Source organism: Phyllostomus discolor, chromosome 13 (genome assembly GCF_004126475.2).
Source record: "Phyllostomus discolor isolate MPI-MPIP mPhyDis1 chromosome 13, mPhyDis1.pri.v3, whole genome shotgun sequence".
Taxonomy (NCBI): Eukaryota; Metazoa; Chordata; class Mammalia; order Chiroptera; family Phyllostomidae; genus Phyllostomus; species Phyllostomus discolor.
Window position 1 is genome coordinate 75,886,067 of NC_040915.2, and position 72,089 is coordinate 75,958,155.

At 39.1% G+C, this 72,089-nt stretch overlaps 1 protein-coding gene across 1 annotated transcript; it reads right to left on the minus strand.

Annotated features, from left to right (window-relative positions):
• Positions 1–8,171: 8,171 nt before the first annotated feature.
• SC5D (sterol-C5-desaturase) lies at positions 8,172–32,647 on the minus strand. The gene is made up of 5 exons (XM_028528127.2): positions 32,549–32,647; positions 15,922–16,139; positions 15,014–15,146; positions 13,419–13,519; positions 8,172–13,103 (listed from the first exon to the last, which is right to left on the minus strand). Exons 2-5 carry the CDS (start codon positions 16,129–16,131, stop codon positions 12,648–12,650), a joined length of 900 nt encoding a protein of 299 aa, XP_028383928.1. The 5' UTR covers positions 16,132–16,139; positions 32,549–32,647; the 3' UTR covers positions 8,172–12,647.
• Between the last annotated feature and the right edge of the window lie 39,442 nt (positions 32,648–72,089).

A 72,089-nucleotide genomic window follows, 5' to 3' on the forward strand; every position in this document is an offset into this window, starting at 1 on the left:
GAAGAACAACAGCAAGAAATTGAAAACTTATTTGAACAAATAATGAAGGAAAACTTCCCCTATCTGGCAAAGGAAATAGACTTCCAGGAAGTCCAGGAAGACCAGAGAGTCCCGAAGAAACTGGACCCAAATAGAAATACATCAAGGCACATCATCATTAAGTTACCCAAGATTAAAGACAAAGAGAGAATCTTCAAAGCAGCAAAAGAAAAGGAGACAGTTACCTACAAAGCAGTTCCCATAAGGCTATCAGCTGATTTCTCAAAAGAAACCTTCCAGGCAAGAAGAGGCTGGAGAGAAGAATTTGAAGTAATGAAAGGCAAGGACCTACATCCAAGATTACTCTATCCAGCAAAGCTATCATTTAGAATGGAAGGGCAGGTAAAGTACTTCCCAGATAAGGTCAAGTTAAAGGAGTTCATCATCACCAAGCCCTTATTGTATGAAATGTTAAAGGGACTTATCTGAGAAAAAGAATATCAAAAATATGAACACTAAAATGACAACAAACTCACAACTATCAACAAATGAACCTAAAACAAACAAACAAAGAAAGAAAAACAATGAAAACAAAAACTAAAGCAAACAATTAGAACAGGAACAGAATCAGAGAAATGGATATCACACAGAGGGATTTCAGTGAGGATGGGGAAGGGAGGAATAGCAGGAAAAAGGTACAGGGAAGAAGCAGCATGATTAGTAGGCATAAAATGGATGGGGAGAAATTAAAAAATGGTATAGGAAACAGAGGACTCAAAGAACTTACATGTACAGCCCATGGACATGAACTAACAGGTGGGGAATGCTAGAGAGTTGTGGGTGCAGGGCAGAGGGGGGATAAAGGGAGAAAAAATTGGGAAAACTTCTGATCTCATAGCGCTTGTGTACATTTCCTAACAAAGTATTATATTCCTATTTATTTATTCATGTTCTATCTATCCCACCTCCTAACCCAGTACTCAATATACACAATATGCTCAAAATTACTAGTTGTATTTATAAGTTTTCCTAAATGGTAATAACCTTACCTGAACATTCATATTTAAGAATATTCACATCCCTTTGGGAAGTTGGTCCTTGTGAGTTGTCCCATTTTCTAATCAGCCACTGCTTCCAAACCAATCAATGGTTCATTAAAAACAATTAGACTCATAAAATTGTGGAGGAAGAGTACTGGCTGTTAGCATAGATAAGCATGGTACTCGGAACCTCTCACAGCCACATAAAAATGCAACTAAATTACAGAACAACCATCATTCAGAACCACCTGAAATCTAGCTGAACAAAAGTCCTACAACACAGTTTAAAGAAGAAACTGCATCGTATTGGTAGGAGGGCAGAGTTGCAGACTGAGCTTGTCCCTTACCCACATGAAATAGTTAAAAATCAGGTGGGATATCTCATCTACAGAGGCTCCCCTAAGGAGTGAGGGGGTCCCAGTCCAGGGTTCCAGTGCAGGTAAAAGAAATCCCCATAACTTCTGGCTGTGAAAATTAGCACGGATTGTGACTAAGGTGAAGGGTCTGGATTCCCAGGTGTTCCTCTTAAAGGCTCCCCACATGTACTTACTCAAATTCACTCCCTCTGAGTTCTAACACTGGGGCAGCAGCTAGAAAGGTGCCAGAGACATAAGAGGAGGAGCTGAACTGTCTGTCTTTGGGGAGAGAGTTGGAGGGGCAATTTCCTCCCAGACAGAAGTGCTGTCAGAGGCCATTGTTCTTTTGCTGAGCCCTCCTCCTACAGAGACAGCAAGTCAGCACCGTATCTAAGTTGTCATCCATCTGACTCTCACTATGTACCATGTCCTGGGGATTCCATGAGACCACACCCCACCCAACTTGCAGGCCCACCCAAGCTGTTTCCAGTGGCTTTTCCATAGAAATGTCCTGTTTTGGCTCATGCTTCAGACTTTCCTAAAATCTCTCAAACAAGCAGCATCTGGCCTCGGCATGCCCAATACCTATTGCTAAGTGGTCCCAGGCCCAGTACTACTAGAACTGGCCTTGGTTTTCAGCTTAGCCTCACCTAGGCACCTACAAACCCAGCACAAATTGAACCAACTGCAGATCACTATGTAGCTCAAGCCAAGTGGTCTCAGGCAGGACACAGGTGCTGGTTGACCTTGGACTGTACTTTGGGGAGACCCCAGAGCCACCTTCTTAAGCAACACACACAAGGGATGAACTCAGTGGACACCAGAACCCCAATAAGAAAGTCCTGCTCCATGGAGATGGACTCTGCATAGCTGATTGCAGTCAGGTAGTTGCGGCCAGGACTTGCAGTCAATTGGCCTGGTGGCAAATCCCTCCCATTGACGTGCTGACAGCAGTCAAGACTCAAGTACAACAGAAGGGTGTACATAGCCCACATGAAGGGCAGAGGGATGCACCTGGAGTTCCCAGATTGGGTGACCAGGAAGGCTGTGTAGTGAACCCCACAGAACACTTACCATATAAGACCACTCTACTAAGTCTGGGAGACATAGCAGTTCTACCTAATATGGAGAAATCAACACAGGGAGGCTGCAAAATGAGGACAAAATAACCATGCTCCAAATGAAAGAAAAGAACAAAATTTCAGGAAAAGAACTACTTCAACAAAGAGATAGGGAACATAAAAATGATACTAGAAAACAAAAAAAGAATGTCAGGAATGATGAATACTCTAACTAAAATGAAGAATACATTACAGAGAATGTATCGACAATGGAGTAGATAACACAGAGGATCAAATCAGATTTGTAAGATAGAAGCAAAAAACACCCAATCAGAACAGCAAAAAGAAAAAAGAAATTTTTTTAAAGGATAGTATAGGGAGCCTCTAGGACAACTTCAAGTGTACCAACTTTCTCATTATAAGGGTGCCAGAAGGAGAAAAGAGAGAGCAAGGAATTAAAAACCTAAGTGAAAAAAATGACATAAAACCTTCCTAATCTGGTGAAGGAAACAGACACACAAGTCCAAGAGTGCAGAGAGTTCCAAACAAGATGAACCCAAACAGGCCCACACTGAGACATATCATAATGAAAATGTCAAAAATTTAAAGACAATGAGAGAATCTTTCAAGCAGCAAGAGAAAAGCAGTTACCTACATGGGGGCTCTCATAAGACTATCAGCTATTTTTTCAACAGAAACTTTACAGGCCAGAGTGTTTGGCAAGAAATATTCAAAGTGATATAAAGCAAAGACCTACAACCAAGATTACTCTACCGAGCAAAGCTATCATTTAGAATTGAAAGACAGATAAAGGTTTTCTCAGACAAGAAGAAGCTAAAAGAGTCAATCACCACCAAAACAGTGTTAGAAGAAATGTTAAAGGGTCTTATTTAAAATGGGAGGGAGTTTGGGGGAATGGGTGAAAAAGGTGAAAGGATTAAGAAGTACAAATTGATAGTTACATAATAATAATATTGTAACAACTATGTATGGTTTCAGATAGGTACTAGATTTATTGGGATGATGATTTATTGACTTATATAATATCTAATCACTTGGTTGTAGACCTGAAACTAGTAAAATATTGTATGTTAACTGTAATTTAAAAATGCAAAAGCCCTGACTGGTATGTCTCAATGGGTTGTGTTGTCCTGAAAACTGAAATGTTGCTGATTGGATTCCCTGTCAGGGCACATGCCAAGGTTGTGGGCCAGGTCTTCTGGCATGTGAGAGGCAGCAAATCAGTTTCTCTCAGGCATTGATGTCTCTTTCCCTTTCTGTCTTCCTCCTTTCCTCCCTCTCTAAAAATGTATAAATAATCTAAAGTAAAAAAAAGAACACAATTTCTTAAATGTAGAGACCTATAAAGGTGACTTCTGCTATGTTCTAAAAGCCATGCATGGCTTTTAGAATAATCCTCAAGATGGGCCCTGGTTGTCAGGAAGACCAATGAAGTGATTAGAGGGTTGGAACTCTCAGTCCCACCTGGATTTCCTGGAGTGGGAGAGGAACCAGAAGTTAAATCAATCACCAACAGCCGAAGTTTTAAATCAGTCATGCCTGTGCAATGAAGCTTCTATAAAAACCAACAGGACAGAGTTGAGAGAGCCTTCAGTCTCTGTCCTCCATGAGGACAGAAGCTCCTTCACTCAGTACATCACCCAATGTATCTCTTCACCTGGCTGTTGATTTGTACCCTTTAACATCCTTTGTAATCTGGTAATCTAGTGAGGAAACAGGTTTCCTGAGTCCTGTGAGATGCTTTAGCAAATTAATCAAAACAAAGGAGGTGGTTGTGAGAACTTCTGATGTATAACCTGTCAGTCAGAAGCACTGGCATCAACTTGTAACTGGCATCAGAAGGTGAAGAGCAGTCTTATGGGACTGAGCCGTTAGCATGTGGAATCTGGTATCTCTGAGAAAATAATGTCAGAATTGACTTAAACTCTTGGACACCTTACTGGTGTTGAATTTCTTGTTGGTGTGGGGAAGTACACCCTGAACCCTGACCAACCCCATTGGAATTGGCCCTACAACTATAGGAAATAGGGGTTTCTTTTAGGGCAATCATAGAAGCTTTTGGATTCCTTAGTTGGATTCTGAACTGATCATTTAAAGTGATGAACTCATCCTTTTCTTTGCTCAAGTCCCTCAGCACACTTTCAATCAATCAACCAACTGCATTCTTCATTACACTCCTTAATATCCACTAAAATGTTCTATGCAGCAAGTACTTGGTCCTACAAAGCCTTACCTTCCATAGGCACTTGACTACAGGTATCTATAAGGGATTATTTAAGTAACTTAAGCTATTGCATATCATGGATTTCCAATAACCCCTTTAATATTAGAAACAAGGTCATTAATGACTTTAAGTGTAATCAAATCAGTGTACCAATAGCAGATATCACAGGCTCAATTCAGGGAATTTTCTTAAGGTTCTGCTATCTGGAATCACATTTGGTACCAAAGTTGTTATTAGTGTTCAGTCAGAGATACAAGGATTTGACCACAAACCACTGTGAAAGGAGGTTACACAATCAATGTGAAATGTTTCTGTGTCTGGTGACAGAATCTGAAGCCTGCAGGACAGAAAGTCAGGAAGAAGAGATCAGTGTGACGTGGATATGAGGGGTTGGCATGGGAGGCTGACTGAGCTGGAACTCAGGATGGCAGATGGGCACACCTTGCATTCTCTCACAACTGTGAGATGAAGGGCAGCAGAGGCTGGAGCCCTTCACCATGGGGTGAATCCCGTATCAGCTCTAGAGTCTGGAGAAGCTGAAGTGTATCAGAAAGAGACTGTGGCTTGTGTGTGCCAGATGCTGCCCTAGGTCAGCCAGGTGAGCAGTTAGCTAAGTGACAACAGGAGTGAATGGCAACAGCTTCACAGGCTGCTCCATCCCCGCACCCTCCCCAACACCAGCACAGAAACTAAGATGACTGCTCTTCTACTTCCACCTGAATCTCACACAACATGGCTTGTGCAGCCATGCTAACCTAGAACTATACAAGGAAGTTATCCTGGGAAACAGTTCAGGCCGGTCAAAGAAAGAATCTCATTGAATACAGAAAAAAACATGACCTGAATAATAATGAAAATACAACATATAAAAATTTATGGAATACAGCAACAATAGGCCTTAGAGGGAATTTTGTGGCATTAAATGTTTATATTCAGAAAGGAAAATAATTGAATCAATAATCTGAGCTTCTACATTAAGGAGTTGGGGGGCTGAGGAAAGAAAGCAATTTAAACCCAAAATAGATAGAAGGAAATAAAAGAGGCAGAAATTAGTGAAATTGAAGAGAAATGATACAGAAAAATAAGAAAGCCAAAAAGTAGTTCCTAAAAAAAATCAATAAAATTGATATTCTCTCAGCTAGGCTGACCAAGAAAAACAGAAAACACAAATCATCCATATCAGGAATTAAAAAGGAAACCTGTACAGATCTATACAGATGATGTAAGGATAGTAGGGGACTGTCACAAAGGTTTTTATGGCAACAAATTTGACAACTTAAGTGAGATGAACAAACTTCTTGAAAATACTGTATCAAAACTCACAAAGGAAATAAAAATATGAAAAGCCTTGTTTATTAAAAATCTTAATTCATTATCAAAAATCTTACCCCCAAAATTCTGACTTACTTTGGGATAGGCAAAGATTTCTCAAATGGGACATTAAATGCAATAATTATGAAAGACAAAAAGTGATAAAGTGGTCTTAATCAAAATCAAATAATTTGTTTAATTAAATGTTTAAAAATAAAAAACAAAATTAAGGATTGAAAAGGCAAGCCACAGATTAAATATTTGTAATGCATATATTTTACAAAGTATTATTGCTAGTATGTAAAGAATTTTTATAAATAATACAAAGAAAAATAAGACAATTTAAGAAATGTTGAAGAGACTTAACAGATACTTCACAGAAGAAATAACATAAAACAGCCAAGAATCAGGAGCAAAGGTTTTTAACATTATTCATAGAAAAATACAATTTAAGCCATAATGAGACACTACTTCACACTCACTTGAATGACTAAAAATAAAGACTGAGGATACTAAATGTTAGTGAAAATGTGGTGGAAATGGAAATTCTCATCATATTAGTAGTGGGAGTTAAAAACAGTACAACTACTTTGGGAAAGTTTGACAGTTTCTTATACAATTAAACATGTATCTACCCAGCACCTAGCAATTCTAATAGGTATTTACCAAAGAGAAATGGAAACATATATCCAAAGACTTGTACACTTTTGTAGTAGCTTTATTCATAACCTCACACTAGAAATAACTTAAATACCCATCAACAAATACTCAGATAAGCAAATTGTGATATACAATGGACTACTATTCAGCAATCAAGAACTATAGATATACACAACATCAGAAATGCATCTCAAAATATGGTAAACTAAAAAATCAAACACAATAGGACATATCATCTGTTGCAAGTCATATGAAATGCTAGAATAGACAAAATTAATCTCCAGTGACAAAAAGTAGATCAGTGGTTACCTAGGGCTGGGGAGATTACAAAGGGAGATAAACTTTTTCTGGGGAAGGAAATCTTTGTAGCTTGATTGAGGTAGTGGTTACATATACACATTTGTCAAAATTCATTGATGTGGACAGTTAAAATGGGTAATTTTATTGTATGTAAATTATGTCCCCATTAAGCTGGTTAAAAGAAAAAACGTCCTTCTGAAGAGGAAGACAAAAGCCACTACAAGTGCAGGCAATGGAGTGCACCCTGACTTTCTGGGTTCCTATTTCTTGTTTGGTAGCACATGTCAGGGGGCCAAGTTTTCATCTGAGTAAAGGGTACAGTTAACAAAATTATAATCTTAAAATACAGGGAGGCATACAAAATGACATGAGAAGTAAATAAAAGCCTGTTGTATGAATACTTTGATGTTGAATGACTAACTTTTGATATCATTATTCTATTTTGTGTTTAAGTGTATTAAGTATGCATTGTCAAGGAGGCTAAGAAAAAGTATACAAGTATACTCTCAAGTATACAAGTCTGCCTTAGTGGGGGATGACTCAAAGACATTAAATCTCTTATCAAATGTTTAAGAAAATATGATTAATCAAGTATATAAGTGATGTTAAATGTTAGGAGTATTTGATCAACTATATCATTAATGAAAAATTTCTCATTTTTATACAAATTTTACTTATATCTTAATAAGATCTCTAAATTGAGCTCAGAGGTTACAAAAGCTGTTTTAAATGTATTTTAATAAAAGAAATATTAATTAAAACAATTATAAGTGTTTTTCTTTCCATGCCAAAATACTGCTTTGACAGGAAGGCTTGCTGACAATATAGTACACACAATACTTCCATCTTGTCTTTCTTAATAAATTTTTTACTTTTCAGGGAAGTTTCTTCCTCTTTACCTCAAAATCTTGTAGACTGATCTTATGGTTTATAGCAATATTTACAATAAAATTATTTAGAAGCAAATAACTTAGGTATCTTTATTACAAAATTTACAGTAAATTAATATAGCAATTTTATATAGTTCGCAAAATCATACAGTTTTACTTATATGATTTTCTTCTGTACTCCCTATCTCTAGTGAACCTCATGATTTTTACTTTTTTATTTTTGGCTGAATAATTTATTTCCTTAGAATTCTGGCAACTGAGGCTGAAGTCCAAGATCAAGGTGCCAGCTTGGTGAGTTTCTGGTGTTTGGTTTTTTTTTGGGGGGGGGGGGCTTCTCTAGAGGCACTTCTCACTATGACCTCTTAAGATCAGGAACAATAAAAGGACGTCCACTCTTGCTACTTCTATTTAAGATTGCATTGGAGGTTCTTTTCCTACTTCTAGAGGCTGCCCACATTCCTTGGCAACTGGTACTCTTCCTCCAAGTAACTTCGCATAAACTTCCATAGTTGTGTCTCCTATTTTTTACCCAATTTTAAGGTGAAAGAATCTAGGCTTTTTTTCCTCCCTGGAATTATACCCTAGGTATAACAACAATGATCATTAAACCTAGAAAGAGACATGAAACACAAGTTACATGAATAAGAGCCTCCATTCACATTTGTTTCTAGTTTAATTGTATTAGGTGGTATTTTCATCAGCTTATGGATGGAAAAGCCAAGGTCATGAAATCTGCCAAGGGCACAGTCAGGATTCAAAACTATGTAATTCCAAAGCTCTTCACTTTTCCAGTTCCCTAGATGAATTACAGTACAGCTGAAGTTGTAGCTTATCCTGCTAGGTTTGTAATTTCTTGTATAATTACAAGGATTTTTGTATCCAGAACACTGTTTTAAAAAATAACTTCACACAGATTCAACCACCTCTTTAATCAGTACCCATATTACGGATTCATATATGGTCTGAATCCATAGTGCTTGATGGGTTTTATTTCCAGAGGAAGGTATAACTTTGAGTAAAGGAAAGAGTCTATTCTTGACCTAGGGACTATCTTTGATTTCCCTTTTAGCTCTCTTTGTGACCACCCCACCAAGGCACACAGCAAACGTCAGCTAATGAATAAATGAGAAACAAATTGTTGGCTAAAAACACTGTTTAAGAGTCTGGGATTACATATTTGCACCCAGTTCAGTGTTTGACACCTAGTAGGTGCTCATTAAATATTTATTGAAGAGAATGGCATTTCTACCATTTCATTAATTCATTCAGCAAAGTGTTTATTGAACCTCAACAATGTTTTGGGCATTCTGTAAGGACACATGGCTTAATACAACCATGATTCACACATGATCTCTACTTTTAAGGAATTTGGGGGTCTAGAATAAATGGTATACATAACAATGCTAGATGGTGGACAGCAGTCAATACTGACATAGACTGCTTATCAAGTGTTTTGAATTTGAAATTAGGAAAATAAGGAAAGGGAGTTTTTTTCCCCTCTAGTTGGTTTGTTTCTTTGGACATCGTGTTTGTCATGCTCTCCTTGGCAATTGATTTTTCTTCCATGAGTTAATTCCAAACATAATTGCTCTCATTTGTGTCCTTACTTTTCATCTTCCTCCCAGACATCATCTCTACATAAATAATCAGCCTGCCCTATAAACCTCATGTGTCAAACACTGGTTATAATTCCCTCCCACATCTGTTGCTAACTTTCTGAAGCTGGAAGAAATGACACCAGGTGATGAGGAGTAGGCAATCACAACATCCTGACACAGGGAGACGGGGAGAGAGACAGACACAGGGGAAGCTAAGGATTCAGGAAAGGTTTCTGGGTTCTGTACCACCTCCATGTTCCAATTTCTAACTAAGAGTGGAAAATGTAATATTGGTTTTCCCTTCCTATCCTATAAGTATAAAAGGTTTCAAAGTCAAGGGAAAATGTCTTTCACTTGATATTCCTGTGGAAGGGACATTAGATACTCAGTTCAATGAATGTTCCCTGAATTCCTTTAATGGAGAACAGAAGACTGCAATGGTGGTACACAAGAACAAAACAGAACAATCCCACATTCTAACTGTTTAACTAGTACTGCTCAATAAGACCAGGTTTAAGAAAAATGGTGGAGGGGCCAAGACTACTTTCATTACCTTTGAGGAAGCTTCCTTCTCTCCATAAATTATGCCCTTTCTTTTCTACTAGCTATACAGTAGTAACAATCTAGAGGAAGCTTTAACATTCATAATTGGAGTTATGGAATTAACACAAGGGCAGCTAGGGCAAGGAAAACTTGAGATAATTTTGAGTGTATTTATCTCTTCAATACCGTTATTGGAACCCTCAAAAAAGGGAAATAAATTGTAAGATTATGACAGACTGGCTAACTGTTTAAGAAACTGGTTACCCAGTCTCCCAGCTATACAATTAGACATGTTTCCAAATTCTCTGAATCTCTTTCAGTTAGATGGGCCACATAACTGAGTTTTGTCCAAAGGAACATATGCATGATTACCATGCTTGACCCAAACATTTTCCACGTATGCTTTTCCTTCTTTTATGTGCTCCTTCAACTGACTGGGAAAAGGCAGTTTCCCAAGATGGAAGGAGCCTGGGACTCAGACTGACTGTGGAAGGCTGCCTGGAGACCAGCAACATCCACATTGAAATGTACAAGAGAGAAATAACCTTGGGAAAGTTACATAACTGGGACCCAGTTTCCTCACGTCAAGTACTTACCACAGAGCCTGATCAAGAATAAAAGCTCAATGAATATTAGTTTCCATTATTATGAAGAAACAAAATTTGCTTCTTAATTTCCCTTTTTCTTGGGCAAAGTGGAGTACTAGGGGTTGGGTATGGTGACTGAAAAGTACTCGGATGCATTTACCAGTTAAAAATACTAATTACTACCTTGTGTATTTAAGTAAGACAAATACTGTAACAACCAAAAGGGAAAAATAATTTCATCTGGATCCCAAATATTAAGTTTTATGACTAGTCTCATAAAACTCAGTGCTAAAACACTAGTAAAAATGTGAAACATAGAAAAAAATGTGATTCTCTCTCCCCTTGACACTGAGCATTTGTGGACATTCTAAAACAGTTTTGACAACCCACATCGTTTCTGTGGTCTATTTACTTAAAGATTTTATATATTTTTATTTAGAGAATGCGGGAGGGAGAAAGAGGGAGAGAAACATCCATGAAAGAGAAAGACATTAATTGGTTAAACACCCTGACCAGGGACTTAACCCACAACTCAGGCGTGTGCCATGACTGGGAATCTAACCATCAGCCTTTCGCTTTATAGGATGATGTCCAACCAACTGAGCCACACTGGTCAGGGTTGCGGTTTCATATTAAAGTGAGCAGAGAAGAGGGAGAATATTTCAAAACTAATCTTCAGAGACAGGCCTAAACATTCCTGATAATAGAAAATTATAGGGTTGTAACATTGAAACATGAAAAGTGCAGTGCAGTCAGCCAAAATGAATAGTTGCAATGGATATTTTATTTTGTAAAATTAATTCAGTGCAATGCATGCCATTCATATTTCAAAACTGAACTGATTTTATCTTGTGATCTTTGACATATATGGTTTCAGGGTTGTGTGAGAAATTAGAAAATTCTGACTGAACATCTTGTTACTTCCCTGTGAATCATATGAAAAATGTCATTTTTTATCAGTAATGGTTATCATCTTAAATATTGAATAGCTTCCATGGTAAGATTTTCATATAAAGTATACATTTTATTTTCCCCAAAATACACAGAACAAAGTGCAGTGCATCAACTTAATTTACAAAATCAATAGTATCAAATATATTATTTGAGCATCAAATTTCCTTTCTAACTACAGTAATATTTAGTCACTGTTGTTAATCTGTGCCCAATTTATAAATTAAACTTTATCATAGCTATGCATGTACAGAAAAAAATACTGTGTGTGTATGTTGTGTGTGTGTAAATGTTGTATATATATGGTTTGGAAGTATACATCTGCAGTTTTATGCACTTACTGCAGGTCTTGGAACAAATCTCCCACAAATAAGGGGGGGACTACTTCATATTCAGATTCACATATTTTTATACTTATTAAATAATTGTTTTCAACAATAACCATCAACATCTTTAAATAACCCCAGATCAGAATTAAATCATGGTAGTGTCAAGATTTTAGAATCTTTTAAAATCCTAAACTTATTCATCAATAAAATGTAATGTTTAACAGTGTCCCCAGAGAATGAGCTTCCTATGTGTAGGAAGTGATAATCTAATCACACTGCTATTAATTACGGCATTTACAAAGCCGCTAATATGTTATATTAGTATATTTCTTCACACTGATGTATCCACTTGAAGAAATCAGAGCAAAACCAAAGACATAACCATTCCTGAAACAAGGAACCATCTTTACACTAGTATTTCTTTGTTATGGTGCTTAGTCTTGGTATTATGAAGCACAATGAATTTTTCTTAATGAATATAGTAGATTAAGGCAAAAGGACATAACCTAGTCCCCTCAATAATTTATTTTCTATCTTAAAAAAATGGTTGTGGAGGCTATACAAATTAGAGATGCTGGATGGAAAGACACAGGTTGTCCCTTAGACCAACATCTAGTATTTTAAGAACAAGGTTAAAATCATCGTGCTCACAGCATCTACCCCTCACCTGCCATTATGATTATTCTTCAGCAGTTCCTGCAATGCTGATTTTCAAATGACACCATTTTCCTGCTATGTCTCTTGGCTGTGTATAAATTATTTTTCTTATTAAAAATACTTAATAATTCAGCAATAATCTACTCAGTCTTTGAAAACTCTTCAGTGGATAATTTTTCATATTTGCAACCATTTCCTGTATGGCTGCTGTACTTTTCTTCCGTCATCTTCTTCACATAACTAAGTGGTCCTTTCCCTTCAAAGGAGGAAGGGTTTTTGAATGAGCCTCCAATTCTATCCCACAGTGTGAAATACTGTCCATAGTTATAGTCAAAGAACATGTGGTGGTCTGTATGATGAGCTGAGCCATTAATAAAGGGCTTTAAGATTTGGGGGACACGAAAATCACCATCATGAATGGAAATTGTCCAAATGTTGACCAAGACATATAAACCTAAGTAAACCACCTTGTGTAATGGAAAGAGAAAAGGGTATATGTGGTAAGGTAGACTCTGCAGGAAGCCATCCACAGGGTGAAAAGCGTGACTTGCAAATGGAGTAGGAATCTTCCAGATATGGTGAGGTTTATGTATGCGCTACAGAAGGAAAGAACACCATTAGCACACACTGCACATCAACTTAGCTTTTCACACTCAAGTTTTGGAAATGACTTAACCAAAAAATCCCTTTGAAATGACTAAATCACTTTATAAAATGCCCTCCCTTACCCCCAAACAGTAAAATGTTAGCATAAACCCTTTGAACTCATAAAAAATATAAACAAAACATACCCACTATTTGTCATGACTTTGGTGGTATTCAATACAGAGAAAACTCTTGGAAATAGAGAATAGAATTTACAACCACAAGCTGCTGAAATGTGTCATCTTTCCCCCTAAAAATGGCTCTACCTTATAGACAAGTCTATGATGCAGGCCTCTGTGAATCCAGTAGATGAGCATGTCAGTGAAAAAGAGGAAGGACAGGACACTAACAAGGAGGTGAAACCAGCCTGGAGGAGAGAACAGTACATAGCAGAATCAAGACTCAGCCTCCAGGATTAGCATTTACTTTGTACATGTCTAAACACAAAATATGATCCTAGACTCAAAACCATACCCTATCTGTTTTGGCTAATTAAATACATTACAAATTAATCTCCCTTGACTCTGGAATCTGCTTCTTTACTCATTTCCCTCATACAAAAACTAGGAAGACTCCCACCTAAAATATTTCTTAACGTATTAAGATATTAAGGAAACAGAAAAAAAAATACTCCTGAGGCATCTTTATTACTCAAATCTCTGAGAATAACTCTAATAATTTTCCTTCATAAACATATCTTTATACATTAAGTCCTTGCTTAGAATTTCATTTTCCACTGAACACCTTAAACTGAGCATTAACTCAGTGACCCGATGCTTTCTGATCTTGTCAACCTCATCTGTTCCTGCACTACCCAGGCTGGTTCACTTGATGTCCTCCCAGCATCCTGAAAATCTTACCTCTGTACCTTTACTTACACTGTTCCATCTATCTAGAATGCCCTTCCTCCTTTTATTTTTACTCATTATCCCATTACATTTCAGAGTCTAGTCAATTCATCACCTTAGTGAGTGATTTTTGTTCCCTCCTTTAACTAATCTCTTACTTACAAAGCAGAGGTGCTGATGCAGATCTGCCACTTATTTGTTGAGAAACCTGGGCAAGTTACTAAAATTCTCTGTAAATTTAATTTACTAACCCATATAAAAAGGAGCATAATAGTACCTATCTCACAGAACTGATGTACAATAAAATGAATTGATATATGTGAAAAACTTAAAACTATAGCTGGTACTTATTAATACTCAACAAATGTTAACTATTATTCTTACTTTCTAATACTAGATACCAGAAATGTATCTTGATGGAATCATTTCAGAATTTCACAAAAAGTTTAGTTGCTTCAGGGCTGTTTATAATAGACAAAAAAGGAACAATCTAAAGTTCTAAAAATTAGATACTTTACTAATATACTACATAATGCCAATATTTATAGGCATGAAAATATGGGCATATATATTGCTAAGAGAAAATAATCAGAGTTCAAACCAGTATGCATAGTAAAGTTTCATTTTGGTAATGTAAATAATGAAGCATACAAGGCATAGAAAAGTGAGAGGACAGACATCAAAAGATTTACAGTGTCTAGGTAGAAAAATAATTGATATTAAAATCTATATTTTCTGATTTTCCATTACTGTCATGTACTACTTGAGTTACTTTTTTTCAGAAGTTTGAATTCAATACAGGTAACAGGAAACAAATGCAAAGGCTTATATCTGATCTCACTGATCTTCCCCAGATACAATTTCATCTAAAACAGACTTTAAAACTGATAAACTTAAATAAATGCATATATGTGGCAGGATATAAGTGCATACAATAAAAATTGAAGAATATTTAAAAAACTGATTTGGTTCTTTAGGAAAACCAGTCTGTGCCTAACATTCTGCTTACTTACCATGTGGAAAGCCTCCTATGTCATCATATAATTTGCTGTAACCTCTCAACTCTAGCAGGAACAAGGAAACAGTGGGAATACTCATCCATGGTAAAGCCTGCACAGTATACATAATCTCTCGATACACTTGATTCTGAAAATGAAATTTCCAATACTTAAAAATCACAAACTGTCTACTAAACAAAACTAGCATAAAGTTTTTTGGAGGTGGATTTTTAGAATCTCTTTTATATTAATGAGCTTACTTCTAAAATGTTTCTATTAAAATGTTATTATGTGGGAATGGGTATGTAAGAAAAAAAGAAAAAAATTCCTTTTGTACTAAGCAAAAACAATACATATTTTAAATTCTCAAACTCATTCTCCTTCCAACAAAATATGTAGTCTAAATTTCTATTTACTGAATAACCATTTCTTTCATAATTAATCTTCCATCCTTAACCCTTTTTCTTCCAGTTCTTGGAGACTTGTATTTGAGATTTGTATTTGACAAGCAGAAGTAACTGAAATAGAAAAATGACTGTAAACAACCTAAAACTACTGAGTTTTGATCCTCTAGCTAGTCAAAGAAAAGCGTATATAGTAAAAATATAGTTCAGTTTGGGTCACACATTAAAATAACTACATAAATGTATGCATTTATTTATTCATCGCTATTAGCAAAGAAATTCTTATTTGTGTAACTAGCAAAATACCAAGCTTTTAGTGGTGAGGGGGGAATGGATTCATCTATTTGTTTAAATTAAGGAAGAAGTAGGATTAGCTCAAAAAATACAGAACCCATTTGGGGCTCGTTTCAAAAACTTTATTTAATGTTTATAATCAATTTAATCTGAATAGCTCACAAATTCATTATATTGTTATTTTTACTGTAACAATAATTAAAAATAAATAAGAAAATCACTTACCTTTAAAAATTGTGGATGTTTCATTAATGAATGATCAAAGACAAAATAATAGCTCAGTGTTGCAAAGAAGAAATAAAGGATATAAGCACCAAGATTTGTTATAATCAGGAGACTAATAGTTTGTCGAAAGAAGTTGTTCTCTGGCCAGGTGTCTGGATAGACGTATGGTGTAAAAACATAATAATCCGCAGCACTGAGTACAAGATCCATCTTAGCCCCTAAAGGATAAACACGTGCAACAATTATTTACTCATGCTGACATTTCTCAAAGCAAAAATTTCTCAGAAAACTATATGTGAAGTTCCAGCTTTAAGAAGCATGTATAGTAGTAGTCTGCTCCTATTAGAACCCCCAAGGTGCCATCTTTACAGCCAGAAGAGATCTTAAATATTATCTGTAGCCCAATGTCTTTGAATTACACATGGGGGCACCAAAGCTCAGCTAGAGCAACTGAGACCTAGAAAGACTTTCTCTAAGGTTTAGCTGATCCATGGCCTCTAGATGGAATTCCATCTTGGTGTACCTTTCTACTACATCTTAGGGCAACATGGACCATAATAAAGAGGTGGGATGCAGGGCACTAGGTACGCAGGCAAATGGTTTGCTCTTTTAGCTACAAGTTTCAGTAGCCTCTATCTTCTCAAAAAAATATTTAAAAAACCCAACTTGTATTTTAGAGTTTCTGCTTCAGTGCTGAAACTTAAGATGAATTTCCTAAAAGGTAACTATGTTGTCTCCACAAACATAGATGTCAGGGATGATCTGTTCTTATAACAGAAAAAAGGGCCACTCTCATTGACAGAGAGAGGGAGACATATTCATGGTAAGAATTAGAATACATTTACTCCTCTGCCCACTAAGCAATGCTCCAGGTCAGGGGCTAGGAAATGGGGATCCATGGAAAAAAGAGAGAGAGAGAGAGAGAGAGAGAGAGAGAGAGAGAGAGAGAAAACAAAACAAAAAAACTTCATTGGAACACAGCTATGTCCCGATGTTTATATATTACATATGGCTGTTTCTCCAGACCAGATTTAGCAACTGAGGCAGTTTGGCCCACAATGCCTAAGATATTTATTATTAGGCCCTTTAAAAGCAAAGTTTGTCAACTCCTGGCCAAGATATTTAAACTTTCAAAAAACTTGAGTTAATTCAGTAAATAAGTCTATTCTATTTTCATAAATCTGTCACTCAATCCAGCAACATTATGGTCAGCTTTTGTAAACTGACCACTGAATCTAGAATATTTTTATCTACTCCCTAATTTTCTTTTATTTTTTAAAACAACTTTAAGATTTTATTTATTTCTTTTTAGACAGAGGGAAGGGGAGGGAGAAAGAGCAGGAGAGAAATATCCATGTGAGGGGGAAACATCCAATGCAACTGGGGACTGGCCCACAACCCAGGCACGTGCCCTGACCAGGAATTGAACCATCAACCTCTTGCTTTGTAGGATGATGCCAACCAACTGAGCCAGTCAGGGCTACTCCCTTATTCTTTATTGCACAGTTTATAGAGGAACATGTATTCAATATTCTAAAAACTCTCTTATTTATGATTGAAACATTTGAACAACAACAAAAAACCAATCTGGAAAATGTCTACACATAGTGATTTCAAGTATTTAAATTATCTGTTACATATTTGGCCATATAAATGAACATCAATTTATGAAATAAAATTGAAAGACTAAAAAATTAATTACTTACGTATAGCCTATTTCCCCTACTAGATTCCCCACTAAACCCCCAAATGAATTTAGAAAGTCTTTTAAAAAATCATACATCCATGTAGTTTAAAATAATTGATATAAAAAGATATAGAGGTAAGGTTCACTTCCATACATATCTCTATACACCACAATCGACATCTCACTTCCAGCCTTTTAGGGTAAGCACTTTTATTAGTTTTCTATGAATCCTTACAATATTTTAAAATGTTGGCCCAAACCACAAATTTTACTTCCCTTCTTCATTACAAAAAGTGACATGTTATACACACTGTCACATTCTTTTCTCTTAACAATGTATTCTGAAGACTTCTCCATCATTATTAAAAAATACCCTCCTCTTCTGTTTTTAATTAAATATCTTCATTGAGATACAATCGGTATACTCTAAAAATCACCATTTTAGAGAATGATTCAAAGTTTTTAGCACATTCTCGGAGCTGTGCAATCACCACCACTGTCTGTTTCAGAACACCTTCATCACCCCCATAAGAAGCTTCATATTCCGTACTGTCAACTTTCTTGGATGTGTAGATTAATGTTTGTCACCCATTTAAGGAGTTTTGGGCCACTATTTCTTAAAATAACCTTTTTTACTATTTTTCTCCCTCTTCTCTTTTTCCCAAAAGGGAATTTCTCATTATGCTTAGGTTGGTATTCTTGATGGCATCCTTCAAGTCTCTGAGGCCCTGTTAATTTTTCTTCACTCTTACTTTCTGTTCCTCAGAATTGGATAAATTTCAATTGACCTATCTTCTAGTTCTTTGATTCTGTTCTCTCTCTCAAATCTGATATTGAGTCTGATAGTTCACTTTAAACTTCAGTTACATTTTCAACCCTTGAATTTTTATTGGTTCTTAAAAAATATATATTCTCTCACTTTACCGATTGTCTCTATTTGGTAGGAAATTGTTCTTATACCTTCTTTGAATTATTTAGATAGTGTTCTTTAAACATATTTGGAGTAGCCATTTTAAAGTCTTTGTCCAATAAATCTGGGTTTCCTTAAAGATAGTTTCGACTGACTGCTTTTCTCTTTATGCCTGTGTAAGCCATACTTACCTGTTCCTTTGTGTCCCATAATTTTTTTGTGGAGAAGAGAACATGTTAAATAACAATGTGGCAGCTCTGGAAATCAGATTTCCCATGGGTGTCCCTCAGGGTTTCACACTGCTGTTATTGTTCATTTAAGTGACTTTCCCAGACTAAAGGTATAACACCTGTATTCTTTGTTGTATACTACTGTAACAGGGTGCAGCCAAGAGGGGAGCTCCAAATAGGGATTTGGAATAGGGTCCAGAACTCAAGCTGTCCAGGAAATATTAGAAAGATATACAGGATGTCTTCCCCCCATCCCCCCACAGGTGTGAGTTGGGGGAAGGGACACATGGAGCAGGAACATGCAGAGCTCTTTTTTACAGCAAAGGCTTTGCACCTAACCTCTGGCATGGTCATTTAACATATCTATAACCTTTAACTGGTTCCATAGATATGTTAAATAGCTGTGGCCATGCTTTGAGCCAGGGGGATGGAAGTGACTTCCACCCAGGATGTAACTGGGAGGCAGCTCCCCTGGTTACAGCGCCTGAATGAGAGCTTGGAGATGATTGGCTCCACGACATGGGGTCACATCTGCCCAGACTTACCATGGCAGCCCAGTAAACCTGGAATGATACAGGAATGCTGGCAGGTGTAATTGATTATAGGAGGGGTCGGAAATGGGGGTACAGAGGAAAGTTGATGCGGGGATTTAAACTCAGACTCGGCAGCCATGAGGGGAGAACCACGCGGCTTTGGCAGAGTGGGTACCCCCTCGACTTTGGTGAGAGGACGACGTGGCTTTGGGGTGCTCCCTTTTGCCACATGGCTTAGGAAGCAGGAGAGGCTTTGCCTGAAAGAAAAGGGGTGAAAGAACTCTTGCTGGAGGGCCATGAGAAAGTCCCACATGGCTTTGGATTAACTGGGGATCTTGGCAGCGACACAGCTGATGGTGCCAGGAGCCCGAATCACAGACATCTTCTTTTCCTGAGGTATGGTACCCCAGGTTAAGGGCAGAGGGAGAAGGAAGGACTGTGTGTCTGTGGGTATCCTAAAGGACTTTAATATTTTACTGAAGACATTGGGTCACTACTTTAAGTCTATATAGCTTTAAATAAACATTTCCTTTCCTTTTCACAAATCTCTGGCATTGAGAGATTTGTCTGTCCTTTGCCTGAGAGAGGACGTCTGTCCTTCCTCTGGCAGCGGGCATAACGAACCTAGTGGGGGGTCCTTTCAGTAACAGTATATTGTACCCCCCGGGCCCTGTTCGGTAACACTACTACTTAAGTCTCTCCTCACTAAGAACTGGACAAATTTCCTTCAGTGCCTTAAACCAGGTATGTCTAACCTGTGGCCCATGGGTTACATGCAGCTCAGAATGGCCATGAATGTGGCCCAACACAAAACTGTAAGTTTACTTAAAACATTATGAGATTGTTTTTGTGATGATTATGTGTCACAATGTATTTAATGTATGACCCAGAGATGCCAAAAGGCTGGACACCACTGTACCAACAAGTCCCCCAGCCTTTGCTGAAGAGCTGTGTACTGGGGCAATGCTCTGACTGCTCCTGCAGGCAGTGCAAAACTCTCACTTACCTTTCCCTTCTGCTTGCAAAGACCAGCAAGTTCAGCCAGGAGTGAGAGATTAGGGCCTTGACTCCCATCTTTCTGGGGTACACGCACAACCCTTCTCGTGGAAATCATTACAGATTTCCAATAAACTTTCAGAGTGTTTAAAAGCTTCCTATGGACATTCCTCAGTGTTTTCTTTTAAAATTTTTCACCAGGATCTTGTAGTGCCAACTGTCAATACCGTGTCCTATGTCTGTGATGTTAAGCAATCCACAGATGATATTAACAAAAACCCTGGGGATAAGATTATTCACACAAAGCAAACTCTAAGCCAGATCAAATAAAGACAAACCTTGAGAAACAAGATTTTCAGAGAACTGCCAGAGAAATCAATAAGTGAAAATTTTCTGGGTTGGAGCTTTTGGGGGAACTACAAACCTGTCCTGCCCCTTCCAGGGTTGCCAGGAGGCTATGGTTCACAGCTCCTGCTGCTGCAAGGCTGTTAAGTTTCCAAGGCTACCACACAGTGGTGGAAGGGAGCATGGAAATAGGGAAAGTGAAAATGCCACCAAGCTTTCTGTTCTTACTGAGTTTCAGCCACTTTTCTAGAACAAACCTTTACAACAGCCTAAGACTGTTGTAAATCTTTAATTTCCAGATTTCCAAAAAAGTTGATTTTGACAACTTTTGTCAGTATTTTGTTGCTTTTATAAAAAGAGACTTCTGGAAGTTCTTATTCTGCTATTCTGGAAGTCATCATCTCCTCCTTCTTTTATAATACATGTCTACCTTTTTTTTTTTTCATAAAACATTTCAGATGTATTTGAGAATTCAGAATTTCTACACTTTTCAAAGGTCAAAACATCTCCCTGCTAGTGAACACACATATTTGTTTAGAAAATGAATATTCACATTAAATGGATACACACTGGAAATACTGTTACAGTCCATTTGTATGGCAGTAATTTATGTAGTAATTATATATGTAGTAATAAATATAGAATTGGTAGACTAAAATAGTACTTCATTACTTCTATTTTTTAAGGAAAGTATTCAGTAAACTTTCAAATACACACCAAAGTTAATTATCTAAGCAAGTCTGTATGCTTATACATGTAATGAATTATCATGGGAGCTGGCTGTTTGAGTACCTGAGAGACAAGGGTCCATGAGGGTAGTGTCTGGCACTGATGATGGCCCAGGGTCAGGGTTCTCAAGAGATAAAGCAGCACTACCCAAGATGGCCTTCTGAGAAGATTTCTCTAGTGTCATCTGCCTTATCAACATATTTTTGCCTAACCAGTTGTCATTTAATTGCTTACCATAATGCCTTCAGCAATTTCAGTAGTTTCCCCATCACCCAAGAAATGCACAGCAGAAGCATCATGCTCATTTCTTCCTGCCAGAGTCTCCTAACTTATTTATGGTTTGGGCCAATAAAATACATGGTGTAATTAATGAAGTCAGGTGTCATCTTCTCATTGGTGATGTAAGATGTAAAATCTTTTTTTTTTTTTTTTTTTAAAGATTTTATTCATTTTTATTTTTAGAGAGGGAAGGGAGGGAGATAGAGATAGAGATAGAGAGAAACATCAATGTGCGGTTGCTGGGGGTCATGGCCTGCAACCCAGGAATGTACCCTGGCTGGGAATCGAACCTGGGACACTTTGGTTCCCAGCCCGTGCTCAATCCACTGAGCTACGCCAGCCAGGTAAGATGTAAAATCTTTATCTGTAGGTTCATTTTCAAACTTCATTGTCACCTACAATGTTAAGCATTTATTGATGCTGATTTTCTCAACATCATTTCAAGCATTAACAGTTTTGAAAACAAGATCTTTAGGACTGATCTCTTAGAGAAAGTTTTAATTCTTGTTTCTGTTAACTATTGCAAGCAGTGCAAATACTTGCTTTTCCAGAGTACAACACACCTTGGTAAAAAGGCTGTATTCCAGTCATAGTGGGGGGAAAGTAAATGCTAACACATTATTTTAACAAGAAGTTAAGGAGAATACACAAAAGAGGTGTCTAGAAATAATTAAAGATCTTCAACTGTCTTCCAGTCCAGTGTGCATTGAGCTTGCACCAATAGCCTGAAGATTTCTCAAGTATGTTGTGGGACTTACTCAAACATTTTAGAAGCTGGCTTTTTCTAATCACTGCCAATTTTATTTTTTATGTGTCAGGAGCACTCATGTTTCTTTCTCCTGTGGTTTAAAGATTTTTAGGAATATAATACAATGATAGAACTATTTCATCATCATTGAATATTTATTCAGCACTCACATTTTCATTAGACACTACCTTAGCAAATTCATCAAGGTAATGTTTAACTACTTCATGATCAACAGAATAGTTTTCACAAGATTTTCAGATATTTTTTAACCATGTTGCTTCCTAAATTTCTGAATCCTTCCTTAATCCTAACATTCATCTTCAGGAGCAGTTCTTCATGATATATTCTAGCTTGTTTCATGATCAACAAAGCAATCAGTGGCATTTATTTACTTCCTTATTGTCGAATTCTCTTAACCAACATAGGGTTAGGATCTTCATTTTCTGTTCCATGCAGCAGTTTCTTATTTTTCATCACTTCTTGATCCTCATTATCAGTGTAAAATGTCCACAATCTGTCTTTCTATTCTTTAAGTCATATGGTGGTAGTCTCTACACTGTCTTCTTTAGTACACTGCTTCACAAGCACACCATGCCCAAGGTGTTAGGATGGCTCTATTTTCTGTGCTATTACTAATCACAGATGTTACCATTCATTCTGCTATTCACAGGACTATTGTTAACTATTTTTTATATTTTCACATACAATTAAATACAAAGCAACAAAATAGTATACATAAAAAGTAGAGGCAGGGGTATCTGGTAGGTGCACAAAAACACAATGGGAACAAATATCAATCAGCTAGAGTCAATCTTTGCCATTAAATGAGTTTAAGTGCCCAATTTTAAAAAACAAAAAACTTTCGGTATATAGGGCTTTCCAGACTTTGGCGTGTGACATTGTTATTTATTCAACCATGTATTGGTAAACTTCCACAGGCAGGAGAGCTAGGCCAAAGAGTAATCGCATTGGTGACATTAGTAAATATTGTTAAATTGTTCCTCATGGGGGTTGTACTATCTAGTACTTTGCAAGCCCATAGTAATGCAGGATAGTGCCTATCTCCCTGCAACTTTAGCAAGAGAATATTATCAAACTTTGGGATATTCATCAATCTGATAGCAAAGAAATGATATCTCAGTGCATATTTATTTTACATTTACCTTATTATGAGTGAGGTTGAGCATCATCTTACCTATTAAGAGGTAAATATATAAATGCATAATTTATGTATTTTTCTGTGAATTATCTGTTTAATATTCACAATGCCCATTTTGCCACTGGGATTTTAGTCTCTTAAAGTCAAATCTAAAACTCTTCATTGGGTGTAGCCCCTTGTTTGTGATATGGGTTGCAAGCATTCTTTCTCACTTTGTCACCCAAAGAAAATTTTATAGTACCAAATGTTGGATATTGGCATATATCCTTCATCATGCATTATTAATTCATTCAAGTAATAATTAAGTATCTCACACTACATTAGGTAATGAGCGTGCAAAGATTAAAAGGATGTCATCTAACCACAAGAAAATTACAACTAAGACTTCCTGCAACATGGAGGAATAGGTGGACGCACCGTACCTCCTCGCACAACCAAGATTAGAACAACAATAATTTACAGATAGAATAACACCCAGAACTGACAGAGGATTTATCTGAATAGAAGTCGAACAGCCAAGAAGAAGACGAGCCTGGTGGGCATGGGGCTGGCGTAGGTTGGCAGCGCGTGGAGGTCAGGGAAAATTTGGCGTGGTATCGGCGCGACAGCCATCCGGGGTGCAAGAACGCAGTGGTGATCCCTGAGTACGCAAGCTGCGGCTGGCGGACCCAGAGAGGTAGTGATTGTGGACCAGGGCAGAGCTCGCAGCCCAGGATCCCAGAGAAGGGTCTGAGCCCAGGAGAACGGAACTACCACCATTGTTCCCTCTTGTCCCTGCTCCCGCCCCCACTCCCACATATAACGTCACAATCTAGCGACTGGGGTGCCCAGCCCTGGTGAACACCTAAGGCTCCGCCCCCCACCGTAACAAGAGCAACCAGACCAGGGAAAAAAAAAGGAGAGACAGGGAAAGATATGTTTCCAACAGAACAGATCAGTCCCCCAGGACTCATCCTTTTAAGCGACTAAGAAATAGCCAATCTATCAGATGCACAGTTCAAAACACTGGTGATCAGAAAGCTCACAGAATTGATTGATTTTGGGCACAAATTAGATGAAAGGATGCGGGTTACCATAAAAGAGATGCAGGAAGATATGTGGAGGAGAGCCAATAGTGAAAGGAAGGAATCTGAGTCTCAAAATAATACAGTGGACCAGAAGGAAGATAGAATCAACCAAGTAGAAAAGCATGATGAAATAAGAATTCAAAAAAAACAAGGAAAAGCTTAAGAGCATCCAGGACACCCTTAAACATTCCAACATCCGAATTATAGGGGTACCAGAATGGGAAGGGGAAAAGCAACAAATGGAGCACATATTTGAACAAATAATAAAGCAGAACTTCCCCAATCTGGCAAAGGGAACAGTCTTCCAAGAAATCCAAGAAGCTCAGAGAGCCCCAAAGAAGTTGGACCCAAGAAGAAACACACCAAGGCACATCATAATTACATTAGCCAAGGTAAAAACAAAGGAGAGAATCCTAGAGCAGCAAGAGATAAGAGGACAGTCACCTACAAAGGAGTTCCCATCAGACTGTCAGCTGATTTCTCCAAAGAGACCTCACAGGCAAGAAGGGGCTGGAAAGAAATATTCCAAATCATGAAAGACAAGGACCTACATCCCAGATTGCTCTATCCAGCAAAGCTCTCATTTAGAATGGAAGGGAAGATAAAGTGCTTCTCAGATAAGGTCAAGTTAAAGGAGTTCATCATCACCAAGCCCTTATTTTATGAAATGCTAAAGGGACTTATCTAAGAAAAGAAGATAAAGAAAAGACATGTATAGTAAAAGGACAGCAAACTCACAATTATTAACAACCACACCTAAAGCAAAACCAAAAGAAACTAAGTAAACAACTAGAACAGGAACAGAACCACAGAAATGGAGGGCACATGGAGGGTTAGCAGCAGGGGGGTGGGAGGAGGAGAGAGGGGGAAAAGGTATAGAGAATAAGTAGCATAGAATGTAGGTTGAAAATAGATAGGGGGAGGGCAAGAATAGTATGGGAAATGTAGAAGCTAAACAACTCATAAGTATGACACATGGACATGAACTAAAGGGGGGGATATGGGTGGGAGGGGGGTACAAGGTGGAGGTGAGAGAAGGGGGGAAATGGGACAACTGTAATAGCATAATCAATAAAATATATTTTAAAAAAATTACAACTAAAATATAGAACAACCATTCTTAGAACCTTCAAACAAACTAAATATATATGAAACAAACTAAATATATAAAAACATATATAATATAAATATGTAAAACATTATATTTAATATATAATCTATAATAATATATTATATATAAAATATATAAAAACAAACTGAATATATATTTAGAACCTTAATACAACTAAAATATAGAACAACCATTACTTAGAACCTTCCTTTCTCAAAAATTGAGTTGAATGGAAGTCCGACAACTAGGGAATAAAAAACAAAAACATATCCATCCAGACTGGTGGGAGGGGCAGAGATGTGGAACAAGCTGGTCCAACACCCACGTGTAGTGGATAAAAATTTGGGAGGGATATGTCAGGAGTGAGGAGTCTCAGACCTACACCAGGCCCCCTAGCCCAGGGTTCCAGTGCCAAGAAGGTAAGTCCCTATAACTTCTAGCTGTGAAAACTAGCAGGGGTTGGGTTGGTGGAAGACACTGCTGGATTCCCAAGCAGTTCCTCTTAATAGACCTGCATTCAGAATTAAGACTCACTCCCTTTGAGCTTTAGCACTGGGATAGCAGCTTGAAAGGCACCACACATACAGGGAGGAACTGAAGTGTCTGGCATCAGGGTGAAAGCTGTGGGACAGCTTTCTCTCAAACAGAACAGCAAGCAGAGGCCATAGTTCCTTTTCTGAGCCCTTCCCCCACAGAGCCACAGAGACATCAAGTGAGGGCCATATCTGAGACTCCATCAGCCTAGCTCATACTGTTTGCCCTGACCTGGTGTTTCTCTGAGGCTCCACCCCACCCAAATTATGGGTCCATCCAAGCTGTTCAGAGACTTTTCCCTATGAATGGCTGGTGGTGGCTCACCCTTCACATCTTCCTAAATCCTCTCCAACAAGCACGCACTGGCCTCAATGAGCCCCTAGGACCCATACCTCTTCCTAAGTGGCTCTAGGCCTGGCACTAGCAGCAGCCAGCCTAGATTCACAGCTTAGATTCACCTGGGAATCTCTAAGCCCAGCACAAGTAGCAGCCATCTCAGATTGTTTTGTAGCTCATGCTGAGTGGTCCCAGGCAGAACACAGGTGGTGGATGACCTTGCCCTGCACCATCTAGGAAAACCCAGAGCCAGCACACCCACTGAATGGCTACAAACCACATCGGGGCACCACCATCCTGCCCCTGCACAATTGATCCTCCACGGAGGGCAGAGGCTGATGGTCAGTAGTGTCGGCCAGTCCTTGCAGCCAACTGGCCTGGATAAATCCCTCCCTTTGACCTGCCAACAGCAATCAAGGCTCAACTACAAGAGGAGAGAGTACTCAGCCTACATGGAGGGTGAACCTTGAATACTCAACTTGGGTGATACGGGGAGGCTGTACCTCTGGACCTTACAGGACATCTACTACATTAGGCCATGCCACTAAGACAGCAAGTCATAGCAGCTCTACCTAATACAAGAAACAAACACAGAGAGGCCAAAATGAAGAGACAAACATGGTCCAAATGAAAGAAAAAATCAAACTCCAGAAAAAGAACTAAACAAAATGGAGATAAGCAATCTATCAGATTCAGAGTTCAAAACACCAGTTATAGGGATACTCAAGGTACTTAGTGAGGACCTCAGCAGCATAAAAAAAGATACAGTTAGAAACAAAGGATTTACTAACTAAAATAAAGAACCATTTACAAGGAATCAAGAGTGGAGTAGATGAAGCTGAGAATCAAATCAATGATTTGGAACGTAAGGATGCAAAAAAAAAAAAAAAAAAAAAAAAAACCCAGAAATCAATCAGAAAAACAAGAAGAATAAAAAAATAAAAACAAGAATAGTTTCAAGCAGCCTCTGGGATGACTTCAAACGTTCCAACATTCGCATCATAGGTGTGCCAGGAGAAACGAAAGAGCAAGAAATGGATATCTATTTGAAAAAAACAGTGACAGCAAACTTCCCTAACTTGGTAGAGTAAATGGACATACAAGTCCAGGAAGTATAGAGAGTCCCAAACAAGATGAACCCAAAGAGATGAACTCACATTGAGACACATCATAATTAAAATGTCAAAGATTAAAGATAAAGAAAGAATCTTAAATGCAGCAGGAGAAAACCTGTTAGTTACCTACAGGGAAGTTCCCATAAAACTTTCAGCTGATTTCTCAAAAGAAACTTTGCAGGCTAGAAGGGATTGGCAAAAAATATTCAAAGTCATGAAAAGCAGGGACCTACAGCCAAGATTGCTCTACTTAAAAAAGATATCATTTAGAATCAAAGGGCAGGTAAAGAGCTTCCCAGACAAGAAAAAACTAAAGGAGTTTATAGTCACTAAAGCATTATCATATTAAATGTTAAAGGGACTTATTTAAGCAAAATAAGATAAAAACTATGAATAAAATGGCAATAAATACATACCTATCAACAATTGAATCTAAAACACAAACTAAGGAAACAAGAACAGAGACAGAACCATGGATATTGAGAGTATTTTGATGATTACCAGATGGGAGGGGGGTATGGGGGAATGGATGAAGAGGTGAGGGGTTTAAGAAGTACAAATAGGTAGTTACAGAACAGCCATGCAGATGTAAAGTATAGTATAGGAAATGAAGTAGCCAAAGAAGTTATATGCACAACCCATGGACATAAACAATGGTGTGGGGATTGCCTAAGGGAGTGCGGAGTGCCAGGTGGAGGGGGGCAAAGGGGGTAAAATTGGGGCAACTGTAATAGCATAATCAAGAAAATATAATTAAAAAAGACATTATCTAAATCCATCTTAATAGTAAGGCAAGTACAGAAACAAATAATTATATTAATATGACAAGTGCTTTAATAAAGGTATATAACCAAATTCTATGAAATTAGAAAAGACAACACAACTACCTCAGCTTACAGTAGAAGGCACATAATGAAAACATTTGATTTGGGCTTTCAAGGACATTACCATAAAGCGAAGGTCAGGAACAGCCATTTCAAACAACAACAACTGCAAAGGCACAGAAAGGTTGAAGGACAGTCATGGTTCACGGGGTGTGGCCACTGGGTGACCAACAGGGTGACAGGATACAGGGGAAGGGAAAGTGCTCAAGGACAGGCCTGGTAGACAGAAACTGGTGTTAGACTGTGCAGAGATCTGACGTCCTGGTGAGGAACTTGGACTTCCATACATGATTGGAAGAAATCAAAGATACTTGAGCAGGAAAGAGGTATAGTCATACCCATGTTTCAAAAAAGCCATTCCATTAGGAATATGGAGAATGATGAGAAGCAGGAAGACTAGTTTGGTTGCTCTTGCGGTAGACTAAACCAAAGAAGGTGAGAGAACAGACATATTCATCAGAGATCTAGCAAGTAAAAAATCCCATAGGATTTGATAACTGGTTAGATACTGGAATGCAAGAGAGACAAAAATATAAGGTGACTATGGTGTTCTTAGCTTGCCTGAGTGGAGGATGGTGTCACTATAATGTTGTACAGGTGTAGATGTAAAAAAAGCTGATTCCCTATCTGTGTGCCCTGATATCTTTCTAGTTAGTACACATGTTCTGAACCCTGACCTAACTAGTCTCAGCCAGCACCAAAGCTTCACAGTTAGTAATTAGCTGTGACCCATAAGCTTACACAATGTAGCCATAAAGATTCCTGTCAGTGAAGGCCAGACTGGCATAGCAGCTGAGATCTTTATCAAACTAGGTGCTGGTGTCAACTGTAAGCAATTATCCATCCTAAGACCGCAAGGAGCTATGGCTCCTGGCTCGTACTCGTTCTTCGTACCTTTGTCTTGTCAGTCATTAGCAGTTCAGCTGTGCCAAAAAACATTTACAATAACAACTGTCTAGCAGTGGAGAATAATCTGCATAGAGTGCTGGGTTGTATGTCCGTTCCAACCAAATCTTTCCATAAGTAAATTACTATACAATTAATTCTTTTATAATCAATAAAGTTGCCTGCTTTCATTCTTCAGTCTTAATATACCTTCTCAGTTGGGGGGACTGTACCTTCACTCCACTGTCAGACAAACGAAAAAGGGGACTATTGGGAGAGTTAATAGATTGGGTTTGACACGGATGGAGGTAGGTGAAGAATGATGGGGTCAGCTTGGGGCTTAAATCTAATTGCCTGTGGCTCATCTCGGCTGCTAGACATAAGCAGGAGCCTACATGCAAATAGGAATCTGAAATTCAACAGTGATCCTAGTAGTTGGGATCATAAGTAATAAGGGGTAGAGGCTGTCAAGGCAGGCAATGTAGCAGGGGAAGTACACTAAGTAAGTAAGAAATGGAAGCAAGAAACGGAAACATTAAGAAGAAACTAACAATTGAAAAGGATATTGCCACCCCACTAAAGGTTGATATGAGTTGATGGACTACTCTGCATGTTACCTACGGTGCCACACAGCCCCAAGTCCATATAGTACCTGAGATAGTACAATGCAGACAAAAAGAAACATTAACAAAGAATCTTCTTTATTCAACCTTTAATACCAGATGTAAGTAAAAACCTTAAAATCTCAATCCTTAACTTAAAAAAAAACTCTTTAATTTTGCTTTTTCCCGAGTATCATGCTAATTGAATTAATTTGTATATTCTCTGTATGTAATTGCTCTTACAGTAAACCAGTGTCTGGAAGGGAGGAGAAATGTACTTCAGTCAACCTACAGGCAGTTTACATACTATGAAATTAAACCTGGTTTAAGTGTTTTTAGAATTCTGGTTTCAATTTATTCTATTTGTTGAATGTAGTAAGTAGGTACTCATGAATACGTTGACATCTAACATAAAATTTTCTGAAATCAATAGCAATATGATTTCAAAACTGCAATTCAAATTTTGAAGTTTAAATTCAAATCCACATCTATAAATTGGCAATAACATATTTACATTATAGAATGTTGTAAGATTCAGAGACTATGTACATAGTTTTGGGGCATCATCTGACAGAGAAAGTAGTCAATAATAGGACTTATTTTTATTATTACTGTAATGGAAGGCAAAGTTAAGTCCAAACTACCTTAACCTAAGCAAAAAAAAAAAAAGTGCATAAAGAAGTGTCATTTGACTTTTCTTTAAAAAATAATAGCTAATTTATCATTGGTAATAATAGAAATATTAATATTTATTATATACTAGGTAATGTAAACATTAACTCATTTCACCCTTTCAAGAAGCCCCAAGACTTAGGTACTAATATTATCCTTATTTTATAGATGAAGCTGGGCACAGAAATTCAACTAACTTGCCCAAGGTCATTGAGTGATAAATGCTAAATCCAATGACTTTAACCAAGCTTTACTTCCTCTTTGTCACTCTCATCTCTTCGACTCTTCAATTTTTAAAATTCTCAGTGATCCTACAAGCTCATATAATTTTAAAGGGCTGGACTCAGGGGCTCCACAAACCCTAAGTTGAGGACCCTGACAGAAATAGAACCTTTAGTAAATATTACTTTACCTTTGCAAAAAAACAAAACTTTTCTTAAAACATAGTTATCAGTAAAACAAAATTAGGCTTAACTGAGTCTACAGTTACTTTTTTACTTGACCTTAAAAGTATAGTTAATAGCTAACATTAAAAACCAAGCGTTATTTAAAGAGCGCTTCATGTATTTATTGTTTAATTAGTATAACCCTATGCGGTAGGTAGTCTATAGCCTCCATTTTATAGATGGAGAAACTGAGGTAAAAAGTATCTAAATAACTTGTTCAGTAACAAGGAACAGCTGCCATGTATATTCCAGAGTCTGTTCACTTAGTTATCATTATATTATTTCTCAGTATATTATTATATATGCAGCTGGGGAATTGAGTATCCAATATTAATTACAATACATAATGAATGGAAAAGTACTCTCTAAATATCAAGGGTCACGTACTTATTATCGGTAGGTGTTTATCATTACAAAGTTAACAGAAAAAAAAAAAAGGAAGGTGATGCAAAGACTTGGTAAGCTACCAAGTTTTGGCTAAAATTACCCAGCTACCACAAACTGTCCAATTTGGAAAATGACCTAAGTAATTTTTTCTTCTATATTACCTCCAAATTTACTCTGCTATTACACAGGAATGCTAGTAGACATGATTTTTCCTTCTACGAAGCTAACGTAATAAATTAGTTCCCTTTTCTTCTAATCTTCTCAAACCGTGGATTGTTGTCCCCCGCCCCACCCTAATTATGTTCCTCTAACTGAAGTTCGAATTGCAATGTTCAAGAAGTCACAGATAATGGGTAGTTCTTCAGCCTAATTCCTTTGCTCCTCAAAAAAACAAACGAAAAGGTATTCCCCCAAGAACAGAGGGAAATTCGTCTCAAAGTAAAGCATTAGTGTTCAGTGGACAGACTTCCCTTGGATAAGGGATCTGCAATAGCCAACAAGTATTTCACGTTCCTCACGTTGTTCACGTCCATCCGTGTGTCAGTTTCCTTCACGCCCAGGCCCCCTCTCGCTCTGAGATTCCTCCTCTAGCCGAGAAGCAGCCACAAACCAGTCTTCGGCCGCAATGCCCCTCCCTCCAAGCCGGGGCCAGCTCGCGGCAATGCCCAGTGCCCCGCACTCGCCCCATCACAGCCCTCTCAGCCTGGGTTTTCAGGGTGTCCACTTAACCGCCAGTTTGTGCTACCGGTCGGTGCAGGAGCCCTATACCCCAGCTCCTACCCCGTGCCTGGCATCTAACAGGCATTCAATAAACGTCTGTGGCACGTAGGAAAAGAAGGGGCCAGGGGCCAGGTGCACTCTCCACTTCCCCAACTGGGCCTCCTCGGACTGTTTCTCTCCATGCCCTCTTCCTCCTCTACTCTCCGGTCCAGCTCCGGTCCGCCTCCTTCCCCGCCCTTCTGCCATCCTTACCTAGGAGAAGATGTGCCTTTGATCCGACTGCCGCGGGGTCACAGGACTTACGGGTCTGCGCACAGCCGGAGCCAGATAGCGGGCGCTGCCTGGAGGGGCGGAGCCAGAACCCAAGCTCAGAGGTGCAGGAGACGCCAGCCAATCAGAGGCCGGAGCCATAAGCTGATGTGACGGCAGATCGCGCGACTTGTCGGAGTAGGGCTCCTAGCCGGGCACACCGCATCACGTGACCACCGCGCGCTTGGCCACACCCCCTTTCTCCTCCCTGCAGGCAGGGCGGGAACTGATTTAGGCGCTGGAGCTTGCATTCTCGGTTGGTTGTTTCTTTCCTCTGTAACTGGCACTGACGTCTGTAGCTCAGTCTTGTACCAAGCAGGTTTACCGTATTTATGGTAAATACGTTCCTAGAAATGATGCTACACCCTGAGGGGATTAGGTGACGTTTCTACGAGGAGCGGGCCGGGGGCATTTCCGCTCTCTAGTGAAAGAGGTGAAACCTCCGCCAGGCAAACCTGGGCGGCCTCACGGGAGTGCTGTAGTTTGCTTTTGTGTGCGAGTGCGTAGTTTTAATTTTTTGTGGTTGTCAGCCTTTGCTAAATGTGCGTTGCGGCGGTCACCCCTGTGATGGGGATTCCTGGGCGCAGTAGCGCTGCGATCCTCCCGCCTAGGCGGCTGCGGCTGCGGCTGCAGCTGCAGCGGGAGAGGGACTGGAGGGGCGGATTCGCACAGTCGCACTTACCTTCTGCACCAGAAACCATGGGAGGCCCAAGAGGCTGTGTTTCAGAGTGATTCTAAGGTTTGGTCCAGTGTAGAACCACTGCTCTGGCGGACTTGACCAATCAGAAGATCTGACTAGTCCTTTAATTTTGTTTCCTCTCGACGAAAGAAAATACATGAAAATGGGGGATGACTAGGTTTGGGAGAACCCATTTCTGTTTTCTTGTAGGACCAAGAGAAGTGCTGCAATTAAGGGGGAACTTATTAGACTGCAATCAGAACCTTCCATATTAGTGTTGTTTTCAGTATCTGTAGCTTACTTTATACTTAAAAAAAATGCCTTATATAACATCAGTGTCAGATTAACAAAATTTTATACTTGTACATATTGTAAAATTGCCTCCTTTGTGAATCACATTTCTTCTTTTTTCCTTTGTTATTCTTATGTCATTCTTTAGTTTTTTATATTAAGATTTTTATATTCTTATTTGAGAAAATAAAAACAAGGTTTAAAAGGTATTTACATAATACAAAGGTTCCAAATTTATGGCTGCTGCAGGATAAATCTTGCCTATGTAGTTTGTTTAGTCCACACACATATTTTTCCCTTTAATTAATTTAATAGACTTGAAAGATTGGGAAATTTGACATTGAAATTATAAGCAAATTTTAAATACAATATTCTGAATACAGAGAATTGTATCGTTAAATATATACAGGTGGTCTTTTATTCTTGAAATTATACGTTCCCAAGGTTTGAAAATACACAGTCTGCTCTTGCCACTCCAAAGTAGTAATGAATTAACCCCAAGAGAGTAATCTTTTTTAAAAGATTAGTTTTAAATGTGTTAATAGAGCATTCTAGGATGCAACTTTTCCTGCCCAGGAATAATGTTAAGAATAATTTGTTTATTTATTATTTGCAAAGTTATGTTGTATCTGGCCAGTGCCAAGAAATTCGGAGATAAGCAATTACGCCTGCCTACAGGTCTGGTTGCAACATAAACATGTGAACAAGGCATTCAGTCGTTTATTCAGTAAGTAGTTATGGAAAGGCTGAGACGTGCCAGCTACTGTTCCATGCACATAATATATATTGGTGAGTTGGAAAAATAAAGCCCTGCCTCATGAAGTTTATATACTAATGAAGGGACACTAAACAAGTAAATATATAGTACAATGTCAGATAGTGATAAATGCTATAAAGAAAACAAAACCAAAAGACAAGAGGTAAATGGGGTCAAAATTGGTGAGTCCTATTTCTTTACACAGCAAGGTCAGAGTCCCCTTCTCTAAGGGGGAACATTTGACCCAAATGGAGAAGATGAATTCAACTGAGATATAGAATCAGAGTGTTTTTGGTGAACTGGTGGGGTGGTGGCTCATATTATGCAAAATATTTATTTGCATTAATTTATTTTTTAGGATGAAAGTAATGTTCAAGAAAAGGTGGGTAGTAAGTATTCAAAAGTAGATCATAGGAAGAAAAAGTGTTTATTCCTCTACCTGGCCCCAAGGATTGGGCTTTTACCTATAGTATGGTAGTTAACATTTTAGGAATCAGAGCTCCCTCTGAAAATTAAATGAAAACTATAGTCTCTGTTGTCAGAAAATGGTAAAAGCTCTACCCTAACCACTGTCCACTTAATTAGTATTCTCATTTCCCTTTCTGGAATATGGCTACTGATTCCTCTAAAATACTGAGGATTCACAGCTAGTAGCCTTCATTTTGGTTCACCCCTGCATACCTGCTTTCACCAGCTGAGTGGAATGCTTACCAAGAGTCAATTGTATTTGTTTCTAATATGTTTATTTTCATTGTACTTCTCAAGATAATGTAATTAAATTCATAAATTGATAAAATTTGAGTCTGCAAAGAGAAAGAATTGTTTCTATGAAAACCAAGAAGAATGCTTTGGAAAAACCAGATCAAGATGTTTGCTAATAAAAATAGCCATTGAGTTAGGTATAATTTTTTTAAGTCCCTAATCTAGTAGGAGTCTGTTCAATTTGCTTTGCAAGAGTCTTTAACTTGTTTCCACTTTGAACAAAATAAAATTGAAAATCCAGTGCAGAGCACTAGGAGTATAGTTTAAGCAAGAAAGACTACCCAGAACTCCAGTCAGAGGAACCGTATTTTAAAAAAGGCCTTAATGAGCCTTGTCTGGTATGCCTCAATGGATTGAGTGTTGGCCTGCAAACTAAAGGGTCACCTGTTCTTTCTCAGTCAGGGCACATACCTGGGTTGTGGGCCAGGTCCCCAGTAGGGGGCACACATGAGGCACCCACACAGTGGAGGGAGGCATCCACACAGGGAGGCTCTCCCTCCTTTTCCCTCTCTAAAAATAAATAAAATCTTTAAAAAAATTTTTAAAAGACCTTAATGACTGGAATAAATAGGTAAAAAATAAAATTCTTAAGGGGTGTGTGTGTGTGTGTGTGTGTGTATATATATATATATATATATATATATGTGTAGGGTAAGTGGAGGCAGTCTTGGCTTCCTCACCCAGGAGTCTGGGTAACGAAGGGGAGCCGTGTTCCCATAGCCTTGGAGGGGCCTGATAACAGTGTTCTCACAGCCTTGAGACTGGGTCTGATAAACTGTTCCCATAACATGAAATGGGCTTGCATGTGCAGAATTATCTTATGTAATGTTCTGGCAGTTTTCCAGTTTTGTTTCCCTCTAGTACTTAAACAGGTAGAGACTCCCTGCTGGGGGTGATGATGATGAGAGACACACAAGGGGACAGGTGCTACAATGGGTGCCACACTGGGGAGCTGGGGCCATGACATGAGACATGCAGATAGACACGCAGTTTGCTGTATGCTTGGCTCGCTCACCCATGAATAAAGGCATGCCAGACATCCCAATGGCTCCGTGAATATTTTTCCATCTGCATGAATACCATGAACCTGTCTGGCCTTGAAGGGTGGCAACACAATATATTAATAAGGATGTATTAACATATATTTAAGGATTACATATTAATATACATATCCATAAATATTAGTAAGGATGTCTTAGGCTTCATATGACACAGTCTCAAAATGATAGTGGTTTACTGCAGAATGAAGTTTATTTTTTTTTCACAGAAGAGTGTTAATTAGCATAGTTGTCTATGATAACAAATAAACCCCCAAATTGTAATGACTCGAGACAATAGAAATTTATTTCTTACACAATAGTTGAAATGAATGAACTAGTCAGTGGGCAGCCCTCTTCCACATGGTTACTTAGGATTTTCCATCTTGTAATTCCAGCATTATTATAATTTTCTGTGTCTTTACCAGAAAACAAGGAGCATACATGGCCCCTTTTTAATAGCCTTCATCTGAAAACTCCACACATTACCTGTCACATTCTGTTGGTCACATCTTAGTCACAGGGCCATGTCAATTATAGAGGCTAGATATGTAGTCTGTTCAGCTATCAGTTTCTAATTACTGCTACATTTAGTGTATCACTAACATTTAGTGTAAGCATTATAGCATATCTATAACATGGTTATCTGTAAACATTTACTTCATGGTTTTGAAGGTTACCTATTGCTTTGTAACAAACTACCCCAAAAACTAGTGGCATAAAACAAGAAACATTTCCTTCCCGGTTTCTGTGGGTCAGGAATCTGGATGCAGCTAGCTGGGTCCTCGGGCTCTGGATCTATCAGGAAGCTACAGGCAAAGGACTGGCCAGGATCGTGGCAGCTCTCACAATTCTACTTGGGCAGGCTCACTTCCAAGCTCCCTGACAGAGCCATTGGCAGCCACCAAGTCTTCGTTGGCTGTTGCTGGAGAAACTGGCTTCTAATTGTGTAAGCTGACATCTGGCTTCCCTCCCAGCAGATAGAAAGAGAACAAGAGAGAAGCCAGAATCTTCTTGTAACCTAATGTCAGAAAGACATTCCATCACTTCTGCTGTATTCTGTTTAGGAGAGGCAAGCCACTAGGTCTAGCCCACACTCAAAGGGAAGGAAGAACACAAAGGCATGAATACCAGGAGGCAGGGATTATTGGGTAGTACTTTAGAGGCCATCACAATCACTCTATGAAAAAAGGAAAAAACAGATATTAGGAAACCACAAGCAACCTCTTCTAGTGTATTCATGTTTCTTTTTTTTTTTTGGTGATTCCTCACTTTAATAAACTTTTCAATTACCCAGCCAATCCCAAATATGTTGGATAATAACAATAGCTAATGCTTAACAGGTGTCACATACTATTCTAAATTGTTTATGTGTGTAACTTAAGTGCTTATACCAACTATTTGAGGTAAGTGCATTTACTTAGTTCATTTTAAAGACAAAGAATTTGAAACACATAATTTAAATATTTGCCAAGGGGCATACAACTAATGAGATAGAGGAAGAATTATGAGTTTTTAAAAAATCTTCCTGGTAGGTACATTGGCCCCCTCTGAGTTTATACCCTGCTCCCTCTAATCCTCTTTGGTGGTTTTACCCCTAGGCCTTGAAGCAGTTTCCTTGAATGCATATACTTAATGTGACCAATGCCGTTTTAGGAAGCAAGCTGAAACCAATTCACCAAGGGAGGGTGGGCCTATATCATCTGAAGGGAAGACACTTCCACAGATAAATGGGCCCATTAAATTCCTTATTGTTTTTGATTATACAGCTCTTAGAAAGCACTTTCTATGTGGCTGTAAGCCACCTGTATTAATATGGGCCACTCGGCTGTATATAACAAGTCCCATCCTTTTTGAGTGTGGAATTCTATAGTCTTGAGCCATCCAGGACCTGCTTCTCTGTCAGTAAGGTCCCTAAATAAACTTTTGACGTAATTCTGAGTTGTCAGCCTCTCTTTGGTCTCTTGGCCCCTGGAAGTTTTCTCAACAGGGTACCCTCTCCAGGTCTTCAGGATTCTCTTTCTGTGCAGCTCACTGTTCTCTGCACTCTGTCCATGAACTCAAGCTGTCATGGTCTCTCCACTTTCAGCTGTCTCATTTGTTCAGGGAATCAGCTAGGATCCTCACTTCTCTGTCCCTCCCCTGCAGCCCAGAGACTCAGGACAAGAAACTCTGGGCTCATTCCTTTGTTTCCCATTCTCAGGCAACACGGTCCTTTATTGCCTGATGTTCAGTGTCCTGAAAGCCATTCTTTGGTGTATTTTTTTTTTCAAGGCAAGAGCATAAATCTGGTCCCTCTTATTTCATCTTAAACAAGCAAAAGTCAGAACTCATATTTGAAGCACTTTCTTATATGTACCATTTTCCACAGCATTTAAAAAATCATTAAAAATATTTCTTGAAAGTATTTTTAAGAAATTTGTGGCAATCCCATCCTGATTGCCATGCATGGGACCATGATCCCAAGCTATTGGTTTGCAGACAGAAACTGAAGAGTTGCAATGCTGCTTTAGGAGCCGGTGACAGAATTGTTATCATCAGAGTTTAGCTAGATATGGAGAAGGAAAGAGAGCCAAGGGAACTAGAAAATGAGCTTAATAAACTGGGAAGCAGGAGCCCTTGTGCTTGCTCAGCCAAGAAGCTACAGCTTCACTCCCAAGGCATTGTGCTCTGCTGAAAGGATTAACACTCCTCCCTCCCCGAGCTCTGCCACCAGATTACCAAGTGGGAGCAGGGGCAGGCAGGCACATGCACAGTAGAAATCAAAATGGCACAGGGACAGGTGCTGGACCATAATAGCCTGGGTAAAGAAGGGATTTGTTGAAAGGTAAACCCAACAAAAGCCTGTGGGATTGGTTGTTTTGAAAGGGCACCTGGTCTGTCCCAAACCCATAGTAAAGTAATCCCTGGGGAACAAAGAAATGCATTTGCCTGTTCTCGCACTCTCTCAATCTCTCTCTTTGCCCCACTCCCCAATTGGTAATGCACTTGCCTCCTTTGTTCATGTGCTCTCTCACTTGGGAGCACAACCACGTGGGTCTAGCAGCTTCCCAGCCTGCGGCAGATGGTGTTGACTCCAAAGGACTAAGCTCTCTGGCAGTGAGTGACATGGACTCTGCCAATGGAGCAGCCAGGAACAAGCTAAACTACCTGGATGGAGACTGAGACTACTTAGCAGGCGCCTGTAGGCCCCAAAGGACTGTACTTGAACATGAAGCAGAAAATCTGGACACTGGCTTTTGTCTTAGCCTTGCTGAGGACATGATTAGACTGTTTCCATGGTGGGACAGAGGGAAATGGGACATTGGAAACACAGGGAGCAGCTACTACTATGTACCTCTTTTTCGGTGAATTCAATCCATTTACATTTAGGGTAATTATTCACGTTATGAGGATTTTTTAAAGAATGTTTTTTTTTTCACTACCATTTATCCCCCTTATGCCTCTAGTCTCCCGCTGCAATCACCAACTGTTTTCTGTGTCCATGAGACCTTTTTCCTTTTTGCTCAATCCCTCCACCCCCAAGCTGTCAGTCTGTTCTCTATGAGTCTGTCTCTGTATTGCTTGTTAGTTCAGTTTGTTCATTAGATTCCATATATGAGTGAAATCATATGGTATATGTATTTCTCTGACTCATTTCACTTAGTATAATGTTCCCCAGGTCCATCCATGCTGACATAAAGGGTAAATTGTTTTTATGGCTGAGGATTATTCCATTGTGTAAATGTCCCATTGTTTTTTTAGGATTATTTATTTTTTCAAATATATTTTATTAATTATGCTATTACAGTTGTTCCATTTTCCTCCTTCACTCCCTCCACCCTGCAGACCACCTCCCACCTACATTCCCCCCTTAAGTTCGTGTCCATGTGTCATACTTACAAGTTCTTTAGCTTCTACATTTCCCATACTATTCTTACCCTCCCTCTGTCTATTTTCTACCTACCATCTATGCTACTTATTCTCTGTACCTTTTCCCCATATCTCCTCCTCCCACTCCCCTGTTGCTAACCCTCCATGTGATCTCCACTTCTGTGGCTCTGTTCTGGTTCTAGTTGTTTGCTTAGTTTGTTTTAGGTATGGTTGATAATAATTATGAATTTGCTGTCATTTTACTGTATATGTTTTTTATCTTCTTTTTCTTAGATAAGTCCCTTTAACATTTCATATAATAAGGGCTTGGTGATGATGAACTCCTTTAACTTGACCTTCTCTGGGAAGCACTTTATCTGCCTTCCCATTCTAAATTAAAGCTTTGCTGGATACAGTCATTTTGGATGTAGATCCTTGCCTTTCATGACTTGGAATACTTCTTTCCAGCCCCTTCTTGCCTGCAAGGTTTCTTTTGAGAAATCAGCTGACAGTCTGATGGGAACTCCTTTGTAGGTAACTGCCTCCATATCTCTCGATGCTTCCAGGATTCTCTCCTTAATTTTAATCTTGGGTAATGTAATTATGATGTGCCTTGGTGTGTGCTTCCGTGGGTCCAACTTCTTTGGGATTTTCAGCTTCCTGGACCTTCTGGAAGTCTATTTCCTTCACCAGATTAGGGAAGTTCTCCTTCATTATTTGTTCAAATAAGTTTTCCACTGCTTGCTCTTCCTCTTTTCCTTCTGGTACATTTGGGATGTTGGGATGTTTAAAGATGTTGGGACGGTTAAAGATGTCCTGGAGGTTCCTAAGCCTCCCTCATTTTTTTGAATTTTTGTTTCTTCACTCTTCTGATTGGATGTTTCTTTCTTCCTTCTGGTCTATTCCATTGATTTGAGTCCCAGTTTTCTTCCCATCACTATTGGTTCCCTGTACATTATCCTTTATTTCACTTAGCATAGCCTTCATTTTTTCATCTAATTTGCAACCAAATTCAACCAATTCTGTGACATCCTGATTACCAGTGTTTTTAACTGTGCATCTGATAGGTTGGCTATCTCTTTGTTGCTTAGTTCTATTTTTTCTGGTGCTTTGATCTGTTCTTTGGTTTGGGCCACTTTTTTTCTCTTATTTTGCCTGTTACATAATGAGGGGCAGAGCCTTAGGTGTTCACCTGGGCAGGGCAACCCAGTCGCTGGGTTGTAAGCTGTATGTGGGGCAGGGGTCCAAGAGGGAACAACGGTGCTTGCTCTGCTCTCTTACAGATTTCAGTCACTTCCCCCTCTTCCCCCAAGCAAATTGGTCCCTTCTGGTGCTGATTCCCATGTGGGTGAGCTTATGTACATTCTAGGACTCTGTGGGTCTCTCCAATGAGCTCTCCTGTAAGGCTGGGAGTTCCTCCCGGCACCTCAACCTCCACAGGTGTTTTCAATTGCTGTTTTGAGGCTTTATTTCCCCGAGTTGGGACCCTGGGTTGTGTGGTCTGTTTTGCTCCACAGTTTCGCCTGGTTTATCTGTGCACAAATGTAGGACCACCTGGTCCACCACCCGCTTTGTGTGCCAGTCCCCTCCACAATTTGCCTCTTTGCTGGGACCTCCTGCTGCCACTCTTTTGGCCACGACCCCTCTCCGCCTGACCGCCTGACTCCGCCCCTCCTACTGGTCTGGATGAATGTGTCTACTTTAACTCCTTGTTGTTGGACTTCCATACAGTTTAATTTTCTGTTGGTAATTTTCTGTCAGTACTGGTTGTTTTTTGTTTGTAAACTGTAGCTGTCCCTATTTTGGTTGTGTGAGGAGGCACAGTGTGTCTACCTATGCCTCCATCTTGGCTGGAAATCCTCCCATTGTTGTTTTATCCACTCATCTATTGATGGACACTTGGTCTGCTTCCAAATCTTGGGAATTGTAAATAAAACTGCAATTCATATAGGGCTGCTTATGTTCTTTTGAATTAGTGTTTTGAGTTTCTTCAGATAAATGCCCAGAAGTGGGATTGGTGGATTATAAGGCAGATCCATTTTTAATTTTTTGAGCTATCTCCTTACTGCTTTCCACAGCAGTTGCATCAATTTGCATACCCACCAACAGTCCAGAAGAGTCTCCCCTGCTCCATATCCTTGCCAGTACTTGTTGGTTGATTTATTGACAATAGCCGTTCTGACTGGTGTGAGGTTATATCTCACTATGGTTTTAATTTGCATGTCTCTGATGATTAGTGACACTGAGCATATTTTCATAGGTCTATTGTCCATCTGTGTGTCCTCTTTGGAGAAGTGTTTTCTCAGGTCTTTTGCCCATTTTATGATTAGATTGTTTGTTTATTTATTTATTTGGTGTTGAGTTTTATAAGTTCTTTTTTAAACAACCAAGCCAGGCAGTTTTATTTATGAATTTTCTAGTTCTACATTAGAATTGTTTACAGAAATTATTATGGATTGTTCAGAATTAGATTCTAGAGGCCCCCTGTTGGGTGTTTCATTTATTCATTTTTGTTTCACTTTTCCCCTAGTAACAATAATAACTAGTTGTGCCGATATCTATATGCAAGAACCTCTCACATCCTTCCTTATTTTCACAGGCATTGTAGTATTTTTCTAGTTATACCCTTTGACTCATGTTCATTTGGTCATGTTTTTGCTGCAGCTGTTATTGGAGGTAGACATTCCTATTTTTCAGTATAAAAGACCTGTCAAATTCATACTCAATTTGGGGTGAAGTTTTGAATTTTTCTACTTGTGAGTATCTTCAATATCCCCCTGATTGGTCAGGAGATCTTTCTGACTGGTTATGAGATCTTCCTGATTGACAATGAGATCTCTCAGAGTGGCCATGAGATCTTTCTGGATGGGCATGAAATCTTTCTAAGGGGCTATGATATCTCTCTGATTGACCATAAGGTCCCTCTAAGTGGCTTGGGGATTTCTCTGGTTGATGGTGAGAGCTCTCTAAATGGCCTCTAGATGTCTCTGAAGAGTATCAGTTTCCTTCTGATTGGCCTTGAGACCTGTTCAACTGACACTGGTTCTCCTTTGATTGGCATTGATTCCTCTCTGCTTGAGCCTTACAATTATCACTACACTTTTCCTGCTCACTTAAAGACTGCCTGTAAAGGGCTTTGTTGAGACTTGAAGACAGAAAGTCCTTGGTGTGGTTTTCTTACCACTTCTTTCCTCACTGTTGTACCTGGATGTTGAGGATCCCCTCAGCTGGTGATGCTCACCAGAATTTGATTGCTGTATTGAAACTGAGTTCTTTTCTCTTTCATTCTCTGTCTCATGCTTATTTTCTTCAAAGTTTGGGTATTCTATCTTTCTAGGTATTATAATTCATCATTTATTGATATGGTCATGTGATTTTTTTATTTCACCTGTTGTGGTTGGCTATGTTAATTGATTTTTTAAATCACCTGCTTTAATAGAACACAATTCAAACATATTGCTTCTTTGGAATAATTTCTTCAAAAACAGTTGTTAAATTCTGTATGGGAACCCCATAAAGATATGAAGACTATAGAGTTTTATAGGCTCTTTATAAATTGTGGATATTAACCCCTTATCAGATATATTGGCAAACGTGTTTTCCCATTCAGTGGGTGTCTTTACTTTGTTGATGGTTTCCTTTGCTGTGAAAAAACATGTAGGTTTGCTGTAGTCCCATTTGTTTATTTTTTCTTTTGCTTCCCTTGCCTGAGGACATATACTAGATAAAAGATTGCTACAAGCAAAGACTGAAATTTTACTGCCTATGTATTCTTCTAGGTTTTTATGGTTTTGAGCCTAACATTTAAGTCTTTAATCTAATTGAATTTATTATTATGTGTGGCATAAAAAGGAGGTCTAGTTTCATTTTTCTGCATGTATCTGTCCAATTTTCTCAATGCCATTTATCTAATAAACTGTCTTTAGCCCATTGTATATGCTTATTCCCTCTGTTGAATATGAATTACTATAAAGGTGTGGGTTTACTTCTGGGCTCTCTATTCTGTTCCACTGATCTATGTGTCTGTTTTTATGCCAGTACTAGGCTGTTTTGATTACTATGGCCTGAGTATAGTTTCTGTTAGGTAGTATGATCCCTCCAACTTTGTTCTTTCTCAGGATCACTGATCCCCTGTGGGGCCTTTTGTAGTTCCATATAAATTTTTGAGATATTTTTTCTGGTTATGTGAAATACATCATTGGTATCTTGATAGGAATTGCCCTGAATGTATAGATTGCTTTGGGTACTATGGATATTTTAATGTCAAATCTTTCTGTCCATGAACACAGTATGTGCTTCTACTTATTTGCATTTTCTTCCATTTCTATCTTCTGTGTTTCATAATTTTCCAAGTATGTACAGGTCTTTTACATTGTTGGTTAGAATTATTCCTAAGCACTTTATTCTTTTTGTAGTAATTGTAACTGGGATTGTTTTCTTAATTTCCCTTTCTGATAGTTTATTATTGGCATATAAAAATGCAACTGATTTCTGAATATTTTTTGTATATTACTACTTTACTGAATTTGTTTATCACTTCTAGTAGTTTCTTGGTGGGATTTTTAGGGTTCTCTATGTACATTATCATGTCTTCAGATAAATACAGTTTTCCTTCTTCCTTTCTAATTTGAATGCCTTTTATATTTTTCTTCTTGTTTGATTGCTATGGTTAGGACTTCCAGTACTATGATGGATAAGGGAGGTGACAGTGGACCTCCCTGTCTTGTTCCTGATTCTAAAAAGAACATCTGTACTTTTACCCACTGAATATGATGTTCACAGAGTGTTTGTCATATGTGGCCTTTATTTTGTTGAGGTGTGTTTCCTGTATTTTCACTTTGCTGAGAGTTTTTATCATAGATGTGTACTGAATGTTATCTAATGCTTTTTCACATGTAGTGATATGAACATGGGGTTTTAATCCTTCATTTTGTTTATTTGGTTTGTCATGTTTATTGATGTGTGAATGTTGTCCCAACCTTGTATTCCTGGAATAAATTCCATTTGATCATGTGTATGATCTTTTTGATGTATTGTTGTATTTGGTTTGCTAATATTTTGTTGAGAATTTCAGCACCTATGTTCATTGGGGATCCTGGCCTAAAATTCTGAGTTTTTTAATAGTATCTTTATCTGCTTTTGGAATTAGAATAATGTTTCATTAAATGAGCTTGGGAGTTTTCACTCCTCTTACATTTTTTGTAGTTTGAGAAGGAGAGGTGTTAATTCTCAGAATGTTTGGTAAAATTCATCTGTGAAACCATATGATCTAGGGCTTTTGTTTGTTGGGAGTTTTTTGATTATCACTTCAGTTTTATTAGGTGTAACCTGTCCATTCAGATTCTCTGATTGTTCCTTGTGAAGGATACCGTTCTGCAGTATTCATCTCGGCTGCAGATGTTTGTCAAAACATGCTAAAAACATACACAGAGACAACCAGGTCCTGTGGGGGAATAGGAACAGAAGGGCCACTCCTCACATGGGGAGCACCTTGGCCACCCTCTCTCTCCTGGAGGGCGCCTGTGTCCATACCCAAGCAGATTTTTATTGAAAAAACAGACTTAGTTTGTGGATTCACAGTCTGGCAGAAAAGATAAAAAAATGTAAACAACTTACAAAGATGGGGACAGAACTCCTGCTGAGATTCTAGGCAAGGTTTGGGGTTTTTAACATATGGCTCAAAGGGCAGTTTTGGTTTTCTGTCTGTGCTTTTAAATTCCAGGTTAATAACATCCTCCAGCAAACAGATCTCACAGGATTTTGCATATTCTATGTCCCAGGCCTGATTATCCTGGGGGTCCCCATTTCTGGTCTGGGCTGTTTCACCCCTGCAGGCCTGAGAAGACAAAGGCAGCCAGGAGACTTGGATTTCTCACATCCAAGAGCAAAGACTCAGGCTTTGACAAAGCCAAGGGGGCATGGGTTGATGTCCATCACCCCTTCATTTCCACAGCCCCTTCTCTCAGGGCATTCCCACGTGATTGCATCTGTCTTAGATTCATTCTCTTTCTTAGAGAATTGTTACCCATCATTGACTGCCGATCATGCCAGGGAAATAAGTTTTTGTCTCCTTCAGTGGCTCCTGGTCTGGAGGTGTTTCACTCAGCCTAAGTCATGGGGGGTTACAGCTTCCTGAGACCAGGCAGGGCGGTCCCCAACAGTTCCTGATTTAGTTTTGGAAGATTCAATGTTTCTAGGAATTTATATATTTTATATCCAGGTTGTCCAATTTGTTGGCATATAGTTGTTCATAATAATTTCTTACAATCCTTCGTATTTCTTTGGTGTCAGTTGTTATTTTTCCTCTTTCATTTCTGACTTTGTTTATTTGGGTCCTCTCTTTTTCTTAATGAGTCTGCTTCAAGGTTTGTCAATCTTGTTTATTTTTTTATCATTTCAGAGAACCAGTTCTTAGATTCATTGATCTTTTGTATTAAATTTGTACACTCTATTTCATTTATTTTTTCTCTGATGTTTATTATTTTCTTTCTTGTACTCATTTTAGGCTTTGTTTGTTACCCTTTTTCAAGTTCCTTTAAGTGTAAAGTTAGATAGTTTATTTGAGCTTTTTCTTTTTTCATGAGATATGCCTGTAATGCTATAAATTTCCTTCTTAGGATTGCTTTCTCTGTGTCCCACACATTTTGGGTTTTTGTGTTCTCATTTTCATTTGTTTCAAGTTATCTTTTGATTTCTTCCTCAATCTTCTTGTTGACCCATTCACTGTTTAATAACATGTTATTTAGATTCCATGTCTTTGTGTGTTTTTCAGTTTTCTTCTTGTGATTGATTTCTAGTTCTTAGCATTGTGGTCAGAGAAGTTGCTTGATATGATTTCAAGCTCCTTAACATTATCGATACATGTTTTGTATTCTAATAAATGATCTATCCTATAAAATATTCCATGTGCACATGAAAAGCATGTATTTTCTGCTGTTTGTGGATGAAATGCTCTGTAGATATCATTTAAATCTGTTTGATCTAGTGTGTCATTTAAAGCTGCTGTCTCTGTGTTGATTTTGCATGTGGAAGATTTATCTATTGATATCAATGGGATGTTAAAATTCTGTACTAGTGTAATGGGGTGCAGCCAAGACGGGGGCCCCAAATAAGGATTTGCAATGAGGTCAAGAAGAGCTTGGAGAAGATTGGCTCCACACCACATAGCCACATCTGCCCAGAATGCTGGCAGCTGTGGCCCATTGTGGGAGGAGCCAGAAATGAGGCTGCAGAGAAAGATTGGCCCTGGGATTTAAACCCAGGTGCAGCAGCCATTTGGCAACTTTTCAGGGGCCAAGTGGCAGCCATTGAGTGTCTTGTTGGGACCACACAGCTTTCAAAGTGTTCCCTTTTTGCAACATGGATGTTGCTGGGAGCATGAATCACAGACTTCTACTTCTTTTCTGAGATATGATAACCCAGACTGGGCAGAAGGAGAAGGAAGGACTGTGTGTGTTTGTGGGTATTCTAAAGAACTTTAGTCTGTATAACTTTTAAATAAATAATAATTCCTTTCCTTTTCACCAATCTCTGGCATTGAGATACATCTTTCCTCTGGTGGCAGACAAAGTGAACTTAGCACAGGATAGGAACCCCTGGAGAAAGAGAAGGGGTTCTTTTATATAATTTAGTCCCACCCCACCCCTGGTTTGTTCTGTAACACTATGACTGTATTTCTGTCAATCTCTCCCTTTATGTACATCAAGACTTGCTTTAAATATGTAGGTGCTCCTATTTTGGGTGCATAAGTGTTTATTAGGATTATATCCTCTTAATGGATTTGTCTCTTTATCATTATGTAGTGTCCTTATTTGTCCCTTATTGAATCCTTGGTTTTAATATCTGTTTTTTCAGATATAAATATTGCTACCCATATTTCTTCCCCTTTCAATTTCCATGTCTTTTTCCATCTTTTACTTTTAGTCTGTGTGTATCTTTTGATCTGAGGGGCATCTTAGAGACAGCATATACATGGGTCATGTTTTTTCTTTTTATCCATTCAGCCACCCTATGTCTTTTGATTGGCTATTTAAGCCATTTACATTTAAAGTAATTATTGATAGATATGTATTTATTGGCACATATTTTTTAAACTATTTTCCTCTCTTTCTTTTTTTCTTCTTCTTAAAGCAAGCCCTTTATCATTTGTTACAGTACTGGCTTGATGTTAACAACTCATTTATCTTTTCCTTGTCTAAGAAGCCCTTATTTCTTTTTCAGTTTTAATTGATAGCCTTGCTGGGAAAAGTAGACTTGGTTATAGCTCCTTGCACTTCATCAACTTGAATATTTCATGCTAATCCCATGTGGCCTTAAATTTTTCTGTTGAGAAATCAGATAACAGTATTATGGGAGCTCCCTTGTAGGTAACTAACTGCTTTTTCTCTGTAGCTTTTAAAATTCTCTTCTTGTCTTTAAGCTTTGCCATTTTAATTAAGATGTGTCTTTTTAAAAATAATTTTATTTTAATTATTGTTCAAGTACAATTTTCTATCTTTTACTCCCATCCCAGCCCACCTACCCAACCCTTCCCAGCTCCCTCCCATTTCCACCCCCCCCCCCAGTTTTTGTCCATGCATCCTTTAAATTTGTTCCTGTAAACCCTTCCCCAATTCCCCTGAAATTCCCTCCCCTCTCCCCTCTGAACACTATCAGCCTATTCTCTATTTCAGTGTCTTTGACTATATTTTGCTTCTTTCTTTGTTTCATTGATTAGGTTTCTGGTAATGGTGAGATCATATGGTATTTGTCTTTCACCACTTGGCTTATTTCTCTTAGCATAATGCTTTCCAGTTACATCCATGCTGTTGCAGAGGGTAGGAGCTCCTTCTTTCTTTCTGCTGCATAGAATTCCATTGTGTAAATGTACCATAGTTTTTTTATCCATTCATTTACTGATGGGCATCTAGGTTGCTTCCAGCACCTAGCTATTGTAAACTGTGCTGCTATGAACATTGGGGTGCATAGGTTCTTTTGGATTGGTGTTTCAGGATTCATAATAATCCTAAGAGTGGAATTGCTGGGTCAAAAGGCTGTTCCATTTTTAGTTTTCTGAGGAAATTCCATGCTGTTTTCCATAGTGGTTATACCAGTCTGCAATCCCACCAACAGTGTATTAGGGTCCCCTTTTCTCTACAACCTCTCCAACACTTGTTGTTTGTTGCTTTGTTTATGATGGCCATTCTGACTGGTGTGAAGTGGTGTCTCATTGTGGTTTTAATTTGCATCTCTATGATAGCTAGTGATATTGAACATCTTTTCATGTGTCTTTGGATTTTCTGTATGTCCTCCTTGGAGAAGTGTCTGTTCAACTCCTTTGCCCATTTTTTAATTGGGCTGCTTGTCTTCTAAGAGTGGAGCCATGTAAGTTCTTTACATATTTTGGAGATTAAACCCTTGTCTGAGGTATCATTGACAAATATGTTTTCCCATACAGCTGGTTCTCTTTTTATTTTAATACTGTTTTCTTTAGCCGTGCAGAAGCTTTTTATTTTGATGAGATCCCATTTGTTTATTCTTTCCTTTATGCCCCTTACTCTGAGGGACATATCAGTAAAAATGTTGCTGCATGAAATATCTGAGGTTTTCCTGTCTATGTTCTCCTCTAGGACTTTAATAGTGTCATGGCTTATATTTAAATCTTTTATCCATCTTGAATTTATTTTTGTGTATGGTGTAAGTTGGTTGCTTCCGAGTTTCATTTTTTTGCATGTAGCTGTCCAATTCTCCCAACACCATTTGTTGAAAAGGCTATTGTTACTCCATTTTATGCTGCTGCCTCCTTTGTCAAATATTAATTGACTGTAGAGACTTGGGTTTATTTCTGGGCTCTCTTTTCTGTTCCATTGGTCCATGTGCCAGTTTTTATATCAACCAGGCTGTTTTGATTACAGTGGCTTTGTAATACAGTTTGGTATCAGGTATTGTGATCCCTCCTACTTTGCTTTTTTTTTTTTTTTCTCAAAATTGCAGCAGCTATTCGGGGTCATTTATGGTCCCATAGAAATTTTTGAAGTGTTTGTTCTATGTCTGTGAAATATGCCATTGGTACTTTAATAGGGATTGCATTGAATCTGTACATTGCTTTGAGTAGTATGGACATTTTGATGATGTTAATTCTTCCAATCCATGAACATGGTATATGTTTCCATTTGTTTGTGTCTTCCTTGATTTCTTTCTTTGGTGTAGTGTAGTTTTCTGAGTACAGGTCTTTTACCTCCTCGGATAGGTTTAGTCCCAGGTATTTTATTTTTCTTGTTGCTATATCAAATGAAATTTGTTTCCTTGATTTCTGCTTCTGCTGTTTCATTGTTGGTATACAAAAATGCCTTTGATTTCTGGATATTGACTGTATATCCCGCTGTTTTGCCAAATTCATTTATTAGGTCAAGCAGTTTTTTGTGTGGAGTCTATAGGATTTTCTATGTACACTATCATGTCATCTGCAAACAATTCCAGTTTTGTTTCCTTCTTTCCAATTTGGGTGCCATTCAATTCCTTTTCTTGTCTGATCACTGTAGCTAAAACTTCCAATACTATATTGAATAAAAGTGGTGAAAGTGGACACCCTTGTCTTGTTCCTGATCTTAGTGGAAAAGATTTTAGTTTTTGCCCATTGAATATGATGTTGGCTGTAGGTCTCTCATATATGGCCTTTATTATGTTGAGGAATGCTCCCTCTATTCCCACTTTGCTGAGTGTTTTTATTATAAATGGGTGCTATACCTTATCAAATGTTTTTTCTGCATCTGTTGATATGATCATGTGATTTTTGTCTTTGCTTTTCTTTATGTGATGTATTACATTTACTGATTTGTGAATATTGAACCATCCTTGCATCCCTGGAATGAATCCCACTTGGTCATGGTGTAAGATCTTTTTAATGTATTGCTGGATGCGGTTTGCCCATACTTTCTTCAGGATTTTAGCATCTATGTTCATCAGCGATATTGGCCTGAAGGTTTCTTTCTTTATTGTGTCTTTACCTGGTTTTGGGATCAGGATGATGCTGGCTTCATAAAAAGAGTTTGGGAGTCTTCCGTCATTCTGGATTTTTTGGAATAGCCTGTGAAGGATAGGGGTTAGTTCTTCCTTAAATGCTTTGTAGAATTCTCCTGTGAAACCACCTGAACCCATACTTTTGTGTGTTGGGAGTTTTTTGATTACTGCTTCAATTTCCTCTGCTGTTATTGGTCTGTTCAAGCTTTCTGCTTCTTTTTCATTGAGTTTTGGAAGATTATATTTTTCTACAAATTTGTCCATTTCACATAGGTTTTCAAATTTCTTGGCATACACTTCTTCATAGTAATTTCTTACAATTTTGTGTATTTCTGTGGTGTCAGTTGTAATCTCTCCTCTTTCATTTCTGATTGTGTTTATTTGGGTCTTCTCTCTTTTTTTATTGATGAGCCTTCCTGAAGGCTTGTCGATTTTGTTTATTTTTCCAAAGAACCAGCTCCTGGGTTCATTGATCCTTAGAACTGTGCTTTTAGTCTCTATGTCTCATTTAATTCAGCTCTGATCTTGGTTATTTTCTTCCTTCTACTTGCTCCGGGCTGTCTTTGTTGTTGTTCCTAGAGTTCTTGTAGATGTAGGATTAGGTTGTTTGTTTGGAATGTTTCTAACTTCTTTAGGTGGGCCTGTATCACTATGAACTTTCCTCTCAGGACTGCCTTGGCTGTGTCCCATAAGTTTTGGGTTGTTGTGAGTTCATTTTCATTTGTTTCCAGAAACGATTTGATTTCTTCCCTAATTTCATTCTTGACTCATTGTTTAATAGCATGCTATTCAATCTCCATGATTTTGAGTGCTTTGGGTTTTTTCCCTTGGGGTTGGTTTCTAGTTTCAGTCCCTTGTGGTCTGAGAAAATGCTTGGTATAATTTCAATTTTCTTGAATTTGTTGAGGCTTGCTTTATGTCCTATCATGTGGTCTATCTTTGAAAATGTTTCATGTGCATTTGAAAAGAATGTGTATTTTGCTTCTTTGGGATGAAGGGCTCTATATATATCAGTTAAGTCTATTTGATATAGGGCATTGTTCAATGGCACAATATCTTTGTTGATATTTTGTTTGGAAGATCTGTCCATTTTTGTCAGTGGAGTACTAAAATCCCCTACTATAATTGTGTTGTTGCGAATATCTTTCTTGAAGTCCTCTAAGATTTTCTTTATGCATTTGGGTGCTCCTATGTTGGGTGCATATATATTTACAATATTTATGTCTTCTTGATGGATTCTTCCCTTGAGTATTATGAAGTCACCTTCTGGGTCTCTCTTTATGGCCCTTTTTTGGAAGTCTATTTTGTCTGATATGAGTATTGCTACCCCAGCTTTTTTTTTCCTGTCCATTTGCTTGGAAGATTTGTTTCCAGCCCTTCCCTTTCAGCCTGTGCAGGTCTTTTATCCTGAGGTGGATCTCTTGTAGGCAGCATATGTGTGGGTCATTTTTTCTTATCCATTCAGCTATTCTATGTCTTTTGATTGGAGCATTTAATCCATTTACATTTAAGGTTATTATTGATAGGTACTTATTCACTGTCTTTTATGTACGAGTGTTCCTCTTTCTCTCTCTTTTCCTTCCCTTCCTTAACACAGTCCCTTTAGAATCTCTTGCAGAGCTGGTTTGGTGGAGGTGTATTCTTTTAGACTTCTTTTGTCCGGGAAGCTCCTTATTTGGCCTTCTGCCTTGATTGAGAGCCTTGCTGGGTAAAGTAGCCTTGGTTGCAGGACTCTGGTTCTCATTACTAGGAATATTTCTTGCCATTCTCTTCTGGCTTGGAGCATTTCCATTGAGAAGTCAGCTGATAACTGTATTGGGGCTCCCTTGTATGTTACTTCCTGTTTCTCCCTTGCTGCTTTTAAGATTTTCACTTTGTCTTGGTATTTTACCATTTTAATTATGATATGTCTTGAAGTGGGCCTCCTTGGGTTCCTCTTGATTGGGACTCTCTGTATTTCCTGGATCTGTGTGACTTTTTCTCTCATCAAATTAGGGAAGTTTTCCAGCATTACTTTTTCAAATAGGTTTTCTATCCCTTACTCTTCTTCTTCTCCTTCTGGTATCCCTATTATCCAGATATTATTAAGTTTCATATTGTCTTGCATTCCTCTTAATCCCTCTTCATTCTTTCTGAGCCTCTTTTCCTTTTCTTGCTCTTTCTGCATGTGTTTTTCTACTTTGTCCTCCAATTCGCTGATCCGATCTTCTGCTTCATCAATCCTGCTTTGTATTCCTTCTGCTGTGTTCTTCAGTTCAGAAATTGTATTTTTCATTTCCTCTTGGCCCTTGTTCATAGTTTCTATTTACTTTTTAATGGTGATATAGTTTGCAGTGAGTTCATTGTAGCTTCTGTGTAGTTCTGGTAGCTCGTTGTGAGCTCATTGAGTTTCCTGATAATCATTGCTTTGAACTCAGTATCTGATAGTTGAGTTGCCTCTGTTTGATTTAGCATTCTTTCTGAGGCTTCCTCCTTTCCTTTCATTTGGGGATTGTTTCTTTGTCTTCCCATTGTTTGTGAGACTCTTCTTGTTAGCCTCAGCTTCTTCAATTGATCTGTTCTCACTCCCTGGATTTATGCTGTGAACTTCTATGGTAGAATACCTGCTATATTCTGTGGTGCAGCCTTCTTGAGCTCCAAAGCTTACTGATTGGGCTGTCATTTAAGTTGGCTCTGTGTTTGTCTTTGGGTTTTGATTGTTGTTGGGTTTTTCTTTGGTGGGTCCTTCCCACCAGCTGGTTAACTGAGGGTCACTCTGTCCACCACCTCTTTTATTTCATTGTGCTGGTGAGGGCAGGTTGTATTGAAGTTGGTCCTTCCATGTGTATAAGGTTTTGAGGATTCTCTCGTGCTCTTGTTCAGTTATTTGTACTGGGTAGGGCCTCAACTGTTTAGTTGTATTTCCTGATAGATCCTGGATTGAGGTTTGTGTGGTTTCCACTCCCTCCTTCATCTTCTTCTGTTGTTATCTGTTAGTGGTTCCTTTGTAGTTGCGTTTCCTCTTCCAGTGGGTATCCTGGTGTTCACCGCTTCCACCTACTTTTTTTGTGTGTGTGATCAGTTGGAGGAGGAAGGTAAAATGATTTAAGTCAGCAAGAGCATTTTCAATGATATTTACAGTAGCAGCCAATAGAGAAGAGATAGTAGATCCTTTGGCTATGTATAGTGTTAACTGTGATCTTCCACCCAACTAGCCGATTTTTAGAAAGATGGAAAGAAGATAAGACTCTTGTTGGGGAAGGAAGGATTCTGAGTTAGATCTAAAAAGCAGTGAGGCTGTGGGAGGTCAGATTCTGAGGTAAGGCAAGAGTAAAGGATAGTAAATAGGTGTAGTGTGTGAGAGAATAGAGTTAACCACTACAGTAATAGAGTTCAGGAAACTGAAGTGAGCTAAGATCTGGGAGGAGTATTGTGAAGTATTTACAATTGTATGGAACAGCTATTATTTACAATAATATTAGAGCAACAATCATATGACAGAATCCATGTGATCTGGATAACAAGAATAGGGAGTATAGGACCTTGAGTAGTGTGTTAATGGGACACAAGTGAAGTGAGGGACAGTAAATAAGCAATACACTGTGAAAGAGATATCAGGGGAAACTTGTCAAATGATACAATATAACCAGTCTAGCAAAGCAGACTATACAGAGAGTAGAGGAATACAAAAATACTATTAAAATAAAAGATGTAAGAATAATGGAAAAGATAATAATACAAATATGCAATAACTTTCAGGTTCTCTGTTATAGTAGAATGAAGTTTGTCTCACAGTCACAGCTGTTGTGTTACCCCTTCTTGGGGCCCAACTCTGGTCTTTTTATAGTTCCAGGGTTTTTGGGTTTGTTTTTTTTGGGGGGGGGTCTCACTTGTAGATAGATATTATTTAAAAAAAGCAGATGAAGAAAGGAAGAAGAGATCAAATTGGAGGAAAGAAAGGAAGAAGGAATAAAACAAGAAAGAAGGAAAGAGAGGAAAAGGGAATTAAAAGAGAAAAAATAATAAAAATTAAAAAATTAAAAATTATTTTAAAAATTAAAATAGAATAAAATTTAAAATCCTCTTGGTTTCAAAGTGCCCAAACCAGTTTTTCTGGTCTTGCTGGCTACAGCAGGCTGAGGGGCAATTGGTATGGCTTTTCTTCCTTTCCGATCTGCACTCAGCTACATGCACTGTCCAGGGAGCTATCCTGGCACTATTACAGTGTGCAGCCAAGAGGGGGCACCCCCAAATAGGCATTTGAAATGGGGCCCAGAACTTAAGGTGTCTAGGAGATTTTAAGATGTTTCCATCCCCCCCACCCAGGGTGTGGGTTGGGGGAAGGGATAAATGGAGCGGGGCCATTGAGAGCTGTTTAGCATAGCAACAGCCTTGCAGCTAAGCTCTGGCGTGGTCATTTGGCATATCTATAACCTTTGACTGGTTGCATAGATAAGTTAAGTAGCTGTGATCAGCTCTAAGCCAGGGGAATGGAAGTAACTTCCCCACCCAGATGTAACTGGGGGGGGGGGCGGGTCCTCTGAGTTACAGCGCCTGTGTGGGAGCTCAGAGAGGATTGGCTCCAGGACATGGGGCCACGCCTGCCCAGACCCATGATGGCAGCCCAGTAAAGCTGGAAGGATACGAGTTTTGGCATGTGAAGCCGAGTGTGGGAGGAGTCGGAAATGAGGCTGCAGAGGAAGATTGGCCTCGGGGATTTAAAACCCAGATGTGGCAGCCATTGAGAAGGAGAACCATGCTACTTTAGGCAGGAGAAGCACGCGGACTTGATGGAGTGTAGACTCCTGCAGCCCTGAGAGGAGAACCATGCGCAGCCATAGAGGAGAGAGCCATGCGCGGCCCTGAGAGGGAGAACCATGCTGCTTTAGGAGGAGGGCCATGTGCAGCCCTGAGAAGAAGAGCCATGTGCAGCCATTGGGGGAGAAGCATGCGGACTTGAGGGAGTGGAGACTCCTGCAGCCCTGAGAGAGGGAGAACCACGCGGCAGCCCTGAGGGAGAGAACCATATGTCTTTAGCAGAGTGGAGACTCCCGCATCCCAGAGAGAGGGAACCACGCAGCCTGGCAGAGTGGGGACCCCCGCAGCTTTAGAAGCGGGAACCACCACCTGGTTTTAGCAGAGATCCCGGCGACCCAGCTGAGGGTGCCGGGAACCCAGGAAGGTCTCCCAGTCGAGATGGAGCACTAACTGGGAAGAACCAGAGGACTGCCTAAGCCATGGACTTCTATTTCCTTTCTTGAGATACGGTACTCTGGACTGGGCAAAGGGGGAAGGAAGGAAGGACTGTGTGTTTGTGGGTGTTTTAAGGGACTTTGGGATTTTTTGATAAAGACATTAGGTCACTGCTTTAAGTTTGTATAGCATTAAATAAACATTTCCTTTCCTTTTCACGAATCTCTGGCATTGAGAGACGTCTTTCCTAAGGCGGCGGACATAACGGACCCGGGGCCTTCTTTCAATAATAGTATATCATCCCAGGCCCCCCTTGTTGTGTTCTGTAACAGCACCTCTCCCCTGCACCTTGGGTGTGGGAACCAGGCCTTTCCCCAGGTTTACTGCTGTGGGCTGGGGTGCTTGGGTGAGGGGGTGTGCTTGTGCAGGAGCACTTGGCCAGGCTGCCTCACCCTTCTCAGTGCTATGGGGGTGCGCAGGGTCTTCTGCTCAAGCACAACCTACTGTGCGAACTTGGGATCACTGTCCAGCTGGGTGGCAGAAAGGCTGGAGTGATTGCTGTAGGGGAATTCCCCAAACAGTGTCTGTCTTTTCACTTTTTCTTTTTGAGAAATTCCTCCTACTCAAGCCTGCCACTCTAGACAATGGCCTCTCCCACAGCCCAATTCTCTAGCCAGACCAGTGACTATGGGGTCAGGGCCTCTCACACAGCTCTCAACTCTGCTGGTGTGCACAGACTCCGCTAGTGCTCACTGCCCCTGTGTGTTTGCTAGCAACCGGGTTTCTCCCCACGCTGTTCTGAATTTGTTTGGCTGGGGAGGGAGCAGTTGCCCCAGCTCTCTCCCAAGGACTCTGTGGCAAACCCCAGCAGCGGGTGCCAGGCCTGGGTCTGGAGCCTCCCTAGACCCCACACTCGTCCCTGGCACCTTATTGTCCTAAAGCACTCTCCTTACTGTCTGTTTTTTTTATTCTGCTACAATTTTTTGGTCCCTTATTTTCATATTACAAGGTCCCTTGTTGGTTGTTTGCTCTTTTACTCCATAGATTAGTTAGGATTTTCTCCCACGTGTAGGAGGAAATGGAATCTGCTCCCTCCTACCCCATTGCCATCTTCCTCCCAAGTCCTAATTAAGATATGTCTTGATGTGGACTTCATTGGGTCCATCTTGCTTGGGATTCTCTCAGCTTCCTGAACTTGTGTGTCTCTTTTCTTTACCAGTTTAGGGATGTCTTCAAGCATTATTTTTTTAAATAAGTTCTTGATTTCTTGCTCAATATCTTCTCCTTCTGGTAGTCCCATATTGTGTATATTTTTTTCTTCATGTTGTCCTAAAGATTTCTTCAACTCTCCTAATTTTTAATTTTTTTTTCTTTTTGCTGCTCTGCTTGGGAATTTATTTCTATCTTCTCTTCCAAATCTTTGATTCATCATTTGATTGAATCATTGTCCTATATACAATATTTTTCATATCTCATATCTTCAATAAATGTCTCTATTTTTGATATTACATGTCTGGATACCTCCTGGACAAATCTGATATTGCATTCTTTATTTCTGACTGGTCCTTTTTTATGGATTATTTGTATTTTTCATGCTGTTGAATATATTTATAATCATTAAACTCTATATCTGAATAAATGCTTTCCTCCATTTCATTTAGCTCTTCTTCAGGAGGATTTTCTTGTTTTTTCAACTGGAGCCTGCTTCACTGTCTTCCCATTTCGTCAACCTCTTTTTGTTTGTGTCTATGTACTAGGGAGATCTGCAATGACTCTGGTATAAGCCTATGTCAGATGCTGCCTGTGACTAGCCCTGGGCAACCTGTTTCAAGCTATCAGTGGTTTCACAGCTTGTGACTTCCTTTCATGGGCTTGGGTGTGTCTAGAAAAAACCAGGCTGTGCACCAAGGCCAGCTTTTAACAGCACCAGGCCTGGGGGTGGTTTATCTAAAGTTCTGGAGCTCTCAGAGGCTCTCCTTTACCTGCACCCTTTCTCTTAAGCTTAAACCCTGAAAAAGGCCTCCAGCTGTACTCCTCTGTAGATAAGCTTAGACTCCACAGGGTGGGGCAAGAGGAATTCCTGGGGTGGGTATATTGCTCACACCCAGGCTGATGCTGCATAGAGGGGAGTGTTCTGTCTGAAGAAATGGCTTCTGCTTTATGAGGAATGACTGAGCACAGGAATTCTGGCTGCTGATGCTTCAGCTCTGTGCTCAGAACCTCCCCAACTCTTTATGTAGCTCTAGTTCACTCTGCCCTCCCTGTTCCAGAGCCCAGAACAAGAGGCTGCAAATGAAATTTTGTGCATTGGTCCTTTAGGAGGCTCTCTGTGTATCTAGTCGTCCCTCCCTTGTGGATGGAAACTTCACTGCTTTTCACAGCTGGATGTTGTTTGGGTTCCTTTCCTGGTGCTGGTGCTGTTGGCTGGGGAGCCCAACTTGGGGTTCAGACCCCATACTTCTCAGGGGGAACCCCTGGCTGCTGAAATATCCCACCAATGCCTCACCTGCTACCTGTGGGAGCCCACCCTGCCTCTTGAGCCTCCGTACTTTATACCAGGCTTGATGTGGTGATACGGTTTCTTCTGTAAGTTCTTGGTTATAAGACTTTTCTCAAGCTAGTGTTCAGTTGGTTATTCAGGATTAATTTTTCTATAATTTAGTTTCAATTCTAGTTTGGGCCTGGGATTAGGTTAGTGTAGCTTCCATCTACTCTGCCACCATCATGGATCCTTCAAAACTATTCTTTTTCTTAAAGCAGCATCACCAACATTATTAACTACTATGATTTTCTCTCTAACATAAGAACATTCTGAGGAACACACAGGAAAATACCAACAATGAACCATTGCTTTGTTTAGTCTTGAAAAATTGTGTTAGGTCACATTTGATAAGGAGATTATAGGGAGTAAAATAAGAAATTGCAGATGCACAGGTGGGTACTTAAAATGTCAAGGGGAACACTTTGTAAAGTATATGGTTGTCTAACCACTATTCTGTATACCTGAAACTAATAAAAAATAATACTGAATTTAAAATATAATTTAAAAAGTAAACAAAAATAGCAAATACAGTAATTTCAAGCCAGCAATGAAAGCATGTAATGGAAACAAGTTATTTATATTACAACAATTTCTATATACACTGTAATATTTTGAAGTTTTATCATGAATCTAAACCGTATCCAGGGCTAGTTTTCTACTGCATGCCTGTCTGTCTGCAAACAAAAGTTAAAGGGGCTATTTTAAAAAATATTTTCTGAGACATGAGAAAATGAATTGACATTCTATGGGCAAAGTATGTTGTATGAAACTATGAGAATGTCTGAAAAGTGTTCCTCCTGGAACATTTCTAAAAATGTTCTCAAGTTTCAGCCATGTTGTAGCACATGTGAGATTTTCCTTTCTCTTTAAAATTGAATAGTACTTGACTTCCAATCAAGATAGTGGCATAGGTAAACATGGCTCACATCCTTGCACAACCACGTCAAAATTACAATCAAAATATAGAACAAACCATCACTCAGATCTATTAGAAATCAAGTTGAATGATAGTCAGACAACTACAGAATTAAAGAAACCATATCCATCCAGACTGGCAGGAGGTGTGGAGATATGGAACGGGCTGGGCTCATATCCATGTGTGGTGGATAAAAATTTAGGACGGATATAATGGGACAAGGAGTTCCAGCCCCCCAACAGGCCTCCCAGCTAAGGGTTCCAGTACCAGAAAGATAAGCCATCATAACTTCTGGCTGAAAAAAAAAAAACCCCAAAACAGCAGAAATTGAGGCAATGGAAGAAACTTCTGGAGTCCCAAGCAGTTCTCCTTAAAGGACCCACATAGATTTACTCAGACTCAATCCATCTGAGTGCCAGCACCAGGTAGTAGCTTGAAAGGCACTAGAGGCATACAGAGATGAATTAAAGTGGCTGACATCAAGGTGGGAGCTGGGGGATCACTTTCTCTCAGACAGAAGGGCAGGCAGAGGCCAATGTCTCTTTTCTGAGTTCTTCCCCAACAGAGCCACAGAGCCTGCAGTCAGGTGCCATATCTGAGACCCCATCAACCTTGCTAACATTGTTTGCCCTGCCCTGGATATCCCCTGACACTCCACACCATCCAAATTACAGGCCCACCCAACTGTTAACCATGACTTTTCCATGTGAATGGCTAATCTTGGCTTGTGCTTCACAACTTCCTAAATCTCATCAAATAAGCACCAGGTGGCCTCAGTAAACCTCCAGGATCTGTACCATTTGCTAAGTGGTCCCAGGTATGAGAATAGCAGCAGCCAGACTAGATTCAAACCTTTGATTCACTTGGGAATCTCCATGCCCAGCACAAGTAGCAGACATCTCACACTGTTTTATAGCTCATGAGGGTGGTCCTGGGCAGAACAGAGGTGGTGACTGACATTGGCCTACACCACCCTGGAAATTTCAGAGTCTCCACACACAGTGGACAGCTATAGATCATGTCAGAGCACCACCACCCTGCCACGGAGGGTGGAGGTTGGTGGTCAGTGGTCACATCGAGTCCTTGCAGCTGACTGGTTTTGGTAAATCCCTCCCATTGATCTGCCAACAGCAATCAAGGCTCAACTACAAGAGGAGAGTGTAATCATCCCTCACAGAGGGCACACAATGAATGCCCAGCTTGATAATTAGGGAGGCTGTGCAACTGGACCCTACAGGACACATACTACATTAGGCCATGCTACCAAGGGAGGGAGTCATAGCAGTTCTACCTAAACATAGAAACAAACATAGGGAGGCTGCCAAAATGAGAGAAAGAATCATGGTTCAAATGAAAGAACAGATTAAAACTCTAGAAAAAGAACTAAGCAAAAGGAATATAAGCAATGTTTCAGATGCAGAGTTAAAAACACTGGTTATAAAGATGCTCAAGGAACTTAGTGAGGGCCTCAACAGCATAAAAAAAGATACAATCAGAAACAAAGTATACCCTAACTGAAATAATGAACAGTTTACGTGGAATCATCAGTAGAGTGGATGAATCTGAAAATGGAATCAATGATTCAGAACATGAAGCAAAAAACAAGAAGAACAAGAAGAAAAAATCTAAAAAACAAAACAAAACAAGGATAGTGTAAGCATTTGGAACAAATTCAAGTGTTCCAACATTTGTATCATGGAGTGCCAAGTGGAAGAGAAAAGGTAAGAATACAGGAATCTATTTGAAAAAAATAATGAAAGAAAATTTCCTTAATTTGGTGAAGGAAAGAGACATGCAAATACAGGAAGCACAGAGAGTCCTAAACAAGATGGTTGCATAGTGGCCCACTCCAAGTGCATCATAATTAAAATGCCAAGGATTAAAGATAAGAGAAAATCTTAAATTCAGCAAGAGAAAAGCAGTTAGTTACCTACAGGGGAGTTCCCGTAAGAATTTCAGTTGATTTCTCAAAAGAAACTTTGCAGGCTAAAAGGGATTGATAAGAAATATTCAAAGTCATGAAAAGCAGGGACTTACAGCCAAGATTGCTCTATGTAGCAAAGATATCATTTAAACTCAAAGGGCAGATAAAGGGCTTCCCAGATGAGAAAAAAACTAAAGATGGTCATCATCAATAAGCCATAATTATATGAAATGTTAAAGTGAGTTATTTAAGAAAAAGAACAAGATCTAAACTATGAACAATAAAATGGCAACAAATACATATCTATCAACAATTGAATCTAAAACAAAAACTAAGAAAATGAGCTAGAATAGAGATAGAATCATGGATATTGAAAGTATTTTGATAGTTACCAGATGGGAGGGGACTTTGGGGAATGGGTGAAGAGGCAAGGGGATCAAGAAGTACAAACAGATAGTTACAGAATAGCCATGGGGATGTAGAGTACAGTATAGGAAATGGAGTAGCCAAAGAATTTATATGCATGACCCATGGACATGAAAATGGTGTGAGGATTGCCTGAGGGCATAGGGGATGCTTGGTAGAAAGGGGCAATGAGGGAAAAATTGAGACAACTGTAATAGTGTAATCAAGAAAATATAATTAAAAATTTTTAAAAGACATAAGATTTCAAAGAAAAAATTGAATAATATTTTCTTTTATGTATATACTACATTTTGCTTTTTTATTCATTCATTCATGGACACTGGTTGCTTCCAGTTTATAGCAATTTTGAATAATGCTGCTATGAATGTGGGTGTACAAATATCTGTTCAATTTCCTGTTTTCAATTCTTTTGGGTATACAGTGAAGAATAGAATTTCTGGTTCACAAGATAACTCCATTTTTCATTTTTAAAGTATTTTTGTTGATCATGCTATTATAATTTTCGAAATTTTCCCCCTTTATCTCCCCTCTGCCCTGCCCCCCAACCCTCCAGCATCTCCCCCCACTTAGTTCATGTCCATGGGTTGTTCTTTGAGTCCTCTGTTTCCTATACCATTTTTATCTCTCCCCATCTATTTTATGCCTACTAATTATGCTTTTTCTTCCCTGTTCCTTCCCCCCCATTCCTCCCTTCTCCCCCCCCCCCACTGAAATCCCCCATGTGATGTGAATCACATGGGCCATTTGAATCCATGTGAATCCCCCAGGCCATTTCTCTGATTTTGTTCCTGTTTTGGTTGTTTGCTTAGTTTTTGTTTTCATTGTTTTTCTTTTCTTTTAGGCTCACTTGTTGATAGTTGTGAGTTTGTTGTCATTTTACTGTTTATATTTTTATCTTTTTCTTAGATAAGTCCCTTCAACATTTCATATAATAATAGCTTAGTGATGATGAACCCATCTAACTTCCTTATCAGGGAAGCATTTTATCTGCCCTTCCATTCTAAATGAAAGTTTTGCTGGATAGATTCATCTTGGATGTAGGTCCTTGCATTTCATGGCTTCAAATATTTCTTTCCAGCCCCTTCTAGCCTGCAAAGTTTCTTTTGAGAATCATCTGATAGCCGTATGGGCACTCCTTTGTAGGCAACTCTTTCCTTTCCTCTTGTTTCTTTTAGATTTCTCTCTCTATATTTAATCTTGGGTAGCTTAATGATGATGTGCCTTGGTGTGGTCCTCTTTGGGTCCAACTTCTTTGGGATTCTCTGAGCTTCCTGGACTTCCTGGAAGTCTATTTCCTTCACTAGATTAGGGAAGTTCTCCTTCATTATTTATTCAAATAAGTTTTCAATTTCTTGCTGTTGTTGTTCTTCTGGCACCCCTATAATTTGAATGTTGGAATATTTCAGGTTGTCCCAGAGGTTTGTAAGACTCTCTTCACTTTTTTGAAATTCTTGTTTCTTCAGTTTGTTCTGATTGAATGTTTATTTTTTTCCTTTTGTTCCAAATCATTGCTTTGACTCCTGGTTTCCTTCCTGTCACTGTTGGTTCCTTAAACATTTTGTTTTATTTCACTTTGGGTATACTTCATTTGTGTTTTCATTTTTAGATCAAGCTCAATCAGTTCTGTAAGCATTTTGATTACCAGGGCTTTAAATTGTCCATCAGACAGGTTGGCTATCTCCTCATTGTTTAGTTCTCTTTCTGAAGGTTTTGCTCTGTTCTTTCATTTGGGCCATATTTCTTTGTCTCTGTGCACCTGATAAGTTGTAAAGGGGTGGGGCCTTAGGTATTCACCTCAGCAGAGAAACCCTCTTTGCTGTGCTGAGGTGCTGCCTGTGGGAAGGAGCCAGAGAGGGAACAATGCAGTTCACCTGCTCATCTCTAGCACACTTTCCAACAGACTCTTGAATGAGACTGAGAGTTTCTCCCACCTCAGCAACACCTGCCATAGTCCACAGTCAACTCTGAGTCTCAGTTTCACCTTCAGTCAGTCCTGCCCATGTGGCCTGCCACCTCACTGAGGTTTTTCTGAATAGGCCTGCATGGTCTGCCACCTTACAGGTCTGGTTATTCTGGTTGATTTTTTTCTTTTAATTCCTTCTTTTCCCAGGTTCCATGCACTTTGATTTTCTGGTGCTTCTGGTTGTTTGTTGATTTTATATTGGTTGCTATCCTCCTTTTAATTGTGTGAGGAAGTGAAGGATTTCTACCTATGACTCTATCTTGGCCAGAACTCTCCATTTTTCATTTTTGAGGAAAGGCCATATTCTTTTTTACAACAGCTTCATTATTTTTTATTCTTATCAATAGGGCACTAAGGTTCTAATTAATCCACATTTTTGCCCAATTTTGCTATTTTCTGTTTTCCTTTCTTTTTGATAGTAGCTATCCTAATGGGTGTGTAATTTTCTTTTGCATCTTTTCATGTGCTTAATGGCCATTTGTGTATTTAATTTGGAGAAGTATCTATTCATGTCTTTTGCCCATTTTGAATCAGGTTGTGTTTTTTTTGAAGGAGCTGTTTTTGAGATTTAAATTTTTAAATATATATTTGGATATTAATATCTTAGTTGATACATGATTTGAAAATATTTCCTTCTTCCTCTGGGTTGCCTCTACTCTGTTGATATTGTCATTTGATGCACTATTTAAAAATCATAATATCAAATTTATCTATTTTTTATTTTGTTTTCTGTGACTTTGGTGTTATATACAAGAAAGTATTGCCAAGTCTAATGTCATGAAGTTTACTTTATATTTTCTTCTTAGAGTTTTAGAGCTTACATTTTGGTCATGGATCCATCTTGAGTTATTTTTTGCATGTGATGTTAAGTAAGAATCCAGCTTTATTCTTTTCCATGTGGATATCCAGTTTTCCCAGCACTATTTATTGAAAAGTCTATCTTTTCCCCTATTGAATGGTCTTGGCACCCATGTCAAAAACCATTTGTTGGTTTTTGTTGGGGGTTATTTCTGGGCTCTGTATTGTATTCCATTGGCCTATATATCTGTCTTTACACAAGTATCACACTGTTTTGATTACTGGAATTTTATAGTAAGTTTTGAAGGCAGAAATTATGAGTTCTCTAGCTCTGTTGTTTTTCAAGATTATTTTGGCTCTTTAAGGTTCTTTAAGATTCCATATTAATTTTAGAAGGATTTTTCTATTTCTTTAAAAATTTTTGGATTTTGGCTGAGTTGTATTAAACCTGTAGATTCCTTTGGTTGTATTGATATTTTAACAATATTAAGTCTTCCAATCTATGAAAATGGATTTTTTTTCCATTTATGTCATCTAAATTTTCTTTCTTAAAAATTAAAAAATTTGTATTATAAAAGTTTCAAATTTCTGTAAGTTAATTACAAACTACATTATTCTGATTATTTTATTATTTTATTTTAAAATTAAATCTACTGGAGTGACATTGGTTAATAAGATTATACTATATAAGTCTATGACACATCATGTGTACATTGTACTGGGTGCCCAACACCCAGAGTCAAATTTTTTTCCATCACCATACATTTGACCCCCTTTACCTTTTACTGCTCCTCCTACCCTCTTCCCTCTGGTAACCATCATTCTGTTGTCTGTGTCTATGAATTCTTTTTGTTTTTAATGTTTATTCATTTGCTGTTTTTAGTTCAACATCCAACATATGAATGAAATCATCTAGTTCTTAAAATTTTCTGTCTGACTTTTCTCATTTAGTATGATATTCTCAAGATGCATCCATGTTGTCACAAATGGTACTATTTCATTTTCTCTAATGGCTGAATAGTATTCCACAGTATATGAAGAGGTCTGTCTGGAAAAAGTCCAGCTATTGTTAATAGAACAAGAATGATTTGAATGGCATCAATGTAACCTGGCAGCCAAGGAGAGTGGACTGGAACGTGCATGTGTGAACAATGACAACTTCACTGTACTATTCAGTGTGGGTGGTAGACACTGTTAAGTGAGTATGTGTACAGTGTGGCTGTAATATTCACAATATCTGAGTGAGTAGAGAAACATATCTACATCAAAGTGTGCAATAAGCTTGAACATTCCCTCCACAGAAATTATTTGGATGATTCAGAAGGCTGCAGCTATGGGCCACTGGTGATTGGCAGCTTTATCACAACAATGTGCCTACTCATGTATCACATCCTGTGCAGAGTTTTTTTTTGGCAAAACATCAAATCACTCAGGTAACTCAGCCCCCTACTGCCCAGATTTGGCACCCTGCAACTTCTGGCTTTTCCCAAAATTAAAATTACCTTTAAAAGTGAAGAGATTTCAGACCAACATTGAGATTCAGGAAAATATGATGAGGCAGCTGATGGCAATTGAGAGAACTGTGTGAGGTCCCAAGGTGCCTACTTTGAAGGGAACTGAGGTGTCATTGTCCTATGTACAATGTTTCTTTTGTCTGAGGTATATTTTATTGATTATGCTGTTACAGTTGTACCAATTTCTCCTTTTGCCCACCTCTGCCCAGAACCCCCTTCCTACTAGCAATCTCCCCATAAGTTTATGTCCATGGATTGTGCATGTAAGTTTCTTGACTTTTCCCTTACCTATAGTATTCTTAACATCCCCCCTGTCTATTTTGTTCCTACCAATTATGATTCTTGATCCCTTTTCCCCTTTTCTCCCCTTTCCTCCTGCCAGCTGATAATTCTTCAAATGATACCCATACCTATGATTCTGTTCCTGTTCTGGTTGTTTGCTTAATTTGTTTTTGTTTTTTTAGATTCAGTTGTTTATAGTTGTGAGTGTGTTGTCATTATAATGTTCATAGTTCTGATCTTCTTTTCTTGAATGTTAAAGTTTCTTTAACATTTAATATAATAATGGCTTGGTGATGATGAACTCCTTTAACTTTACCTTGTCTGGGACACACTTTATCTGACCTTCCATTCTAAATGTTAACTTTGCTCGATACAATAATCTTGGATGTAGGTCCTTGCTTTTCATCATTTTGAATACTTCCTGACAGCCCCTTCTTACCTGCAAAGTTTCTTTTGAGAAATTAGCTGAAAGTGTTATGAGAACTCTTTTGTAGGTAACTGTCTGCTTTTATCTTGCTGCTTTTAAGATTCCCTCTTTATCTTTAACCCAAGACATTTTAATTATGATGTATCTTGGTGTGGTTGCCTTTGGGTCCAACTTGATTGGGACTCTCTGTGCTTCCTGGACTTGCATGTCTATTTCCTTCACAAAATTAAGAAAATTTTCTCTCATTATTTTTTCAAGTAGATTTCTAATTTCTTGCTCTTTACCTTTCCTTCTGGTACCCCTATGATGCAAATGTTGGACCCCTTGAAGTTGTTCCAGAAGCTGGTTATATTATTCTCATTTCTTTGGATTCTTTTTTCTTCTTGTTGTTCTGATTTTTTTTCTTCCTTATGTCCCAAATTATTGATTTGATTCTCAGCTTCATCCGGTCTACTCTTGTTTCCCTGTAAATTGTTCTTTATTTCAATTAATGACCCCTTCATTTCTGACTGGATCCTTTTTATGCTGGTGAAGTCTTCACTAAGTTCCTTGAGAATCCTTATAACCAGTGTTTTGAACTCAGCATCTGATAGATTACTTATCTGCATTTCATTTAGCTCTTTTTCTGGAGTTTTGGTCTGTTCTTTTAATCCATGTTTTCTCACCTCCTCATTTTGGCAGCCTTCCTTTGTTTCTATGTATTATGTAGAGCTGCTTTGACTCCATATCTTGGTAGTGTGCCCTAATATAATAGGTGTCTTGCAGGGTACAGTGGCACAGCCTCCCCTATCACCCAAGCTGGGTATTTGATGTACACCCTTTGTGTGGCCTGAGTACACCCTCCTCTTGTAGTTGAGACTTGGTTGCTGTTGGCAAGTCAATGGGAGGGATTTACCCAGGCCAGTCAGCTGGAAAGATTGGCTGTGACCACTTATCATGAACCTCTGCACTCTATGGAGGATCATCTGTGCAGGGGCAGGGTGGTGGTGCTCCATTGTGGTCTGTAGCTGTTCAGTGGGTGCACTGGCCCTCGAGTTTCCCACATGGTACAGGCCAAGGTCAGCCACCACCTGTGTTTTGCCTGGATTCACCCTTCTTGAGCTATAAAGAAGTCTGAGATGGCTGCTACTTCTGTTGTGCTTGGAGTTTCCCAGGCAAAGCCAAGCTGTGAAACTAATCTGGCTGCTGCTTGTGCCTGATCTGGAGTTCACTGAGGCCAGCTGTTGCTTGTTTGATAGGATTTAAGAACTTGTGCAGGATGAGCCAAGATCAGCCATTCATATGGAAAAGTAGTTTGGGTGGATATTAAGCTGGGTAGGCTGTAGTCTCTGGGGATCTTCAAGGTGGGTCAAACAGTGTCAGTCAGGTTGATGGAGTCTCAGATATGGCACCAGCCTGCTGGTTCCATGGCTCTGTAGGGGGAGGACTCAGAAAAGGGACAATGGCCTCTGTTCACCCCAATTCCAGACACTTCAACCTCTCCCAGTAGGCTACAGGTGCCCTTCAAGCTACCACCTTGGTGCTGGAGCTTTGAGGGGGTGAATCTGAGTAGGTGAGTCCATGTGTGGGTTCTTTAAGAGGAACTGCTTGGGGTTCTAGAATTTTCTACCACTGACAATCTCCACTGGTTTTTACAGCCAGAAGTTGTGGGGACTTATTTTCCTGGCAATGGATCCCTAGGCTGGGAGGCCTGGTGTGGGGCTGGGCATGCTTGCTCTTGAGATATCCCTCCCAAATATTTATCCACACCACATGGGTGAGAGACCAGCACATTCTGCATCTGCACCTTTCCTACCAGTTTTGATGGATGTGGCTTCTTCAGTTCCATAGTTGTCAGAATTCCATTGAACTTTATTTCTGATGGTTCTAAGTGATGGTTGTCCTATAATTTAGTTGTAATTTTGATGTGGTTGTGTGAAGAGGTGAGCCATGTGTGCCTATGCCACCATCTTGACAGAAAGTCTCCTACCATGTTTCTTGTATTTTCTTCAAAAAATATCTCTGTTTTTCATGTAACATGTCAGGATACCATCTGGACAGACCTCATATATGTATCACATCTTTAATAAAATTATCTATCAAAAGACAATTTGGTGGTTTTCATCTTGGCCATCTTGAATAATGCGGCAATGAACATAGGAGTGCATATATCCTTGTGAATAAATCTTTTCAAATTTTCCAGGTGGATAAACTGAAGAGAGTTTGCTAGGTAATATGGTAACTCTATTCTTAATTTTTTAAGGACCCTCCATGCTGTTTTCCATAGTAGCTGTACCAGTTAACATTCTTACCAATGGTTGTATTATTTTTGGTGCTAATGTAAAATGAAATTGTTTTTGTAATTTCCTTCTTGGATTTTTTGTTGATATATAGAAATACAACTGATTTTTTGTGTTGACTTTGTATTCTGCTACTTTGCTAAATTTGCTTATAGTTCTAAAAGATTTTTGTGAAATTTTTAGGGGGTTCTGCATATAATATATCACCTGTCAAAAGAAATAATTGTATGTTTTAAAAACTTAGGATGACTTTTATTTCTCTTTCATGCCTAATTGTTATGGCTAGGGCTTTCAGTGCTATGTTGAATATAAGTAGCAAAAAATGGGCATCCTTGACTTGTTTCTTTAAAAAGCCAATTTTATTAAAAATTTAGCATGCAAGGGGGAAAGATGGCGGCTTTATTCTAGGCAGCGTGATTCTTGGCTTCTATGAAGAGGAGGGAAACTCACAGATTGGTGGAGGAACAGAGCAAGTGGCCTAGGTTACCGAAACATTTTTGAAAACAGGACATCAAAAATTATTGCGATCATTGAAAAACCAGACAGTAAGGAGACTGCTTCAGGACAAAAGGGGCCCAGGGATCAGAGCGGGGACCAGGGGGGTTGCGGTCCCCAGGCCTGGTGCTCCTGGGTCTACCTCAGGGGTCCGGGGAGAGGGGAGTCACTGCTCCCTCCCCAGAATATGGGGGTTGAGCAACACCAGGGGAGACCTTGTTGCTTGAAGGCACAGAGAGGCCAGTTGGACTGGGGAAAAAATTACCCAGGGACTGTGAACACCCACCCAGAGCCCTGGGAGAAGTGAGTGCCTCCAGCCAGCACGACCAGGGGCAGCCTGGAAGAGCGCCCACACCCCTAGTCCAGTAGGAGTGTGGATTAGTGGAAAACCCAGATATCGCAACCCCGATCCAGGAAAGGGCGTGGGCATTCTCAGGTTTCTGGAGTCTGCAGTGCTGAACTGTGGAAGCGCACGCCCCTTCAGGAATCCTGACTCTCACACTGTGAACCAGGAAGGGATGCAGCACTTAGTGCATTCCTAGAACCCGAAACTCAAAAATTTGGTGGATGGGCGTGCCCTTTTACAATCACCAGAGATGGCACCATGATCCCAAGACATCTCGGGTGCTTCTGAGATCATAGAGCTTGCTGTGGTGTAATTTGGGGGAAGGGCAAGACCTGGGAGCTTGTATCCTGAAACTGAAAAGTAGCAGGAGCCCTGCAGGGGCCCCGGAGCCCAGGAGACCGCGGCGTTGAGTTCCAGAGAGCGAGCATGCTCAGGAGCACCGAGGGTCCTGTAGGGAAAAGTCAGATTGGCCCTGGGGATAGTACCTGAGAGACTTGCTGAGATTTGGCTGGGAAGAGTGATAAGCATTTCAAACGTCCCTCAGCCAGCTGAAGCCAGCAAGATCAGAAAAACTGGTCTGGCCAGTTAGAAAACAACAAGAGGTTGTTTTGTTTTGTTTTGTTTTGCTGTTGTGGCTGTTGTTGGTTGATTGATTTTATCTTGTGCTTTAAGTAACATTTTACTTTTCAATTCTTATTATTTTTATATCTCTCAATCCCTTATGTTTCTCTTCCATTCATCCTAGTATTATTCCTTCCACTCCAAATTTATCTCTCCTGCACTTCATCTTCTGCTTTTTTTACCTTTTTTTGATCTTGCAAGTTACTATAAATTTGTATTATCTTTTTCTCACTTTTCTGATATTTTTTATTTTAATAGTGTTTTGGTATTCTTTTCCTCTCTGTATAATCTTCTTTGCTTGGCTGGTTATACTGTCATTTGACAGGTTCCCCCTGGTATCTCAGTCACAGTGTGCTGATAATTTACTATCCTTCATCTGTGTTCTATTAATACACATTTCAAGGTTCTATAATCCTTATTCTTGTTATCTAGATCTCATCTATTCTGCCACAAGACTGTTGCTTAACTATTACTGTTAATAAGACCTAGTTCATACAATTGTAAATACTACTCAACACCCCTACCTGATCTCAGCCCACTTTGCAATTTCCTGAACTATACTATTGTGAGAGTTGTCTCTATTCTTTTACACACTACTCCTATTTACTAATTTTTATTACAACCCCACCTTAGAATCTGACTTCCCATAGCCTCACAGCTTGCTAGTTCCAACTAACAATCCTTTTGTCCCCAATAAGAGTCTTACCTTCTTTCCATCCTTTCTAAAATGTGGGTAGTGGGGTGGAGGGTCACAGTTAATACTATAAGGAGCCAAAGGGTAACCCATCTCTTCTCTACTGGCTGCTAATGTAAATATCGTAGTATATTGTCTTGCTGTCCTAAACCATTTTGCCTTACTCCTCCAACTGATCAAAAAAAAGAGTAGGGGGAAGTTGTGAACACCAGGATACACAAAGGAGACTGCACCACTGAATATCATAAGTATTCTACCACAGAAGTTCACACCATAATTACAGGGACCCAGAACAGATCAATTTAAGAAACAGAGGCTAACAAGAAGAAACCCACGAACAATGAGAAAACAAAGAAACAATCCCCAATTGAAGGGAAAGGAGGAACCCTCAGGAAAAATGCTAAATGAAATAGAGGCAACTCAACTATCAGATAGTGAGTTCAAAACAATGATTATCAGGAAGTTCAATGAACACACAATGAGCTATCAGAAACTAGAGGGAAGCTACAACAATCTCACTGCAAACTATATAAACATGAAAAAGGAAATAGAAACTCTCAACAAGGGTCAAGAGGAAATAAAGAATGCCATTTCTGAACTGAAGAACACAGTAGAAGGAATGAAAAGCAGGATTGATGAAGCAGAAGATCAGATTAGTGAGCTAGAGGACAAAGTAGAAAACAACACCCAGAAAGAGCAAGAAAAGGAA

Excerpts from the sequence above, each read along its gene's own strand:
- SC5D (XM_028528127.2), bottom strand. The coding sequence starts at position 16,131 with ATGGATCTTGTACTCAGTGCTGCGGATTATTATGTTTTTACACCATAC. Across the intron at positions 15,147-15,921 it reads AACATCCACAATTTTTAAAG|AATCAAGTGTATCGAGAGAT; the intron begins GTAAGTGATTTT and ends TTTCATTTTCAG. Across the intron at positions 13,104-13,418 it reads ATCATAGACTTGTCTATAAG|CGCATACATAAACCTCACCA; the intron begins GTAGAGCCATTT and ends TTCCTTCTGTAG.